This window comes from Protopterus annectens, chromosome 4.part0 (assembly GCF_019279795.1).
Source record: "Protopterus annectens isolate FY-2018-M chromosome 4.part0, PAN1.0, whole genome shotgun sequence".
Classification (NCBI taxonomy): Eukaryota; Metazoa; Chordata; order Ceratodontiformes; family Protopteridae; genus Protopterus; species Protopterus annectens.
In genome coordinates this window covers 1,558,306,677-1,558,378,765 of record NC_056733.1, presented here as the reverse complement: position 1 = coordinate 1,558,378,765, position 72,089 = coordinate 1,558,306,677, and positions in this window count along the sequence as shown.

The window sequence follows — 72,089 nt, the reverse complement described above, 5'->3', positions numbered from 1 at the left end:
TTAAGAACTGGTGCATGACTGTACAAATTCCTCTGCCTAACTGATTATTGTCCACTAAGGAATACACAGCACCACACAAAGTCAGTAAACCCAAACACATTATTATCAGCTTAATATAAGCTAGATATGATCAGTTTACAACTCTACATTTTCAGAGCTGTCAAAGTCGTATATATTAACAACATATTTAATGATTTCATGTAGTCAATGATTCAGACTGCTTTTCTTACAATGCAATTTAAGTAAATTTCTACATCTAGATTGCTCTTCTCTCTTCTCTTCTATTTTTTACGTTAAGAAGCAATGGCTTTTCCCACAAAACCTAGTTTCATGGCTTAACCACACCATGAAAAGCATCACCTTGTTGGAACTATTCAATTTGCTGACTACCAGTATGGGTCTATATTATAACGTTGAAGTCTAAAAACTTTGAATGTTATAATATCGAACCCAGTAGAGTGAACGCTTGAAATAGTGAAGCTGTAGAACACTGAATACTTTCCGTAGAAAAGTATTCAGTGGACCATTTCTGCAGCTTCGCTATTTCTTCAACTGTGGAGCGAAGGTTATGGAACGGTTTAAGGTAAGTGTGCGAATGAAGGTGAGTGTGCGATTGGGTATGGGTTAGGTGAGTTAGGGTTAGGGCACAGGTCAGGTAAATGTGCGATTGTGTGGATGTGAGGGTTAGGGTGGGGTAGGTGAGTTAGGTTTAGGGAGCAGGTAAGGTGAGTGTGCGATAGTTAGGGACCTTAGGGTTAGGGTTGGGTTAAGGTAAGTGGATAGCTAGCTGTGTATGTCTAGTTTAGTGTAGGGTTTTGTGAAGTATATGTGTGTGGATTATTTATTTTGGTGTGTTTGAGTTGTGTGTATGTTTGTCGGAACAGCAAATTTTTTCCCTAGGAAAAAATTCACTATTCTGACTGTTCGGTTTACTGGTGTTTTGATTGAATGGGTTCGATATTATAACATTCAAAGTTTTTAGACTTCGATGTTATAATATGGACCCCTACCAGTACACCTAAGGCTTTGCCAGCTGTAAAGCCGACACAGCCAGAGTTAATCTGGGAGTGATGTAGCTTGCCCCCTCTTTCTCATTGTTGACAACTAACCCTAGGGAAAAATCTTTGCACATGATCTTACTTTTCTACTCCAGTTGTTTTTTTTTTTTTTTTTTTTTTTTTTACCAAGAGCAAAGACATATTCAATGAGCAAATCATCATGTAGGCCAAAGCATGCTCCCCTTTTCATAAGGCCATAATTTTCAGCATATTATCCTTGTAAATGTTTCTGGAGGAAAGACAGAGAAACCCAGTCCTAATTCTGGCCATTGCCACAAGAGGCCAAACCAAAAATATGCAGGGAAGACAAAGTGCACAAACCAAACCAATGTAATGTTAAGTCCAAAAAATATGCTTTTTTGAGAGTAGAAGAGGATAGGGCTGTTTACTTAATGAGTTCAGAGGAAAACAAGGCTTGACTGCTTTGATCCCTGGATTATTTTATCCAGCCAATGAGCCAGGCTCCCTCCTGGTGTTGACTGACATTTTTCCCTATCCTTCACATGCATGCTGTCCTTAAAGGACTTGCTTGTCATTCACCTAGGAGAGACTTGAGTCCAGGTCAGTATAGTTTGGTCTCAAACTTCCTTTTCATCTGTCATCCCATACCACATATATATCAGTACTACAACTGTCTTAGACCATTACTTTAACTGCCAGCTTAATATAACTCAGAAAGATAGCTTCTACTTGGCATTTTCAGTTTTACAAAACCATGCATGCAACATAATTTCATTAACATCATAAGAGTAATCATTCAGTGTTCATTTATTAAGCTTCCAGACCATGTTACTCTCCTCTACCATCAAGATGTAAAGAATCATACATTGGTTTCACCCCAAAACTGTGAACTCTTATGTAAGTGATGCATATAAAAAGGACATAGCATCACCTACTGATATATCAGATTATTTCATACTATGTACATGGAGATGGCAGTACATCCGCGGTGGTGCAGCGGTAGTGTTGTTGCCTCACAGCAAGAGGTTCTCCCATTCGATTCTCGGTTGGAGTGTGGGGAGTGCCTTCTGTGTGGAGTCTGCATGTCCTCCCTGCGGTTGGGTGGGCATTCGAAAGACATGCGTAAATGGGCATGCCTTTGTTGAAGGTTGAACATCGAGCTGGCACCTTGGCATTCGTGAAAATCTACTGTCGATCATTACTGGACCAGAGTTCCGCTGTGGCGACCCCTAACCGGGAAAAGCCGAAAGACAAACAACATGGAGATGGCAGTATAGGCAGGGAAATGGGTATATACATTTGGAGGAGGGTTGGATAATGTTTAAAGTCTTTACCTCACAGATATAAAGTAAAGAGTTTGATTCTGACCACTGGTTATTGGCTTGGCTTATAATATTCTGTAGACTATTAGCATAGTATTTACCTATGAATGTAGCTTTTTTTTTTACATGCGTTCATTCTCTCAAAGTTAGAAACTCTAGTCATGCTCTGCAACCAGCATACCTCAGTCCAATTAGAACAAAATGCCACATGATTATTAAATACACCACTTCCATGGGGGGGTAGGGGGCTTGCCTGCTTCATTCCTTAGATTATATTATTACAGCTAGTAATCCCACCCTTTCTTACCCTGTCGACCTCCCTCCAGGACTTGACTGAAATGTCTGTCATTTTTCACTAATAGAATGGCACCAAAGGGATATGTATGTCATTCAGTTGGGGTAACTGGAGGTCAGAAAATCCAGTTTGCAGCCAAAACCCCTTTATTAATCTGCAGAGAATGTTATATTATGTTAAACAAGCAGAGTACAAAATATATTGCATATAGATTCCAAAAAGACACTGGAAGCAGAATATATGTAAAAAAATACAGGTTTATTCAGCAGTGCACAAACTAAAATGCTCTTCCACTTGGATTTGCAATTTTAAAAGAAAACAAAGATTACCTCAGTCACTTCTCATAACAGTGTTTAGTCCACACAATCCCTCCAGGATACAGGTTCTCTTGTAACACAAGGAAAGTCTAAGGCTGCTGGTATTTCACAGGCCTTACTTTCAGTTGTAAAACAAGTACTTCTACAGGGTATACTTCAGAAGATAGACCTGACTGAACTTCTCCACTCAACCCTTCCAGGTCTTCCTTTAGATTGTCACCCATGTGAGGAGCTAATTTAAAAAAATGCAGCCTTTAGGACTGATCTGTTTTACGCCACAGTAATTAGCAATTATGGTCATGTGATCTAACTAATTTTTGTGCAAATATTTACACATGCATTCAGTGTATATCTTTAAAGGTGCCTTTCTATAACCAAAACATTATTGTTTCTCTCTGCCTCTTTCTCTCCAGTCTTGTTTTATATGATAGAATAACAGTGTTTCTCTACTTAAAAGAAAAAAAAAAGAAAAGAAAGGGAAGAGAATAGAATACGCTAAAAATTTTAATAAAATTATTGTCTACTTGACCTAGATCCATGTCTAATATATTACTATATCTACAAATATATTTTGAAACTGTTATAGTCAAAAATAACTTTTTGCAACACAGTCCTGCAGAGTAGCATGCATTTCCTTATTAGGCACAAATTCTGATCTTTCACGTTGACACTATTCATGTCGGCACTACTCACTTTGGCACTACTCGTGTTGGCATTATTCACAATGACAATAAGAATTAGACAGATTTCATCACAGGCCTAAGCTGACAGGATACACTTAAAACACTTTGGATTTCAAATCTAAAGATAGAATGTTGTGTAAAATATTAAACATTTTCCCTTCTTACACTTTTCCCTTCTCAGTCCCATATTTGATGATGTGAAGCATCACTAGAGTCAGCTATTTCTTAATGACTGGACAATAACAGCAAGTTTTAAATGGGAAGACATTTTTCAAGTATAATCAGAGATTCATACATGCAGTTTTCTTTTAACTTTGACATACACAATGCTTAAACAGACCCTTAGCATTCATGGTTTTATGAGCAAAGAACACATGTTTATGCTTGGATGTAATAAAAAGACAGTTCAAATATTTTTCAATTTTAAATTCTCTCCTAAAAAGTTATCATATATCTGTAACTTCCTAATTATCCTCCATTTCAACACGATTTTCTTTAATTGTGGTCAGTGGCACATTTTAATTTCTATTTTTAATATGCACAATTTGTAATTTAATACTTTTTCAAGATTCAAGAAGCTTCATGACCAACATTTTCACATAAATACAATAATATTTAATAGTATAACAACAATGGCAATAAGCATAAAGAACTAAAAAAAAAAATCCCCCCCAAACAGATAAAAGGTTTGTCTACCATGCCCATTGGGAGCTGTCAGCTTCTGTAGCATGAGGTAACTCTGACACATTTTGTATATTTTCTAAGTGATTATGGATGGCATTTAATTTGTTTTGCATCCTTTATGAGCTCTGCCTCATTGGCATTGGCAGACCACAGTTGCAGAAGGACAGATGTAAGTTCTTCCAAATCGGCTGCACTGGAGGTCTGTTTTGATCTAAGCACTGTGAAGAATATGTCTTCATCTGTACAAATATTGGATGAATGCAGTCTTATGGAGAAAGGTTCATTTGGAATATCTAAGAAAACTACATCTGGGATGTAGAATACAAAACATCAGAATTTACATAACAGATCTCTTCCTAAAATATTCAAAGGGGCAAAATTTCATACCAAAAATGCTGCTCTTTTAATGGACCTATTTGAATTTGGACAGATCTTGTCTTTGGATAATGCAAATGAATCCCAGAGACCCCCATACCCCAAAAAGATTTTGTGGAGAGTGTGAGGCTTTTTCACATTTGATGAAGATATCATAGATTGTGTGTGTCTATAAGAAAAATATGAGTATAATTGCATTGGCCTTTTTGTCATGTTGGTGGTTGCCATGTGGTAGTCCAAGTGAGAGGCTGTCTCTTTACTTGCTGTGGGGCTTGGACATTGGACTGAGTGGTAGGCTGAAAAGACAAATTTGTTGATTGAAGAAAGGACAGACATTATGCCAATTTGTACTCTTAACACAATTAAAACAAGGGCTAACACATGACCCCATGCTGCTGGGTCTATGGTAAAGTGAGGAGAGGTCAACCATTTGCTGGTACTGTGCTTGGGCTTATTGTGGAAGGAATCTAAATCTATCTGTACCTCTCTGATTTGTGCTCCCCAGCACCTACCCAATAAATCAGCATTGAATTGCTGAAGTTGAACATCCACTATTCTTGTTTGCTTTTGTAGTTGTTCTTTTTCCTCTATAACTATGTTGCGTGCTATGTACTGCACTTGATTAACAAGTTCACAAATACCTAAACTGGGTCAATTTACGCAAACCTTTTTTATCCGTTCTTGGATAGGTGGTAGTAAACCTTTTAAAAATGCTGCTCATAGCCACTGGCTGCCAACCCTTCAGTAGGTTTTAGATGTCCTGAGAAACATTCAAACGCATCAATCATGAGCTGTAAGTACACATCAATGGATTCATTTTTCTTCTGTATAAAAACTTTAATTTGTGCCTAATCTAGTTAGATGTTAGAAGGCTTGCTATAGTTATTGCCTTTAGTAAATTATCTCATGCAGTTAGAAATCCCTTGTCTGTATGCCTTGGAATATTGTCACCTATTGCTGATTTTTTTCCATACTTTTCTAAAAGTATCTGGAGGATAGGAAACTTTTAAAATTGCCCACGTCTTCAAATGTAGGGTTTTTTTAAATGTACATGTCCTTCCAAAATTTTAACAGATTTAGTTGAATGTGTTTTAATGGAAGGGAGAGAAGTGAATATAGTCTAAAAATCTACTGCAGTCCATGGGCAGACTACCCTTATCACTATCCGATGCTGGTGTGAGGTTAGGTACATACCTCAAAGTGTGAATCTGAGTATTAGATGTGGTGATGGGAGTATTATTATCGTAGTATGAATAAGAAGTTGTTGCATCCTTTCAGTCTTGTTTGGGAGGTGGTTTCCACCTGTAATCTTCTCCATCAATAATTACTGGAAATTGTGTAATTAACTTTTATTTTTTTAAAATAGTTACATTGTTAGAGGTCACATTTTATTACCAAATGATTTTACCTTGTCTGTATGTTTTGTCTCAGAAATGTGTTTGTGGTTTGGGTAGAACTTATTACTTTTGCTTGCTATTCTCATTAACATTTGATCTGAATTTGAAACTGTGTTGCTGTTGCTGTTGCCAGAACCTAGTGTTCTAAGCAGAACCTTTAGGATGGATTGAACTACTTGATATTACTTGGGATGTACAAAAACAGTAGAAAGACTCCCTTTCAATTGTTTTAATGCTAATCCCTGTCTCAGAGAGGGAGGGCTATCTGCTTCATAAGAAGCAGAATGCCCATAACAGGGAGGGGGAGGCTGAAGGAATGAGGAGGTCAGTCATCATCTGAAGAATCAGATTATCTTTAATTTCTCTAATTGTTTTAAAGGGTAAAGTCCGCCGGTGCTATGCAAATTATCTCCTGTACATTTCTGTAACATATTAACCTAGTGTTATAAGCAGAACCTTTAGGATGGGTTGAACTACTAGACATTACTTGGGATGTACAAAAACACATTGCCAAAGTGGTTAGAAAATCTTTCTGTGTGGCCCACCTAATCACAAAATGGTTTGCATCCAGATCAAAAGAGGTCATTGTGCCCTTCTACTCATCACTCATCAGACCCATCATAGAGTACAGTGCCCCATTTGGGATGTACCTTACAAGACACCTGCAACAGCTGGAAAGACCGCAGAAGTACCTCACCAAGAGGATCACTCCCTCAAACAGATGCCCTATGCAGCTTGACTGAAGAAACTCTAGCTGTACTCGGTTGCATACCGCCTACTCAGAGGTGATCTCTGCCTGACAGACAAGGCCATGTCCAACCCATAATTGATGGACATGCTCCACCTAAAGAAAACCTTATCCCCTCGAGCCACATGTGCTAGGGATCTAAACCTCACTGCAACAATAGATAGGATATGCTGTAAAAATAGATTCCTGTCCCAGAGACTTTCCATGCTTTGGAAGAAGATTCCAATCTACATTAGACAGAGCACCTCGCTAACACTCTTCAAGAGAAACCTTGACGAGTGGATGGGAAACAGAAAGTTTACCCCGGGGATCACTTCAGTGGCTCTGCTGGACAGAGGCACAGGAAACTAATCTAAGGGAGTGGCGAAAGCCAACACGTTCTGGCTAGGCTTATAAATGCCTTTGGGCAGATAGCCTAGTACCTACCTATGAACCTATGAACCTATGAACTGTTCCCTTTGAGTCCTGCAGCTGTGATTTTAATCTAAAATAATTATATTTTAAACTTCTAACTACAAATGGTTTCCTTATTTTTTGATTTTTCTTGTTGGTCATTAAAAACTGACTAACAAGTTATGGACTTTGTTTCATTTTCTATTTGAGACTTTTTCTAAGATTTTTAAAAATAGCATTTCCAAACATTCTTCCCTCAGGAAACTTAAGTGCACTATATACATATATATATATATATATATATATATATATATATATATATATATATATATATATATATATATATAGATAGATAGATAGATATATTTTTTGTGAACTCAGACCACTTCATAAAGTAATTATAGCTGTCATATTTATATTTATTAAGCATATGTCTAGCTGGAGTTCCAAACTCCAGCTCTATTAATACCCCAGCATTCACAGTCATTGTAATCTCAGTGCAATGTAAATATTACTCAAATATGTTAAAACCCACTCTCATACATACATATAATAGAATCCGCTCTCATACATATGTAAATATTGAAACCCACTCTCATACAAATATGAGGTAAAACCCACTCTCATAAAAGTCTGTAGTGCAGCCCACTTTCATACAAAAGCATAATATATAATCTGCTCTCATACAGGTATACAATGTAGCCCATTCTGTACAATGTGTAATGCAGCCTGCTCTTACAAGAGGACCTGTTGAAACTAGACAAATAAAGCTGTGAGCTGTCATAACAGAAATGCAACTTCCAGAAAACCTGCCAAATATGATTTTTGCTGCAGCAACTCACAGATGGCTCAAAATCCGACACACAGCACCAAAGTGTTAAGGCAAAAAATAACTTTACGTAACACAGTTCAGGAGAGTAGGATAATCTTCCTTATTGTGAAAAAAAAAAAAAACATTTACATGAAATACTAAGCCATCAAGATCTTGCCTCCTCAAACAAGACAACTGTAATCATTTTTACATTGTAAAAATTTCCAAGCAAACATTTTCTTATCTATCAGACTGTAGCTACTAACCAATTAAAGCAAAACATCTCTACGCTGTTTTATGAACTAAATACATTGAGACCTTTGTCTGCGCATTTCTTTATTTGGCACAAGTTCTGATCTCCCACATTGGCACTATTCATGTTGGTACTAACCATGCTGACACTAGGAAGTGTAAGCACAGGCCTAATCTGTCAGGATCTATCTTGAGACAATATTGATTCTACTTCTGAAGACAGAATATTGTATAAAACACTAAACAGTTTCCCCTTTTACACTTCTCTCTTCTCAAAATACTCAGCTGTATAGCTTTAAACTTGTCAAAAAATAAAGCTGCTATTTATGGCCTGAATATTAAAAGATATATGTTTAGGTACACGCTTTTTAATGAATATAAATGAACATTTAGATTATTACATCATCATTATGTTCACAGACCCTTTATTTAACCTTGAGTGCAGATATTTTTACCCCTGTCTTAACAAGGACTTTATTCTGTGACATCATGTCTTATATCTGTGTGACTAAAACATTGTTCAGGCCTCTCTCAGCAACACAATCACATTTTCCACTTATCCCATGCCTCATGATTTGTTTTAATGATGCCATTTATGTATAGTTCTTTATCTATCTATATGAGGTTCATTATCTATTTCTATATCTATATCTATATCAATATCTATAAATATATATATCCAACACCATAATATGACAATTATTACCATACTGCTTTCTCCTGTTTCATATATAACTTTAATTTTCTGTTACATAGCACTGTTCAAGTGAAATAAAACAGTAAAATGTACAGGATATATTATTGCACATAACATTAATATAAATGAAGGGAAAATAATGTAAAACATGTAGCATCTAATGAAATATGAAAAGAAAATAGTAACACTGGACAAACTAGAAGTAGTAACGATTACAGGACACTGTTAAAATTAATAATGAAGCTACCCAATGTGCAAGATGGAGCTATATAAACATATGATTAGGTCAGCTATATGCTAAGTCATACAAATAGGGCCTTCATTTCCTGCTTAAACCAGTAAGAGTTATTGAATAGTTCAGCCAGACACATAGCAGATTCCACAAAAAGGGGAATTGATAACTACATGTTTAAATCCCTGAGGGTTCCCATCAATGTGATGTAACTACTCTCAGCATCTGAGAGGCAGAATGAAGGAATGAGGCCATCCTGCACTGCAACAACAGCTACAGTAGATAGTGGGATCCAAATCATGAAATGCTAGGTAGATTAAGAAAAGAGCCTTACAAACTACCTGCTATTTAATGGGCAATCAATGTAGATTCTGCAGGATTTGTGTAATATGTTGACACTTAAAGACTCCAGTAAGTAACTGAGCAGCTGAGTTCTGCCCCAACTGTATGCAACCATGTTCTGCATCTGGGAGCCCTAGGGAATGGGGATTGCGGTAGCCAAGACAGGAAGAGGCAAGTATATGCACTACAGTATGAAGGTTGTAAGATGGAATGAGATGATTAATCAGGAAGGTGTTCTGAAAATAGAAGCAAAAAGAGTAGACAGCCAAATTCCAAAGACAATCTATCATTAGTAATCCTTCCAAGATCAATGGACCTTTGACACAAATGTCAGCATGTCACCATGGTAAGTGATACTGGGTGACCAGGTGAGCACATAGTAACATATAACAGTTACATAAACAACCACTTACAGCATCTTGGACAAATAAAGGTTGAGGGTACAGATGGGTGTCATCAACATAACAATGATAGTGCAGATATCTAAAATGAATAAGGCATCCTGGTAGTATATGATATACAGTAAAAGAGGGGAAATAAGAATGGAGTCCTACAGTACCCACAATCTAGGAGATGGAACGCGGAAGAAGTAATCCTAGATAACACCCTCTGAGCATGTATAGAGAGATAAGAAGTAGGTCAGCCAAGAATCACTCAATGCGGGTAGGTCAGCAGTGAAGACAGTCAAACATCGCTGAATTCCCAAAGATACATCTTCACACTACAAGTTGAATAGTAGATGAGGAGGGACACAGAGGTTGCTCTTATTCCCAACCCATACTCAAAAGAATTGGAAAAAAAACAGCCTTGGTCTGCTTAAGCACAGCAATCAACTAAAGAATAATAACATCCCCACCATTTATCTCTTTAAGCGTGGGTACTGAATAATCCAGGGAAAGTAGAGCAACCAGAATGAAGTCAAAGCTTACATTCAACAAGATCTTGGTGCTAAAGGCAATATCACTATCATGCACCAGTGCAGACAAAATGCCTTATTGCAGACATTTGCATGTGGCAGCTAAGACAGCCATATGAATCTTCTAGAGTAGTTGTTCCTACTTATCTTCCCTGATGGAAATAAGGACAAATGAGTACCATCTGCAATGCAGATAGCCTATGACCATCTGTGGGTGATGGGACATCCAAATCCTGCCAGGAAAGTAACCTGCTCTATCATTCTAGGCAATGCCCAATCTCCAGCATGATCTCCTAACAGTCAAACTTGTCTTAGAAGGAAAAAAGGATACAGTGCCAATAGTTCATGCCTACATGGTATAATCCTCATCATGAGAAAGAAAAACATAAAATCAAGGACAGGCAGAAAAGGAAAATGGGAATAAAAATGGTCAATACAATTTAAACAAATGAAAGCCGCAGTGGTGCAGCGGTAGCATTGTTGCCTCACAGCAAGAGGTTCTCCCATTCAATTCTCGGCACCTTCTGTGTGGAGTCTGCATGTCCTCCCTGCGGTTGAGTGGTGTTTGAAAGACATATATAGAATGGGCGTGCCTTCGCTGAAGGTTGGGCGTCGATCTGGCACCTCCACACCCATAAAAAAATTGACTGCCAATCATTAGCAGACCGGAGTTCCGCTGTGCCGACCCCTAACTAGGAAAAGCCAAAAGAAGAACAACAACTTACAAGTAAAATGTAAGTCATAGAACTGGGATGTACGAATCCAAGGTGTTACACAAGATTAAAACTGCACAAACATCAATAAAGCAAAAACAGATTGAAGAGGTCTGTAGATAAAAAAAAGTAAAAACGGGTTTAAAACATGAACGCCAGAGCAGAAAGAAGTATTACTACTATATTCATGTTTGAAATGATTATTATTGAAAATTTGCCAAGGGATGCATAGATGCAGTGTCATTATAAGCAAGAAAAGATTTTAAAACCATAGTTGATAAAATATAGCAAATATCTTAGTAATTACCAAGCCAGAATTAAATCATTATTTATTGCCAGTCTCTAGTCATTAAGGATTCTTAAATTAATTTCCAAGAAAAACAACTATGCATTCCTTAAAAAGCCATGTTCAACTTCATGTCTGTCAACAGGAGTGCAGTTTCAACAAAGGTCCAATCATCTGATGTAATGAATCCAAAGAAACATGCAATGATCACTTGTTAAGTTATATATCTGGGGGTGGCACTAGGTGGCAATCTGTGTCATAGTGCAATCCTTCAAGTATTAAATAGTCTTTTAAAAAAAGATCTTTAAATTGTACAAAAAAATCTATAGGATGTCATTCCTCATGTAAGAATGAATGAAGATAAATTTGGTTGATGTTAAAAATTAATTCACTCCAATGAAGCATCCAGAACTATTTGATAAAAATCAAGCTATTTCTTCCCAGTTTAGATTCTAGCCTTTAAACTGAATTGTATAGATAACATTAAACACAGTAAATTTAAATTCTTCAATGTTTTGTAAAGAGCTTATAATATCTCAGTAATACTCACGCTACCATATATGCTGGCAGCAACATTTTGTTAATCCAGCTGCAAGCTTTCATATTAGGTTAAACAATTCTGCTCGTGTCACTTCTTTCTGAGATAGTGAACTATCATAATTATAATAATATACATAATATATAAAATATCTTTTTAGTTGCACTAGGCAGAGGCTAAGTATCAGTGCAGTTTTGTTGCCCATCACATAAGCTTTAAGATGAAATCTTTCAATAGCTTGTATGTGGTATATCTCTGGGATTATTAATCTAAACATATACAAGGCAATATTAGATACCTAGACATATCATTATAATATAAAAGAAAAAAACCTGGAGGCATCAATATGGGTTAAAATGTTTCAGGAGCAATGAACATCTTGACGCCGTATGAAAGCTCAAAATTATTATTTGGTTTTAGTACAACTCAACCTGATTGATTGGAATGGAACCCATCCCAGCCTTAAACAACAACCTGTTCATCCTTTTCTGGTGTTCCACCATTGCAGAATGTTATTTCACAAATTTGCCTCAAAGGGTCCAAAGCTTGACTCATCCTTTCTGAGCAAGTAATCACATCAAACAACTTCCTGCATAGCTTCTGTATGATATAGATGGATGAAACTCATTCCAGAGTGAGATTTAAAAATGTCTTGCCTGTTATAGATAACAAAACTCTTTTAGATAGTATGTTTATTTCTTCCCATAGAAGGAATACAATTCTGCAAAATCTTTCAACAAATAAATTACAAAAGCAATCTATCCATTCATTGTGTTCTGCTTATACAGCAAAGCTACCATGCTTTCAATTGAATGTGCTCAAAGAAAATTATGAAAATAATTTCTTCTTGCAGGAATGTCATACTCTGACCTTTTAAAATACACCAGCCAGTAGTCAACATTTTGAAATGAAGACTGCTTAGCTTTTAAAGCTTTACCTAATAATTGCTTAAACTCATTACTGGAACATTATGTACAAGGACAGAATACTTCATAACATGAACCATAGTAAGACCCTGTTGTCACTTTAAAAAGAACAAGATTTATGAGTAAGACATTATGTCTTTTATAACAGTATGGCAGAGTTTGCATTTTAGTGTGGCCTTTTGGCACAAGCACTTTTCCAACAGACATGCCTTTACATGTGTGTGTGTGTGTGTGTGTGTGTGTGTGTGTGTGTGTGTGTGTGTGTGTGTGTGTGTGTGTGTGTGTGTGTGTGTGTGTGTGTGTCTGTTTGGTAGAAGCACTGAAAGCAATCCGGTTGTTTCTTGCACAGGCTGGCAAGACTTTTGAAAATCTCGCCAAGACTTTTCCTCAACCGCCATTCTTTTCTATAGCTGGAAGACAACTGGCCATTATTACTGTCTTAAGTGCTGCAATACTCATGATATGAGGATGCTCTTACATCCATTGCACATGTTTTTGATAAGCTCTGACTTTTTTATTGTTTGAGTTACAGGCAGTCTCAATGTGAGAGTGCATTTACTGAGATGATTCATTTCACAGGGGCAACTGAAATATGATGCATGCTTTCAACAATCACACTTGCATCTCACAATTTCCACAAGGGAGAAAATCCTCTCTCCGTGACCTTATGTAGCATCACAGTCTGTTCCTGAATGTCTGTCAGTGAAATATATTTGCTATAAAGGTGGGTATTATGTCCACCACATTTACCACAATAGTACCTTCTGAAAAAAGATAAATGCTCTTAATTAGAACCCATACATTAAAAATACAGGCACAGGATTGCCTAAACAGCAGTTATTCACTCACCTAGTAAAGTTGAAGGTATTACTACTAAATTACAACTTCACATCCTTCCAGAAATTTGAGATCCATATTTTGTGAAAAAAATACATGCTATACAGAAGCCAAAGTAAAGTTACCAGAAGTTTTTTATTACCAAATATATCAGCACTGCTTGTTCTCTGTGAATTATATAATGATTCATTTTTCAAAGTGAAAAACACTGCTACTTATTTGTATGTTATACTGCATGCTAAGCTACATTCTGTTAAAAAGTTAGAAGCACTATGAAAAAATGCAGTCAGTATAAAATTGTACTGCTCTTCTGTGTCTTTTTCATACCAAATACCTAGACCATCATCAACAACTGTATGACTGCTAGGAAGACTTCAGTGGAGATGTGTACAAGAAAAATGTAAGGCTTCGTTGACAAAGACTTGACAAAATGCAGGGGTGACACAGTGGTGCAGAGGTTAAGCTTGTTTCCTTACAGATTATGGTTGCATGGTATATTTCCTGGCAAGTGTACATTTTATGTTAAGTCAGCATGTCTTCCCTGGGATTACTTGGGTTTTAGTGTTTCAGTTTCCATCCACATCCTACAGGCATGTTGTATGGTGAAAAGGCAATTCCCTGAACTGCCAGTATGTGTGGGTGTGTTAATAGAGTGAGTCTGCATGCAAGTTTGTGTCTGTGTGTGTGTGTGTGTGTGTGTGTGTGTGTGTGTGTGTGTGTGTGTGTGTGTGTGTGTGTGTGTGTGTGTGTGTGTGTGTGTAGCGTCCCACTAGTATTCCATGCAGGACTGGCTATTGTATTCACACACACTGCCTGATAGGATATGCTGCATCTCCCCTATGTTGTAGAATAAGGTAATGCAGGTATCAGAGAATGAATTAATTTACAGCAAACGTGTGGTACAAATTTGTCCAATTTACAAATAAGTAAGCAGCTAAAGAGATCTCTGTGCTGTTACTGTTTTATCTTGATGTCTATAGACAATAAGACAGAACATGTAAGAATTCAAATGATATACCATTGCAACATAAAAGTAAATGTATAAAGGAATCTCTCTAACTTTGCAGTTTTTCTTAGACACAACAGTCACTTGACCTTGTTAAGCATTCCTTTTACAAAATGGTGTCAGATATGAAAAACTTGCCATGCTCTAAGAAATGTAATTTAGTGTCTGTCTAGTGGAGATTTTGCACAACAGATATATTGCATAAATGTATATGGATTTGGAGATTTTTTAAAGTAGTTATAATCAGCAGAGATTGATATATATGAAAAAGCTTTTCTGATCAATATACTTTGTGTGTTTCATTATCTGTTAACACAGTAAATGAGATCAATGGAAAAAAAATAAAGCACCAGCTCTGACCTGGGCAAAATTGAAGAAAATGTAATGTTTAAGCTACTTATAGATGGACAAAGTTTACCAAACTTCCAAGGTAAATTATTTAAAATATAGAATATCCTGATATGTGATAAGCGATATTAAATAAATCATTAATTTGGGTGTCACTAAAGTCGAACAAAATGAGAACTTTGACAGGAAATTAGATACATGGTACTAAGTTAATAGATAATTATGTACTGCATTGAAAAATAGCAACTTGATATCTGAGATTCATGCTTTCTATAGCAGATAAGTAATTTTGCAACATGAATTACTTTGGGGAAATGTCCACAATTTAAGTACACAAGGAACAATCCGAAATAAAACAAAACAATAATGTACAGACCATAACATTTTAATGATATACAAGAGCAGGAGGTCAATGCCATAAACAAGTACTATTGAACAGAATCAGTACTAACACAGTTTAATAGTTGAAACCACAGTCCGAGATAAGCTGAATGTTTGTCTTGAGGGTACAAAAAATATTTTTTTGGAATATCCTAGACCTCCTTGTGCTATAAGACGGATCAACTTATCCCACTTGACTCTTGCCGTATTCCTCTCTGAGATTAAATCCTTCACATTTTTATTAATTACCATGCATAACTTCTTCTCTGATTGATAAAAATATGCATGACCAGTGTATAAAACTAAAGGGACTAAAAACATTTGTAGTTATTGCATCTTGCTATCCATCTCCATAGTCAAGAGCTTCCATTTTTTCAGTGTTTGTATTATATTTTGTTTTCACTCTTCCCACATATCCTTAGCTGCCATAACAGCATTCTTTTTAACTCATACTCCCAAATACGTCATCTTATTGTGTCCACATAAATATGGTTATTGCTGAACTAGCTCATGTGTGGGTATATAGTTTATAGCTATAGCCTTTGTTTTATCTTCATTAATGTCATATCTGCAAAAAACCTAGAACTGTCTCAGAATGTTCCACAGCACCGAGATATCCTTTTCTTGTTCTGTTAGGTACAAAATAGCCTTCTGCAAAGATTCCAGTTATATCCCTGAATTTCTGAGTCTCTTATTTTCTATACCAATGGTTCTAAATTTAATGCAAATAAAGGGGAAGGAGGACACCCCTGCTTTGTTCCTCTGCTCAGACACAACTGATCAGAGTGAAACTCTCCTACTTTGATTTTTGTCTCTGATCCCAAATATATCCCCCTAATTAACATTATTATTATTATTATATCATGAAATGCTCACTCTGTCAGATGCTTTGTCTACATCAAGACCGACTAACAACAGTAATATTTACTTACATTCTGTTTCCTTCTGGATCATCACTGTTTTATTAATGCTTTCCAATTTTTGCTTCCCTTCCACAAAACCACATTGATTCATACATATATCAGTTCTGGCAACACCTTTGTCATTTGTAGCTATTTAAAATAGGCCTATATGAAAGTAGATCTGATGGGTCATTTTTGTCTTTAGGTATTACAGCCACCACAGCTTTTTTCCAGGATGTTTATGATTCCCCTCCTTTTAAAATGCTGTTTAACAAAACCTTCCAGATTGTTATCACTTTCTTCCATCCTAACTTCCAAGCTTCTACTGGAATACCATCCAGTCCTAAAAATGTTCTTGTAGATTGGTTATACATCACCTTTTTTATCTATTCTCTTCCTATCTTAAATGATAATTGTTGAGCCTCATCTATCCCTAACCTTAACTTATGGAAGACTCCCACAGATATTTCCATTTGTGCTTTTTATTTATCCACTTCTTTGTTTTATACAAGTTTATATAAAATTTCTGAAATACTTATAATACCTCTACAGTATCTCTTGTTATTTTTCTTGTTATAGCCTGCCTTAATTTAGAAACAACCCTTCCTGATTGCTGTTGCCTAATGTCCATTGAAGGCTAATGGTTGAGGTACCAGTGTGCTGAAGTAAAGGAAAATTAAACAGTTCTGCTGTGTTTCTGCTTTTTTTGTTTTTCTTAGTATACGGTTTGTTGAAGTGGTGGATTTGTGGAATATATTTTTCATAATGCATTCTGAATTATATCTGGGTCTTTAACAGTTTCCAAGAGAAAGGTGTTGTCTATATGACATAAGCTATTATGGCTTCTTCTTCATACAGATGGAAAATCATATGGATTATGGTGAAGTCCATGGCCTGCATCTGCCGTCCTCTCAACAGTGATACTAAAATTGCCCCCTTTTCCCATTTTTCTACATGGGGTCAGGGTATCGTGTTAACTGTCGCCAACTCTCTCGATTCAGTGCTGCACTCCTGCCTTCTTCAGCACTCATGCTGGACTTTTGCAGATCTTCTTTCACAGAATCAATCCACCTCTTTGCTGGATGTCCTCACTTCCTCTTACCTTCTTCCTGTCTGTTCCAAATCTTCTTCACCAGATTGTCTTCTGCTTTTCTGCATGTGACCAAACCACCGTAATCTGTTCTCTTTGATCTTTTCTGCAATTGGAGCTACTTTGACTTCTGCTCTTATGTCCTCAGTTCATCATCTGTCCCACAGTGTGCATTCTACCACCCTTCTCAGGTACTTCATTTCCATCACCTCTAGCTTATTCAGCTGTTCTGCCTTTACTGCCCAGGTTTCTGTACCATACAGTAGTACTAGTTATACCACTGTCTCATACATCTTACTTTTCAGGTTCTTTCCTGGATCCCCTTCTGTAGCTTAGACTACACCTGACACTCTATGCCAGTTGACTGCAACCCCTCTGATTCTAGCTTTGAAATCTTCATTCAGACTTCCTTTGACCTCAGCCACCCTCCCATTTACATGAAGCTGTTTATCTGTTCCACTATTGTCCCTTCTGTCTCTATTCTCTGCTTCTTCTGATTTCCCCCAGTTTGCCACCATTCCCCCTGTCTTATATTTGCTTAGTTTCAGTTTCCTCCTATGTGCCTTCAGTTTTGCATTCTATTCTCCTATCCTTTGCTGAAGTTCTAGCTCAGAGTCTGCCTGTAATGTCACATCGTCTGCATACAGCATCTTTGTTGATCTTTCCCCTCCAGCCAATTTGATAATATAGTCCATCACCAGTATGAACAGCAGTGGGCTCAGAGTTGAATCCTGTTGTACACCCACTCCCACTGGGAACCCCTCTGTGAGGCTGATCACTGTTCATACCTGAGTCATTGGGTCCTTGTACATAGCCTGCACTAATTCTACCATGGTTTCTGGGACTTCAAACCAATGCAATACTGCCCAGATCAGCTTTCTTGTGACATTGGCATATATATATTGGTTTACTATCAAAATTTTGACAGACAAAACAAAAAACGTTCATTGCATCAAACCACAACACAGAACATGGAACACTGACTAGGTCAGTATGTCAAACATCATGCTGATCATTCGAATTTGGCATTATTCGACATATTGTTTCCCCTACACCTTTCAAAGCAGTAACATAAGTTCTAGTTGTCAGCAGTACGACTGTACTGCAGAACACTGAACTACACATTTTTGCAGGGGGGTCAAGCCCCCCTGCACCCCTCCACACCCCCTGCAAATTATATTTTCAAATTCTGAGATCACACTACAGTGTGGAAAAGTTTAAATTTCCTGCATCCCCTTCTGAAGCTTAAACTCCCATATAATCGAAACTCATTTTTGCAAGAAGAAAATCCTGAAACCTTGACTTGAATTCTCGAGTGATGAATTTTTCTTAGGGTAAGAAAACAGTTGCCCAACATGCCATTTTCTCTACTGCACTGTGATCCTGGAGCTTGTATATATATTTAGGGGTGTGTGAGGGGCATAGCCACCCACCTAGGTGAGTTTTATTTACTATGGTGTGTGTTTTAAGTCTGGACAAGTGTTTACTTACCTTGGGAAAAATCTACTGTTCAGGTATCCAGGGTTTCTCAATTTTCATTTCATGAAAATTAGTTTTGCTTGTATGGGGTTTTGAGGTTTAGAAGTGGATCCATGCATACATGTTATATATATATATATATATATATATATATATATATATATATATATATATATATATATAAATAAAGAATTACCATAAAGTTGTGCTGCAAAATGATGAAAGTTTATATTTGCAAACATCTGGATCAAAGTTTATATTTGCAAACATCTGGATCATTGTAAATTTTCCTCTGGTAAGCAAACAATCAACCAACAAAACATTAAAAAACAACCTGAAGTGAATAGAACCCACCCATGTGGGTGGCTGCATCCCCACACCCCCCAACTAAATATACCAGATCACACTACAGTGAAGAAAAGGGCAAAGTTCATCATGTTGGCCAATGCAGTCCTTTTGAAATGAAAACTTACAACGATCTGGACATTTGTGAATGTAAACGTTCGTTATTTCCATTTCAATGTTTTGCAGCTCAATGTTATTATATATATATATAGCTACACTTCAGAATCCTGTAATATCATAATCCTGAATTTCATAAAACTTCATAATCTGGAAGCTCAAAATCCTGAAAATTAAAAATCCTGTAAACTCAAATTCCTGAATCCCAAAAGACTGAAAACATGCAGGATACATATACTGACTATAGAGAACACACACCAGATTACATTCCACCAACTATAAGTAGGCGGGCAAGGCCCCCTGCACTCCCCAGCTACTTAAATATATGAACTCCATGACTTTGCTTCACTACACTATCATGAGTTATGTTGTACTATAGCAAGTTAAAAGGGAATGTAACTAAGGTTACAACAGGCAGTCATGAACACATGTGATGGTATGTTTGCCATTTTTTCTGTGGAGTGCAATCTTGGAGTTTATATATTTAATTAGCAGGGGGTTTGGGGGGTGCAGCTCTCCACATGGGGAGGTCGGGGGGCTTCTCCCCATGCCCATACTTGGTGAAAAGTGCTATCCTTTGTCTTGTATGTGTTCCTCTGTATCCTTGTACTGGAATATTGTCATTCTTTGTGTCCTGTATATTCTCAGGATTTTGAGTTTTCAGGATTTTGGGTTCCGGATTATGAAGTTCAGGATTGTGATATTTCAGGATTCTGAAGTGAAACTATATATATATATATATATATATATATATATATATACACACACACACACACACACACACACACACACACACACACACACACACACACACACACACACACACACACACACACACACACACACACACACACACACACATAGATATATAGATATAGATATATCAAGTTAATGACTGCCAGCACCTCAGACAACTCCCTTCACTCAAAGGTACAACAGTGTCTCAAGTAGGGATGAATGAGACCTGCCCCTCACCAAAATGCTGTTTTGGGGTCCTATACTGCTTTTTAGTACATGTGATAATTCATAAGAGAGACTTACATTATGAATCTCTACAAGTGATGGCTGAGTTTATCTGCCCATTATTTAGAATTTTTTTAAGGAAGAATTCAAAATGCATGCAAAATTGGATTTATTGCAATTACCACTAAGATGATGTGAATGCTTATTCGCACCAGTCAAGACTTTCTTGTCTTCATTTTAACCATTATTTATGGGGTAGAGAACATAAAGTTTGTTGAAAAGTTTGAACCAAAGGAAGAAATGAGGTTTGGAACAGACCATTTTGTCCAGGGACAACTTCAAGGTGGGGGGGTTAGAGTAGTAGGATTTGGGAGGATAGGGGGATGATAGGGTTAAATAGGAATGGATGAGGTTTGGGAGGAAGTGAGGTAGGGGTAGGGAGGGGCTTAAAGGATGTTAGGCATGTGTAACTTAAATAAGAGTCACATTTTGGCGTGAACTTGCTAAGGGCAAGTGACGTCCGAGACGACTTGTTGGTATTCTTGGGGAACAGGTAGGCCTTTGGTTACAGGTTAGTGTCTGGTGAGGAAGCTGGTAATGTATACAGGTAACTAAACATTTTCCTCTTGGCTTTAGTTAGTCAGGCCTTGAATTAGACAGAGAAGTCAAGTTTGAGTTACAGGATGTTTTTTTTTTTTTTTGATGGTGTTTTCTTTGCAAGGTTGTTCTCCTTAGGCTACATGCTTTTGACATTTATCAGGGTGCTAATAGCTTTATCATTGGTAGGTAGCATGTATTTTCCCCTGACCCCTATATTGTACATGTCTGTGCATTTTCTAGGTTTGTAGGGTTTGGTAATCTAATAGCTTTGGTAGGAGCTGCAATCGTGCGTGATACAGTTACTCTGTTAGTATTTCAGCATGGGGGAAGGTTTGAGTACTTTGGCAGTGGACGGTGTAAGTTGGTTTCATTACTCAGGGAAGGAGCTCTGCTTATATAAAAAATAAATAAATAAATTACAATGTCATAAAAAAAAAAAAAAAAACCCGCACTGAAGAGGCTCGTCAGCTACCAGGAGGTTAGGATAACAGTAGCTTTCTATTCCATTGGTACTGAGGGCGATCTTTCTGCTATAGCTTTATTTGGTTAGTTGTCATTTGTGGTGGTAGAATCCATGGCATTTCCATTGCTTAGGTAAGCCACAAGTAGATTTTGCGGGCGTTGAGTTTTCTTGTTCACAGGGGCACCTGGAGCATGCGTAGTATGACAGTGGGAGATGCCCAGCGGTTGTGTCAAACATGTTGTGAGGGTTGCATGTCTTGGATCTGAGCTATACCTCTCAACTGTATAGATTTTAGCAGAATTTCCAGATTTTGCCTCATATTTTGGTACATGTTCATAAAAGTATGGTTTTCTGGCAAATTAATTGTAAATCATTAAAGATTTAGGTTAGAAAATAATGAACAATACTTGGTTTAAGATTTCATACCATTCAGAAAATTCATGCTAATGCAATAACTATTATTCAGTCAACCTCATGGGGATTGCTGTCTTTGGCAGCCCACTGTTAGGGTCGGAAGTATGTTCTTGGAGCTGGTGCATAAGGAATGCTGGCAGATAACAGGTAATGCCTTGCTGGCAGATCACAGGTAATGGGTGGATGTTTGGGGTCACTAAATAATGGTAGACCATTGGATGGGGAGCTGAGATTTTATTTCCACTTTCGCAGTGTCACTGTTCCTTCGGTGTGTGAGAAAGGAGAGTTAGGTTTGTGGAACATACATGGATATACTTGCTTAGAGGTATGTTGTGTTTATGGAGAGTTTGCAGGTGTATTTGCAGAGGCTGTCATTTTTGTCTAGGTCTGCCAGTTTGTGTATCACATGTTGTAATATGCAAGCATGAGGGAATTGTTTTGAGAGTAGACCATTATGGAGCTCAAGGATGTTTTGGGCAGTATAATTGGCGGAGTTGTACAATTATACTTTTGTGTAGCTTGGGGTCAATGGAGGGTAGAATAGACCAGGTTTTCGATGTTGCTGTAGGTGCCTGGGGAAGATGATGAATGGGTGCTTATGGGCTAGTAAAAATGCAAGCTACAGAAGTTTCAAGGTGCTGATATGACTATCTGGGTTTGCGTTGACAGTAAGTCACAGTTTTCTGTCATGTTGGCAGGCTTACACATAAGGACTGGTGGGTGAGGGAGGGGGTTGGCGTGCTTTTTTCTTCTAATGAACACACTCCGTTTTATGACCACACTCTTTAACGAAGGGGGTTGGGGAGGTGGCCTCTCGTAATCACAATTTAATTGGTGCAATCATGGTGGAGGTGTCACTGCTTTGCAGTTTGCTCTCTGGTTGTTGTTGGTATTTTTGGTGATCCTTGCTAAAATTTGCAGTGTTTGTGGATTACTGGGATAATCTGTTTGGACATCATTGGGTGGTGGTGCAGTGGTGTTTCAGAAGTTTTGCTCATACCTCTCAGTTGTACAGATTTTCACAGAATGGCCACATTTTGCCCCATATGTTGGTCCATTTCTCATAGAAGGGTGTTTTTTTGGCAAATCTTTGACAAGTATTGAGAGTTGAAGTCAGAGTATAATGATAGACATTTGAGTTTCAGACTTCATACCCTCAGAAAATTCATGCTAAAAAAACTGTTCCCCTTTTAGGTGGCACCACTGTCATGTACCCTCCTCGAGATAAATTAGTATTTACTGCTTTGTGTTTATGATTTGTATTCTACTGGTTTGCTGAGTACTATAGCAGGTTATATTATGCAGTTGGTTAATGCAGTGTTATAAGTAATGTATGTCACCCTTTTTGTATAATCAGTTGGTTTCCATGTTCTTTCTGAAGTTTTACATGGGGAAGTCTGCATCAATGAATACTTTGCTCCAGCTGGGTCAACAGTAAAGCACTAGCATATCACATTATAACAAATCCAGATGAGGGACAGTTTGTTCAAGAGGGGGGTTGTGGGATTCCTCATAATATAGAGCTTTTGAGTATTCTGTGTGGCTACTCCTACATATAGGATTATGCAGTTAAATCTCTGTGTCTTGTATGCTCTACATACATTGCTGCTTGAATCTATTCTCTTTATCATGCAGTTTTTTTATCTTCATAAAGATCTTGTCACTGCATTGGTTACAGGCTTGGAGCTGTTGACTACTGTGATTGGCAGCTGAGAGCAGGAGACTTGAGTCATGGACTGTTCCCTTGTGCTAGAATTTACTTTTGTATGGATAGCGGAATGATCAGTGAGCCGTGACAGCACAGCGTGAGTAGATTTTAAGACAGCCATGGTGATGTCAATCGGGGGACCATAATTGGCAGGATGGTACTTAAAATGACATCTTGTAGGGTGATACACAATTGAGATGTTATTGGATAACTCTTTCAGTTGCTAAAGGGGATAAGGGAGGGTTTCATATAAACTTATTTGTTGTGGTGTTTTTCTTTTTTTCATAAAGAAAAGTGGTTTGGCAAAACACGGAGAGTTCCTGAGGAAGGTAGTCACTAATGACATACAATTGAGTTTTCGTACTGTAAATCCTTCATATAGGTATATTGCCACAAAATTCATTGTTAAGAATGATAGCAATATTTAATCTGTGCCCCTGTTTCTTATAGTTTTGTACTAAACTTTTGATTTCTTTTGCAGATGGGGCATGCGGAGAAGGACAGCAACGAAGTGGGTTTGAAAGGTGTTGGTGACTATTGCAGTTGATATCCTGGTCACTAGAGTGGTGTACAAAGAGGTCTGAGTGGGGAAGTGCAAACTGAGCAATAGTCTCTAAAAAAAAAAAAAAAAAAGAAGAAGAAAAATTTAACAGGAAACTAAACCCAAGTTTCTGCTTTGGGGTCTTGGAATGCTGTGGCTGTAATTTGCAATAGGTGGGTATAAGGTGGAGCCTTCTTGTTCCTATTAGAGGGTTTAATGTTGTCCTTTTCTTTGTAGATGATGGTGTGCCGAGTTCCATTGATGAGATACAATGAATTCACAGATGATCATGTTTTGGTGTCGATGAAGCGGTGGGGTCATTGGGTGGGTAATCAAAAATGGATAGGTGTAAAGGCAAGCACAGTGATCCAGAAGAAGAAGAAACTCATGATTGTCCAGGATGATGAAGCACAACCAACCTTTTGTTTACTCTAGAATAAGTATTAATGTTTTATGACCATTTGGTTTGTGATGCAGGATAAGGTACAATCCATGGTAGAATTAAGAGTTCTATTATTTAAGCATCATGGGATATCATGGCATAGCCAAACAAAAGCTTATTGTACTAGTTTCTTTGTGATTTTATAAGTTTCTATGTGCTTATTTCAAGTGCAATAAACTGTGGCTTTTATCTTTGCCTGTCCAGATCCTTTCTTTGGTTCATTGGGTTTGTGGCGCTCTTATTGTCTTGGTGGTTTGGTTTTTCGAGCAACATGGAACCAGCTGAGGCGGAGACTAACGCGACCTAGGAAAATACACTTGGGAATTTATCTTTACTGATTCAGCGTTTAACAGACAGACTTGATCATTTGGAACAATGGACATTGTCGCAGTGTTCTTCAAATTCCCTTCATTCCATTCCTTTTATTGACATCCATGGGCTTAACACTAATAGCCAAGCAAATACTGTTTCTTCTTCTGCTGCTCTAGAGGAAATGGCTAATGGTGATGTGTGAACTGTGGGCTGACTAGAACACTACCTGAGCCTGTTCCATCTTAGAGTAGAGGACCTCTTTCTACATGGCTAAAAAATGATGGGTGTTTTGAACAGATTATAAATGACAGGCCAAGTATGTCAAAAACGTTTCAGGATAAATTATCTGACCTGGACTATGTTCTCATTAAAATCAAAAGGTTATGGATGGATAATAACCTATTTTGCAGAATGTTTAAGGAAGAAACTGGTTTCGAAAGGGTTGCGTGTTTGGCGCTACCCTACCAGTCTTGTAGCTAATTCTGCATTACATTCAGATTTATTGAAATTGTTTGACAAGTTTGGGGTTGAGTACATGACATTAGTCATCAATGACAATAACAAAATCATTGATAATTTATCTAAAAAAGCTGAGTTGGACAATATAGTAAAAAATGATCCTGTCTTTATCAACAATGATTTTGATTATGAGAGAATTTTTAGATCCATTGATGAAAAAATAAAACTGATAAAAGATAGGAAATTAAAAAAAATTGTAAGGGATGAAAATGCTTATGCCACTGGTTCTGCTTATCCCCTACCCCCAAATTCACAACAATGGGGTTCTAAACTACCTAATGCTAAGCTGGGGAAAGATAATGGCTTTACAGCTGACAACAGTTTAGATGACATTGAAATTGAGGACGGACATTTTTTAGAAGCAAGTGCGTTCCCACCCCTCAAACGGTCAGAGAGGTTACAACAGCGACAACATCAATGTGCGTATCCCAACCAAATGAATGGTTGGGAAATGAGGGTCCAACAACACACGAGAGGCACTTATCTGAACAACAGGGGACCATGGAGTGGTCGCAAATAGAAGTCATTATGACTTCACCAAACCACAAGGTCTTAACAAATATATCAAAAGACTTTAGGGTTTATAATTTTTCTCGTTTTGAGTTTGATGAATCGATTTGCGATTTACTGTCTAGAGGTTTAACTTTCATAGCTAATCTAGGCATGAATTTGGTTGATTCTACTATTGACTTAAAGCTGTTTTTACAAAAACTGAATTTAGGCCTGCTATTTCAATCAAATGAACCAAACATTAACCCCTTTTATGTTTCTAGTACTTACAACCCTCCACTACATCCAGCATTAAATATGTTTGAAAGAACTTGTGAGCTAGACCTTCATGCTCTTGCAACTTCGCAGAATAATAAAAAGTATAATTTGAGTAGGTCTGAAAATAATTTACATATGCTAATGGATGCCACGAGTATTAGACTTATCAAACCGGATAAAGGTGGGGGTATGACAATTTTCGATACCACTGATTACATTCTTAAAATGGAAGAGATTTTAAATAGCAATACTTATACAGGAAGTTCTGTCAACAAAATGAATGGAGCCTATAGACGTATTAGAGGCATTTTACATAATTTATTCATCGAAGGTGACATCAACATCGATGAATTCAACTTCATGTCAGTATCTAACCCTAGGACACCAGCTTTGTTCGATGTCCCAAAAATTCATAAGGACATGTTTAGACCACCTATGAGGCCAATATCACCAACCCAATAGCAACATTTCTGGACAACAAATTGAAGGTATTCTTACAGGGTGAAAGGCATTTATGTAAAGACTCTTGGGATTTTTTTATCCAGAATGGACAAGGCCAATTTTGGGGAACATTGCACGTTCATTACTATTGATGTAAAAGACTTGTACTCTGTAATACCACATGAATTGGGTAGTGAATGGATAAATTTATATTTACATAAAAAAAGGACTCTCACAAAATAGTATTAATTTGTATGAACAACTTGTTGATGTCGTCCTGAAAAATAACTTTATATTATTTAATGATAAATTGTATTTACAAAAAGAGGGTGTGGCTATGGTGTCTCCTTGCGGGGGCCTCTTTGCCAATATAGTGATGTGTGTCTGGGAAGATGGGTTCATATTTGAATCTCCTTTTTTCCAGTGGTGTAATGTTTACTTACATTTTTTGGATGATATTTTTGTTTTGTGGTGTGGAGAACAGGATAAAGTTGATGAATTTTTAAAATACATTAATGAGACAACCTCTTTTTTAAAATTTACAGCTGCAAAAAATATCAGCAAACTATCCTGTTTGGATGTTCTTTTGAAAAAGGATTCAGATAGTCACAAATATTTATCTGAAATTTTCCGTAAGAAAACTTACAGTAATAATTTTTTACATTTTGACAGCAATCATCCATACACCCAAAAGAGAGCCGTTTTGAAGGGACAATTTGTGAGAGCAGCAAGAATGGTCAGCAGGTGGGATGATTTTGTCTTAGAATGTAAATTACTGAAGAAAATGTTAACCCATAGAGGTTATCCTATTAGGATGATAGAAGACATAATGAATGAAGTAATGTCCAAGAGAGAAAGCGGGCATTTCGTACCTTTACTAAGTAGGACACAAACTAATTTAATCGATTTTTCAATTGACAATACTAATTTATTATATAAAGACAAAGACAACAGTTCATATAATGAAATATGCAATACCTCAAGTGATTTTAGTAGGAATGTATTAAATATTTCTTGTTCATTTTGTGTGATATAGTGCTCCATCATCACTTGTGGTTTTCTTTTTATTTGAATTCTAACAATTGTACAACTAATAGCAATATAAATAATTATAATAATAGTCAAAATTGTGCATGTAGTTTCATCACCACGTTTAGTACAGACAGTTATACTATTAAAAATATTCTCTTTAAAAATTGGAGCTTATTAAATAGTGATCCTTCTTTGCATAATAAATTAGATTTTTTTCCATCTATAGTTTATAAGAAAGGATTTAATTTAAAGAACTGTTTTGAAACTACAAGAAATACTGGTTGTGGCAACATGTACAAGTGTGGTAGATGTAAATACTGTAGGTATGTATTAGAAACTAGTTTTGTTTCTATTAACGGTCATAGCATCAAAATTTTGGGGAAGTTAAACTGCAATACTGAAAAAATAGTTTATTGTACAATATGTTCATCGTGCTCAAATTTTTACATTGGGAAAATGGAACATAAGTTAAAAGACTGAATGGGTGAACATATTCAAGCTATTCATGACAAAACCGAAACAAATGCCTTAGCCAAACATGTAAATACATATCCTTCACATTCATTCAAATTTGTTATTTTGGATACCTTAAAAACAAATAAGAGGGGGGGAGCTTGGCAAGCCTTTTTAGAAAAAATTAGATGGCAAATTCAGCTTAATGCACATTCTTGGTCAGGATTGAATGGGGGTCTTCCTGTTCGAAGCGTCCTATGATTAAAGACCCTTGAAAGATAGTAAGATTAATTATTGTCATTTTCAATACACAACAGTTTTTCAACTTAATATAATACATAATTATATTAGAGAGGGGTGTATATTGATACACTATATACATTATACTACTTGTGATTTTTTAATTATGATTAGTATTTAAATTCAGAAGAATATATTGTTATATATAGTAGTTATATTACAGTTTTTTATTTGTTTTAAATAGACTTATGTATGTCTTATTATTTATTTTAATTATGCATTAATTGAAATTTACTTATTTGTTAATTGTATATGGGAGGGGAATTGACTAATGAAAAAGCACTATGGGCCATCTTGGATTGTATTTAAATAACAGGAAATGACTGTATTTTTGTCAGAGGAAGTTTGGCATAGCCAAACGAAAGCACTTATCTTACTAATTTCTTTGTGATTTTATATGTTTCTATGTGCTTATTTCAAGTGCAATAAATTGTGACTTTTATCTTTGTCTGTCCGGATCATTTCTTTGGTTCATCATGGGATGCAGTGGTGCAGCGGTTTGTGTCATTTCACAGCTAAAAGTTCTCCAGTTCAATTCTCAGCCAGGGTCCAGTTGTGTGGGCTTTGTGTGCCCTCCTTGCATTTATGTGGGTTTTGTCGGGTACTCCTACGTTTTCCTTCCATGCTGCTAAGTTGCTAGTTACTTCATATTGGATATATTTCTATGGGAAGACATAAAGATCACATACATTAGATGGTCGTCATAGTGAGACTGGTTTTGCTGCATGTTTAAATTTGGATGCATGTTTAAATGGACATCCTGATCACTTGAGTGGGTACATTGAGGTCACATATGGAGTGCTGATTGAGGAACAGTCAATGCTGTGATGGAAATGGACTTGAAAGGTAATGTTTTTGTTTTGTGGATGTTTTGAGTGCTGGAGAGGCGATAGGGTAGTAGGTAATTTTATTCAATGGTCATTAAGGCACATTACAGTTGGGACAGTGGTGATTTCTTGCAGATATAGGACATGTATATTTTGGCTAGTTTGAGTGAATTACTTTGGTAGGGTTAATAGTTGGTGTAGTTTATCAATTTGTTTGCTTGTGGCTTAATTTTTTTGATAAATCCTTGTGGCAGATGGATAGGGTAGGTTATAGGGATTTGTATTTTGATTATATGTTTATAGGTGTGGAGTTTGGGGGTGTATTTGTGGCATTTGTTATGGCTGTGGTTAGTCATTACAGAAAGGTGAGGGTCAGCAAGGGCGAGGATGGTTGGAGGGATGACAGGAAGGAATGTGATCTATGATAGGGCTGCTGTTATGGTTAGTTGGCGATTGCCCTTGTCAGGTTTTAGGGGGCATTGGGTTAACTTCAGGGAGGGATTAAGGGTCTACTTTCAGTCGTTTGGCCTGTTCATCACTTTGGCTATGTATGTGATTAGGTTTATAAGCTTTAGGGTTGAGTCAGTGGCTTGTGCGAAGGAGGATGATTGAGGGGACATGGAGTATTTATTTTACTTTTGGTGTTTGTGTTAGCTGGTGTAGGAGGTTCATTGGGCTTGTTGGGGGATTATGGTTTGTTTCCAGTTGCCAAAATGGAATTTACATGGCTGATGGTGGTTAGGGCTGCTAAAAAGGCCATGATAGTTGTTTAATCATTTCATGTTATAAAGGCTAGTTGGTTTAATGTCTGGACTGATATTGCAGCTGCGTTAAAGAGATCTCATTGGTATGATGGTATGCAGTTGGGTTTAATAACGAAACAGTATGGCTTGTTTTGTTGAGTTGCTGGCATGCTATGATGACTGAGCTGTTTTATTGCTTGTAAGAGATAGTGAGATGGCAGGATTGCTAGACAACAGGTGTTAATGATACTATTTTGGTTGGTAGTGATGGGGGAGTTATTAGAATTGTTATTGCTCTGGCATTAAGAAGAGCTCATTTGGTTACTACTGGATTGGGTGGCAAATGGGGTTGCAATGTTTCATGATGGCATGTAGTTGATTCTGTGTGTTTTTTATAATGCCCTTAAAGTCATTGCGGAGCTGCCATTGTTCATGAAGTGAGGATTACTTAGCTCATCTGCACTGCAATGCCAGGTTATCTTAGCATAGGTGAAGGGTCAGTGTTTTGTTTTCAGTTGTTTCAGTAACTGTTTATTTTATGTGATAGGGTTTTAGGTGTTAACTCTACCTACCTTGGCTAGTGGGGATGGGGTACAACGAATGATGTCTGGCCAGATGCCTTAATGGTTTTTAGTTTGTTGGAAGTGTGCTGCAGAGAGGGGGAACAGCCTAGTCAGGCTGGTGGGCGGAGAAGAGGGGCAGGCTTGCCCTCTCCTGTTCCCCCTCTGGTGCTGGATGGTCAATTAAATAAGTTTTAAAAGAAAAGTGAGCGGTTATACTGTTTGAGTACATAAGTAAGCAGAGGAAGCTGCTTATTTTGTTGATGATAAATTGCAGTAAATGGTAATGAAAGTGAGTAGTGACGCTGTTTGATAAGTATATAAGCAAGCGGGTGAAGCTGCTAATTGGATTGATGGTATAATGCAATAAATGGTAATGAAAGTGAGCGGGTATGCTGCTTCATAAGTAAGTGAGCAGAGGTATGGATGCTGCTTACTGATCAGGATGAGCAAGTTTACGCAGTCCTGTTCTAAGATAATTATACATGGATGTTATTTTACCTGTAATGTGTTTCTTGAAGGGGACCTGGACAAATGAGGTTTGGAACAGACCATTTTGTCCAGGGACATCTTCAAGGTGGGGGGTTAGTTAGAGTAGTAGGATTTGAGAGGATAGGGGGAGAATAGGGTTAAATAGGAATGGATGAGGTTTGGGAGGAAGTGAGGTAGGGGAAGAGAGGGGCTTAAAGGATGTTAGGCAAGTGTAACTGGAATAGGAGTCACATTTTGGTGTGAACTTGCTACCCACCCTCCCGCCCCCTTTTATTAGTGGGGATATGGTTATGTTTAGTTTGGACAGGGCGGAGAAGGGGGCAGGCATGCCCTCTTCTGTTCCCCCTCTGGTGCTGGATGGTCAATTCAATAAGTTTGAAAAGGAAAGTGAGCGGTTACTCTGCTTGAGTACATACGTAAGCAGAGGAAGCTGCTTATTTGGTTGATGGTATATAGCAATAAATGGTATTGAAAGTGAGCGGGTACCCTGCTTGATAAGTACCAATAAATGGTAATGGAAGTGCCCGGGTACGCTCCTTCATAAGTAAGTGAGTGGAGGTATGGACAACGCTTACTGATCAGGATGAGCAGGTTTAAGCAGTCCTGTTCTAAGATAATGTTACATGGATGTTATTTCACCTGTATCATGTTTGGTTGAAATGAATGAATATAGATTAACATTTATGTTTATGGAAATTTAATAAAGGTCATCAAATGTCATTCAGTTTAATGTGTATCTTGAAGGGGACCAGGACAAATAACAATACAGCTCGGGTACTAGAAGTAAACAGTAGCTAATAACAGCAACAACAAGCAAAACTTGTCAAAGAATAAGTTTAATACCAAAGGTAGGTTAAAAAAATTGACAGTTTAGCACTTTTATTTATTTATTTTATTTTATTTTACATTTGTTGACCGGGCTAGTCCAGCTGGATACATATCCATTTTCAGCAGAAGCCCAGGGAGAAAAGCTCCACGAGAGTACAAAACAATATTTGTTTTTAATAAAACAAAACTATAAAACAAAACTATAAAATAAATTCAAGGTTAACAAAATGGAAGTAGTATATACAATTAAGCTATTTTATGCAAAAAAGAACATATTGAAGTAAACAGTTGGGTAAAATAAGTAAGATGTACAATACAGGAACACACTTGAAGAGGTGAGTCAACATGAGATATTAGTGTGACAAAGAGACATAATAAGATATAAAAGAGAGTACAAATTAGTTGAAGGAGAAGTTATGAATCTGGATTCCAGTAAGCAGGTAGATTATGCAGACATTGAGATATGGAAATTTAGTGAGAAGACAAGAGAGGTTAGACTGGGTTAAGACAGGTGCATAGCCAATGTCTTTTAAGGTAGGATTTAAGCCTGATTTTAAATTGTGAGAGTGATGGTAGTGAGGTTAGGTCACTTGGAAGAGAGTTCCAGGATTTACCCATGGTGTTAGAGAATAGGCACAGCAAATGTAAAATAAATAAAATAAAATAAATTAATTACCATAAATAAACTTTGTACATCACAGGTAACCAAAAGGAATTCCTCTTTTGATGGTATTCCCTTCAATTTATCCAGAAGGTCCCATGAGTCTCTTATAATGTGTGGGAAGGAAACAGGCAAGTTTTTCAAATTTTGGTCTATAAACTTGGCCAGAGGCTCTGTGACTGATCCAGTAGCAGTTACAATTGGATGTAAGGGGGGAGTCAGATAGATTGGAGTGGATTTTGGGAATATCAAATATCTTTGGAATAATAGGAAAATACACTCTAAGGAAGTTGAATAAGCCTTGTGGAATTTTATCGAATAACAACAACTCATCCAGTGACACTTTAATGACCCTGTAGGCTGCATTTATTTTAGTTGCGGAAACGGCACTATATACACAATCATCATGCAGAAGATGTAGCATACATCCAGAGTAGCCGGCACTGTCCATAATAACCATGCCCCCACCTTTTTCTGTTTTCAATCATCTAATATTGCAATTCTGAGTAAATTGTTGGAGAAGCTGTTTTTCTTTAACTGAAAGGTTAAAAATGTGTTTGTATTGTTTTGCAACAGTGTGTGTATATTTCATTTTCACATTGCTTCTCAAAAACATTGATAACTGGGTGTAAATGAGGATTTGCTGTACTTTTCCTCTTAAACTTGTCAGGTGTGTTACAACTTACTTTTTCCCCAAACAGTACTTGAAAATTAACTACTATCTCTTCAGGTACTGTAAATATTACTTCTTTTTCTTAGATATGACATTTATAATTTTACTGACTTGGTGATAGGTCCTGAGCATGATAGTTTGTTTTTGAAGGGGTTTAACTTCATCCCCTCCACTAGGGCCAGGGTGGATGACACTCTCTTTGACTTAAAATTGTTCATCAGAAAGCTTAATCATATCTATCAACATGTTTACACTATTCAATGGAAGGACCGTAAAAGTGCACTGGTCAGGCATTCCATTGTTTGTGACAAATTCACCAAGTTTACATTTCTAGTTCTTGACAGAACTAGAAGAGCCAGCAGAATATGATTTTGTGTTGCAGCATACATTTTTTTTGTTTATCTATTTTTGTCTAGTTTGCATGTGTTTTGGTTCAGGTTTTAAAAAAATTGACTTTAAGTGTTATTACTTTATTTTTTTCTGTTTCACACTGATTTCAGCTACAACAAGTTGTGATTGGTTTACATGGGAGGTGTGTCTTCTGCACTTAAATTGTAAAATTGCTTCCACAAGCAGTCCATTCATACTTCTGATGATGTCTTAGTGTTACAGATGAAAGCGCTAAACTGTGGATTTTTTTAACATACCTTTGATATTAAACATATTCTTCAACAAATTTTGAGTTCTGTGGCTGATTTGCTGGTTGTTTTGCTGTTGTTGAAAAGTTTGTAGTGAAGTTCATATATTGTGGTGTTCTTTTTGACAATAGACTGATATTTGGAGATCAGGGGTCTTCTGTTATTTGAACACTGTGTTATAATTTGTGGAACGCTTCGAATTTCAAGCAATTACACTTTTACCAAGACTTCAAAACAGTGGTTCATTGGCTTATTTTTGTCTAGACTACTGCAAATCCATTTTTTTTTAGTCTTCCAGACATATAACTATATTGCTTGAAGGTAATGCAGAATTCCACCATCTTTTTTGGACATCGTGTATCAACAATAGTCAGGAAATGCTTTTGCTCACCCCAATTAATAATTAAAGGATTGTCATCCAGGTCAGAAGTAGTAACGTTCCTCTATACTTTGCACTGATTAGACCAATTATAATGCATCCAATCAAACACATCAATCTGCTAGAGAGATGGCAGATGTTCTAAACTAAAAAACATCACTGGACTAAAGCTTTTCAGCTACTAACACATGCTTGAAGTTATCTCCCTGTCCTCTATCTCTCTCTCTCTCTTTCTCTTTTATAGACTCCTGTGCTGGGGTTTATAGATAACATTCTATGCTGGTAAGGACACAAATTTCTGTGTTCTCCTAAATCATCACAAAGCATATCGTTCTTTTATTGCTCAAATTAAAGACTGGAATCTTGAAAAGAAATACATAAGATACACTGGAGGGAGATATTTCTTACACATTTCTTCTCCCATCTCTGAAATAATCTACAGTTAAATATAGAAGAGAATGTTACCCTTGTTCCTTTTATGCAGACATTGATGACTGGATGAAGCCTCATAAATTCGTCATGGGCCTTAATGACTTTGCATTATGTTGCCCTTATGAAGGCAGGAGATGTCCTATTAAGGTAGATATTGTAGATATTGGCAGATATGGACTGACAAGATGTTGTAAACTCTATGAATCTGTTAAAAAAATGGGTACCTTCTCCCACACCCTGCACACGTCCATATATTGTCCTTTTCTGAAACTTTCTGTCTGCTCTTCTACTTCTTCTTACTTTACTTCCATTTTATGCATCTGACAAGAGTCCAAATATGTGGACATCATATCACTGCAGTACTATATAGATGCCATCATGCCTATGGGCATGCCAAAACATGCAGCCTCAGTCTGCCAGTTCACATTTGTTGTTCTGCTGAGATCACAGAATATAGCACGCATCCACTCAAAGTTAGTGTACTATGTTTCTATGTATGGCTTCATTGCATGCATGTGCTACTTGGATAGTTTTACTGCTGGATGTGTTGACTTGCATAGTTGCAGTGTTGTTTATTTACCTCACAGTGATTCACGGTTAGTGACTCACAGGTGCTGCATATCCTTATTTAGATATGTAATGTCTCCCTGTGTTGCTAACTTGCAAAGTTTGCACAAAAGGGCAACATTTCTAAGAATACCAGCCTTAATATTGATTAGCTTTTTCAATGTTGAATCTGTTACTGCTTTGGAGCATCTTTCTTCATATTATTTTTTTTACAGTAAATAAGTATGTTTATGTTTTTTTGAACAGTACTTTTGTTTTACTAATGTCTGTGTACATTTATATTATGTCTAGCTTAGTAACATGACAACTTTCTTCTTCAGCTGGTAACACTTCTTAAGAAAAGCTGGAAATAAAGATATCTTCTCACCTCAGACACATACTGTGGAGAAAATATCATTGAATCATCATTCTCATCTCTAATAGCAGCCAGCCATAACGGCTGCTTCAACAGAGATAAACAGAGATGGGAGGTGATGGAGAAAGAGCAGCATTTGGAACTAATGGCTATTGTGTAGCAAATTGCTTTGTAATGTTAGTTTGTCACAAATGTGGTTATGACAGTGTGAATAGGGTCAAGAATCACTTTTTAACTTAAATGCAAATAAGATTTGTACAGATATGGTTATTCATGGCTTCTTATGCTGGAATATATTATTTATTTGTCAGACATGGCTGATTTCTGTCTGTATGCCCAAATGACCTTACAGTGTAAGTGGTGTTTAATATTTAGATGGGTCAATATCTGTACATCTATACTCACAACAGGCATTGTAAGAAGCTACTGAGTGCCTGGAAAAGCATCTCTCAACATGTAAACACTTTCAATTACCTAAATGAAGGGTGAAATTTATGAAAGACATGAATCTAATCCTTTAGTTTAGAGAATCAAAAATCAGAGTGTATACATGTTTATAAAATATTGTGGAAACAGCTATTTGTATAAATAAATATTAACACTTAAATCCTAAATATGCTATGATGGTATGTGCTAAGAATTTTAAAATTAAATAAAGTCCCAGAGAGCTGATAAACTCACCAGGTTTATTTTGCATTTGCTGGAAAAATCCTAAACATGACAAGCCAGATGTTATTGTCTTGACATAATTCTTCTTTGTTGAAAAGGTATGAGACAGAGCCATCTGAAGCTTATCTGCTACTTCACAAACCACCCTAGTTTGGCTAGGACATAAGTAGTAGAAAATGGACAAAGGGACAAGGAAATGAATATATTTACAGAACATAGCTGTCTGAAAGAACAGGAATGCTGCAGAATACTGTTACTATTGACCTGAAGTGAAGATCAGGTCAAGCAACTTGAACTGTCTTTTGCAGATATGAAGACACTTGTGTCACTTTATATCATAAATAAAAGAATGTGATATGTCTAAAACAGGAAACATTGCTGGGAGAAATCTGGATTCTCGCTAACCATTAATCTGTATTGGTCTGCTACATATGATAATATGCTGATTTATCAAAATGCATAAGCATCAAAACACACATGATTTTATGATGGCATTTTGAAACTCATAATAATAAAAAAATGCCTCCCCACAAAAAAAAAAATAAATAAAAAAATAAAAAATAAAAAAGAAAATAGTTTGCTTCTGTGATCTGTTCAACAAAACCTAACAGGATATTCACATATAATTTGTCTGAAGAGTGGTATTGGTAATTGTAAGAGACATGGTTAGGGGCAGGGGGTAGTGGCATAAGCCTGATGAGGAGCAGGGTTAGAATTAGCATACATTGGTGAGGCTATATGGGGGATGAGTCTAATTATTGCTAATACTTACTCTGTCCCTAATCCTAGTCCTCTACCTCACATTAGAATAACCCTTTCTATAACACAACCACTGCAGAAAAGTCCCTGGCACATACCCATTTAGCAACACACACGCACAGCATTAAATTTGACCCTGTCTCCTTTACATAGCTCTCACTACATCCCTAACGTGAAACACTCCCACTTCCAATGCCAAAACATTTAGTATATCTGAAAGTTTTGTCATTAGCATCCTACAACACACTTACCTTCCCCAAATGCATTTGATAGTTCTTTTGATATCAAATTTCAAAGTCATCTACTCTGCTAACAAACTGCTCATTTGGCAGGATGAATGGCACTCACATCAGTATGTGTTGAAGTATCAGAATGCACTAGGATCAACACTCAGGTGACTGATGCTAATATTTCAAAAATGTCAATATCAAAAAACTCAGGACATGAAACCAACCAATCACAAAATGAAATCAGTTTCTTTACATGGTCAGTTAACCAAAAGCCAGCCATTAACTTCAGACACAGTTTGGATGAATAGTGTTAGTGTTTCCAAACGGTTTATGCCAAGATAAAATGCAGGATTGGAGTTAGGGGCAGGGATAGGAAATGGGTTTAGATTAGAACACATAAGTAAGGTCGAGGAAGAGGACAACCCCCCACACTACCTTATTAATGTGTGCTAACCCCTACCCAATTCTAAGCCCAACTCAATATCTAACCTCAGCAAATACCCTTTTTATAACACTACCCTTATACTAGATACTCAGATACACATCACATACAGCAGTAGGCATACAGATAGCACTAAATTAACCCCCTTCCCTACACTTCTCAACTGTACAGATTTTCTTAGAATGTTCAGACTTTTGCCTGATACTTTTAGTCTGTTCCTCATAAAATTTGTAATTTTCTGGCAAATGACTGGGATGATTTGAGGACTGAGGTCACGAAATAATGACATATATTTATGTTTCAGACTTCATACCCTTCAGAAAAATATATGGTAAGACAAATCCTGTTATTCTAGCAACTTTCTAAGTTTCTAAGAGCAATACTTAAAATCTGTCCCATATTTTGGCCTTTGTCCCCCCATTCTGTCGGGCTTTTTCCAGATTTTTTGTGCTAACATTTATTTATTTTATTTATTTATTTTACATTTGTTGACCGGGCTAGTCTAGCTGGATATATTTCCATTTTCAGTAGAGGCCCGGGGAGAAAAGCTCCACATAATAACATACAAAAAAATACAAAATACAGAAAAATGCAAATAGAAAATACAACAAGACCTACAAATAAAAATTATAATAAACTGTAAGGATATCGTAGAAGCAAAAGCAGAAATGTTTATAAAAGTACCTAAGTAAAATTAAAATAATTTTAGGTAACAAAAATTCCTGGATGTAAGATTAGATAGTAGCATATAGAAGAAGGAGACAAAAACTGAGGTAAGAGACTTCGATGTTAGTAAAGACAGTAGTAATAAGTAATATAGGAGTAAGAGAGCATCAAGAATATAAGAGAGAAGAAAAGAAAGGCAGTTAAGAGAGGAAAGGGTACAAAGAAAAGAAAGTAAAGACTAAATGATGTTAAGCAAGAATGTTAGGGTAAAAGAGTTAGAGTAGGTGCAATGCTGGCTAAAATAAGAGATTACAAGATAGTAGAAGAGGGAAAGACAAGATCCTGGGAGAAGATTAGTCAGGTTCAGTACATGAACAGAGCCAATGACTTTGGAAGTAATTTTTGATTTCTTGTTTGAAAAGAGGTGAAGATGTGATTAGGGTTATTTCACTAGGTAGCAGATTCCAGCTCCTTCCTACTGTGTTAGAGAAAAGAGAATCACCAGCTGAGTTGTTTGACTTAGTTATACTGGTCAAGAGTTTCTTAGAAGACCGAAGGGAAGTAAGATTATTATAGGGGATTAACAGATTTGAGAGTATAGGGGTGTTATTAGGCTGGTACAGTATTTTATGGGCAATGAAAAGTTGGGGGGCTAGCAGAAGGTTTTGGAATTCCAGCCAACCTAGTTGTTTTAGGTTCACACAGTGGTGGGTTCTGAAGGGGTTGCTAGTGGCAAACCTGGCAATGTTATTATAGGATGTTGCCAGTTTGCTAAGGTTGGCTTTCTTAAGGTTAGTGAAAATAGGTGAAGCATATAAAAGTGTGGAAATAAGGTGAGAGTGGGCAATCTTAGCTCTAGTAGAGTCAGTTAGGAAGGGTTTAATTCTGTATAAGGATCCTATTTTTCTGTTCACTGTTTTAATAGTGTTGTTAATGTGTTGGTCAAAAGAGAGGTTATTGTCAATGGTTATTCCTAACAGTTTTGTTGTAGATTCAGGTGATATGACAGTGGCATTATTTGAGCAGATGGTAAAGTGTAAGGGGGGGGAGTAGTAGGAGTAAAGAGGATAAGTTTAGTTTTTTTGGCGTTGAGAAGAAGATAACGTGAAGAAAACCATGTTTCTACTGTGTTGAAGATGTTTTGAGTCAGTGAAGAGAGTTCAGTAGGAGAAGATGCTGAGCAAATCAGGGTGGAGTCATCTGCATATTGTATGCAGGTAGCTTGAGGGATTGCTTGATGTAGATCATTAATGAATAGGGAAAAAAGAAGTGGACCAAGAATGGAGACTTGAGGGACACCAGTAGTTACAGGTAGTAGTGAAGAAATATGGTTTTCCCAAAGAACTGCTTGTTGTCTATTGCTAAGGTAAGATTTAAACCATTTTATAGCAAGGTTGTCTAGGGAAAGGGATGTAAGTATATTGACAAGTATGGAATGGTTGACCATATCAAATGCTTTAGAGAGATCAATAAAGAGAGCAGAAGATAGAAGGTTATTGTTCCGATTCCTATTGATGGTGTCAACAAAGGAAAGTAAAGCAGTGGTAGTACTGTGGTGGGGTCTAAAGCCATGTTGACAGTCTGCTATTATGTTTTGTGATGAGAGATACTGTAACAGTTGTTGGTGAATACATTTTTCCATAATTTTTGCTAATGGAGAAAGGAGAGCAATAGGTCTATAGTTGGAATAGTCGATTGAGTGTCCACCTTTGTGTAAAGGGATAATATGGGACACTTTCCAGATTTCTGGGATAGTTCCCTCTTGGATTGTCCTGTTTATGAGAATGGATATAAGGTATGCAATTACTTTTGCAGCCTTTTGGAGAAAGAGAGAGGGGAGTTTGTCAGCTGAGAGGGTACACGGCTTAAGTTTGCAGATAAGTCTGTAGATGAAAGAGGTAGAGATAGGATGAAGTTTAAAGTTAGGGGAAGAATCAGCTTGGTTAGATGGAGCAAAGGAGTAGTTGGTGTTCATTTGTCTGGCTAAGGATTGAATAGTGTCAATAAAGAAGGAGTTGAAAGCATTTGCTGTTAGGTGAGGGGTGTCAGGGTCTGCGTTAAGAGGAGTAGGAGTTTTGTTTGTTCCTGGGGACAGGAGTCTATTAATTGAGGACCAGAAGAGTTTGGGATTATTCTGATGCGTATGTTGAAGTCTGCAGTAGAAGTTTTTTTTGTCAGTAATTATTGCTTTTTTTGTCAAATTTCTAAGATGGCAGAAATGAAACAGGTCTGGGTTATTTTGATAGCATCTCCATTTTGCCCAGATGTTGTAACAGGTTGTGACATATGTCCCTAACCCTTACTCTAACCCTAACCTGCAGACAATTGTACCCATGGTCTCCTGTCCCCAATGTCAAATCCATGCTTAGTTTAGAAAAAATGCACTCAAGTTTCCTTCATTTATCATTTCCAGCACTCATTTTGATCAATTTCCCAAGCACTTCACTTTGCTAATGAATAGATTATTCCTCAGTGTGAAAAAAACTCATGGGAAAGCCATTGTATGAAATTAAGGATTACATCAGACGTATGGCTAGATCAGCTGACAGCGACAGTTATACCCAGAGGGGACCCTCCTTCTCTATGAGTGTATTATTTATTTATTTAATTAATTATTTGATTTGTTTATTGGGATAGAGCACTGATCCAGATGTAGTAGTGTGGCACTGTAGACATGACAGTACAGCAACATGAATACAAATACAATTAATGAAGAGGTCTATGGCATTGTAGAGAAGCTGTGACACCAAAGGGAAAAAAAAACTCTTTCTAAATTTCACTCTGTGACACCAGGGAAATACTGCCAGCCTAGCTATCTGGAATTTTATAAATAATTATATGTCACTTGAAAATATTAATATGATTTATACAGAAATGTGACACTGCCAGCCCAGCTATCTGGAATTTTGTAGATAGTCGTGTGTCGCTTATGAATATTAATATGATTCATATGCTTGTCTTACAAATTTAAGAGAACTATATGTTATGTGTATATTAAACTACTGCTGCAGAAGTGTGTGTTATATACTGAGCTTCAATAATGTAACCACAGTGTACCCTACTGGAAAAGAACAGAAATTTGTATAAACTATGTACTTGTGCAAATGCATGTCTTAATAGTAGAAGCTGGAACGTACAGAGTTAACTTGCAAAACTTAAAGAAAATAAGTTGGAATCTAAGTGTTTTTCAATTCTGTTATCTCTCAGTTTGAGCTCAGCACAGACACAATGTCTAGAGCTAGAGGTTTTCCTATTGTCATGAAACAGAAATAATTAACTTGGTTTCAAATGTAAAAGTGTTTTTATTGGTCTATGACTTCCTAGCAGGTGTACACTTTTGAGACATATGTATTTTTGACACAGAGGTGTTAATTTCTAAAAATCTGTTTAGCCTGAGAACTGAAGTCAGGTGACAAAGAGTGATGTCATCTTAGCTAACCCAGCAGTAATGTGATCTTAGTTTAAGAACTTTCTCAGAGAAAGACTGTGCACTTTGTGTTTTGTCTTGGACCTAGCAAGAACATCCACTCATCTGCATTTGCCTTGCTCTGTAAGTAAGTTATTTAGGGCATATTATCTTTTAGAGATAGATAGGAATATAGTAAAGATTAGTTTAGATGTTTTCTGTATTCATTTGAGACTGTCCTGCAATGTTGTTTTAAAATATTTCTTGTGATTCTGAACTCTGTAGTTACTGTGTTAAGTGTTGTCTTGTTCTATAATTTATTATTAAATATATTTACACCTATGTGGCTGATATTTCTGAGACATATTTAAACTCTTAGAGTACTTGTATGTGTATTTGGTGACACTGTACAGGCCACTTCTAAATAGCCTTGGTCTTGGTCCCACCTATCATTTGTATAATAGTAACATTACACAGAAGGATTAGTCACCTTTTGTAAGGGACTTTAAGTAGCTGATACATGGGGGAGAAGAGGGAGGAACCAGTCCCCAGACTGATTGTGATCTCTGTGTGCTCTTAAGGGAAATTGTACTCATCATCCTCCCATTGTGTATGTCCACTGGTGAGGATTGATGCTCCTTGATTACTGGGCCAGTGCAGGGGCATCACATATTAATTGTTTGGCAGTGGTGGGATAGCCACATCACATACTAATTTGTTGATAGTGGTGAGATAGCCACATCACATATTAATTGGCTTGTAGTGGTGTGGATATTGAATTCCTGTAGCCTGTGTAAAGTGATCACTGAAGGTGTTTGTACTCTCAAGCAGCCATGCAGTGAACATTCAGAGTTCATATCACAATTGTTTTATTTTTTGTTGTTAGCTTAGTCGGGGAGAGCAGGCAAGCATATCAGCAGAGGAGTATGGCAAGCTGAAAAGGAGCCAGTTGGCTGAGATATGCCAGGATAAAGGACTGGTGCATGCCATCCTGACTAAAGCAGACATGATTGCAGCTTTAGTCACATCTGCATCACAGAATAGCAACCAAGAGGACAATCAGACTGGCAGTGGAGATGTACAACTCTCAGAACATGGACAGCATGAAATTTCCACAGAAGACTTAAAAATCCATCTGGAGTTAAAGAGACTAGAGTTGGAGGGTGAGCATTGTGAAATAGAAGCAGCAGAGAGACTAAGACATCTGGAGACTGAGGAAAATGAGAAACCGTGACATTTGCAGGCTGAGGAGAATAAGAGGCAGGGACAACATGAAAAGGAGATGCTGACTCTTTTCCAGAGTCATGGAGGTAATGGGAAAGGGAGTAACTGAACCCCAGAAGCAACAAAGGTCAGTACATTTCTTCCACAATTTATAGAGGGGGATAATTTTGAAAGTTTCATTCATATGTTTGAGAGGGTATGTAAAAAGTATAATGCTGACCAAGGGCTCTGGGTACAGTTCCTGACCCCCTTACTCCACAGTAAAGCTGTAACTGAAATGTCTAAACTGTCTGATACTTATTGTTTAAATTATAATGTTGTAAAGAACTGTTTGCTAGAATATTTTATGTTAACACCTGAAGCTTATAGGAAAATGTTTCATGAGCATAGACACAAGGCAGATGAAAGTACGTGTGAATATGTTGCTGAACTAAGCACTCATTTTCATAGGTGGGTGAGTGGATGTCTAGTCACTACTTTTGAAGGGCTGGCAGACCTTTTGATAAGGGAACAAGCCCTTAGCACTTTGCCTGAGGACATGATAATCTGGTTAGCTGATAGACAATGCACTACTGCAAATGGGTTGGGGAAGAAGGGAGACTTATACCTAGCAAGCAGGGCATCACTGCACAAGAAAGGGACACTCACTGCTGTTCCTGAGTCTAAGGGAACCCATGTTGGGCAGCCCAGACTTCCCCAACAAAGTCCACCAGCAGCAGGAGAAGCCACTAGTCCAGGTACACGTCCAGGACCAAGGGTTAAATATTTTAAATGCAACCAGTGGGGCTATGTAGCATATAGATGTCCACAGAGGCAAGTTGGGAACAAAAGGTGGGAGTGCAAATAAGTGGGAATGACAAAATGCCAACAGTAGGTTGTCTGGAGACAACAAGGGTACCAAACCACCACCATGCAGATGTCCTGATAGGGAATGATTTTGATAATGCAGTAGCATGTGTGTATGCAGTTGCACACACTCAGGCCTGGAGACAAGCATGTGGGTCTGGTAGCCTGGGAGAGAACCAGACAGACCGCACACTTGCAACCAGGACTGGTGAGGTGGTTATTTCAGGGAGGGAGCTACCCAGTAACAGTGAGACTGAAGGTGAGCTACAGCTGCATGTGGGTACTGATGTTCCCTTGGACAGAGTGACTGCAAGGGTAGAGGTGAGTATTAGTACCCAGGCTGACAGTAAGGCACTGCTGTCAGAGGATACCAGACATTCTGTAAAAAGGGAGCTGTGAATGGTTAATAGAGAGAGAACTGAAACAGGCTCAGCTGTCAGACCCTACATTACTAGGCCTGAGGGAGGTAGCTAGTGAGGCACCTCATTCTCAAGGTAAGGGGGAATCTGTATACTGAAACAAAGGGTTACTGTATACAGAGTGGGCCTCCTGAGGGAGGACTAGAGAGTGAGAGAATACAGCAGTTGGTAGTGCCCAGAGCCTACCTTCTGGCACTTCTAGCCATAGCCCATGATATTCCCTTTGCAGGTCATATGGCCAGAAAACGTGCAAAGAGATGTATTATTCAGAACTTCTATTGGCCTTGAATTTACAGAGATGTAATAGGGCATTGCAGGACCTGTGAGCAGTGCCAAAAGGTAAGCAAGGCAGGAGACAAGGTGAAAGTTCCCTTGATGCCTTTGCCTGTGTTTGAGGAGCCATTTCAGAGGGTAGTTATGGATATTGTAGGGCCTCTGAGTACCCCAAGTTCTACAGGGAAAAAGTATATCCTAGTGGTAGTAAATTATGCTACCAGATACCCTGAGGTGGTGGCTCTGTCCTCCACTGAGGCAGAAAAGGTGACAAATGCTTTGTCAGAGATTTTCAGCAGGGTAGGTTTCCCAAATTAAATACTGAATGACAGAGGTGCCATTTTCATGTCAGACCTGCTGGCTTGTCTGTGGAAGTACTGTAGACTGAAGCACCTAAAGACCACCCCTACCATACCCAGATTAATGGTCTTGTTGAGAGGTTAAACTCTACACTCAAGACCATGTTATGAGCATTTGCAGACCAGTTTAAGACAGAGTGGGAGAAATATCTGCCCCATCTGTTGTTTGCTTACAGAGAGGTGCCCCAGGAATCCACAGGGTTTTCACCCTTTTAGTTGCTGTATGGGCATAGGGTAAGGGGACCACTATAATTGATTTGAAATGATTTGGATAGTGAGTGTGAATCTCACAAGGAGTCTGTTGTGGCATGTGTCCTAAACCTCAGGACAAGGTTCAGGGAACTCATGGGCTTGGCCCATGAGAACCTGGCAGAAGCCCAACAGCAGAAAAAGGTCTGGTATGATGGGAATGCTTGCGCTAGAGAGTATGCTCTAGGGCAGCTAGTAATGGTTCTTATTCCTGTCAGACACAACAAGCTACAGGCAGCTTGGGAGGGTCTCTACAAGGTGGTAAGGAAGGTCAGTGATGTTAACTACATGGTAGAAATCCTAGGCATAAGGCAGGGGTGCAAACTGTACCATGTTAACATGATGAAACCTTACCATGACAGAGAGATCCTTGTGCTAAGTATTTGCAGTACAAGGCAGCAGGAGTCTGAGGGGGATATATGGCTACAGGGAGCCCACAAGAAAAATCCCAAATTACTATGGTGGAGCCTAAGGTTGCAGGCATATGATATGACAGTGCAGCACTGCAGTGGGGTTAGCAGTTCCAATGTAGATAGGCTCACAAGGCAGAGAATGGGTTAAGGTATTCCCAGATAAGCTCAACCCTCTCAAGCAACATTTCTCAAGGGTCACTTGCAAAACTAGCTTGAGTTTTTGGGGGTTGCGGATGTGACACCAGGGAATACTGCAAGTCCAGCTAACTGGAATTTTGTAAATAATTATGTGTCACTTGAAAATATTAATATGACTTATAAAGAAATGTGACACTGCCAGCCCAGCTATCTGGAATTTTATGGATAATCATGTGTCATTTGTGAATATTAATATGACTCATATGCTTATCTTACAAATGTAAGAGAACTATATGTTATGTGTGCATTAAACTACTGCTGTAGAAGTGTGCGTTATGTACGGAGCTTCAAGAATGTAATCACAGTGTACCCTACTGGAAAAGAACAGAAATGTGTATAAACTATATACCTCTGCAAATGTATGTTTTAATAGTAGAAGCTGGAACATGCAGAGTTAACTTGCAAAATGTCAAGAAAAAAGTTGGAATCCAAGTGTTTAAAATTCTGTTATCTCTAAGTTTCAGCTTAGCACAGACACAATGCCTAGAGCTAGAGGTTTTCCTTTGTCATGAAACAGAAATAATTACTAGGTTTCTAATGTAAAAGTGTTTTATTGCTCTGTGACGTCCTAGCAGCTACACACTTCTGAGAGTTATGTATTTTTGACAGAGAGGTGTTAAATTCTACATGCCTGTTTAGCCTGGGAACTGAAGTCATGTGACAAAGAGTGATGTCATCTGAGCTATCCCAGCACAGAGAAAGACTGTGCACTTTGTGTTTTGTCTTGGACCTAGCAAGGACATCCACTCATCTGCATTTGCCTTGGTCTGTAAGTTATTTAGGGCATAGTATCTTTTAGAGATAAATAGGAATATAGTAAAGATTAGTTTAGATGTTTTCTGTATTCATTTGAGACTGTCCTGCAATGTTGTTTTAAAATATTTCCTGTGATTCTGAACTCTGTAATAATTTATTATTTAATATATTTAACCCTATCTTTGTGGCTGATATTTGTGAGACATATGTGAGCTCTTAGGGTACTTGCACATGCATTTGGTGGCACTGTACAGGCCACTCCTAAATAGCCTTGGTCTTGGTCACACTTACCATTTGGATAATAGTAACATTACACAGTAGGATTGGTCACCCTTTGTAAGGGCATTTTAGTAAGTGATAAGTAGGGGTTGGTGGCAGTGATAACTACCTTATAGTCTGGGCAGAAAGGGGCATAGCTTGTAAACCTGTGCCAGCCTTTCCCAGGTGTGTGTGTTTGTATATAAATCAAATCTCAAAGTATGTGTGTGTGCATGTGTGTGTGTGTGTGTGTGTGTGTGTGTGTGTGTGTGTGTGTGTGTGTGTGTGTGTGTGTGTGTGTGTGTGTGTGTGTGTGCATGTCAGCTACTTGGGCAGGGACACGAAGCACTGGTTGAGCAGACAGGGTGCTGGAGGTCTTAGCCTGACCCCTCAGCTGAGACCTTAGCCATATAGCTGTGCTAGGGGGAGCCTTATTGTGGATCTGGGAGAAACCAGCCCCCAGACTGACTTTGATCTCTGTGTGCTCTTAAGGGAAATTGTACTTTACTGTGTGTGTACACTTGTCATCATCCCATTGTGTATGTCCCTCACTGTTGCCAGTGATGAGGACTGAGACTTCTTGATTACTGGGCCAGTGCAGGGGCATCTCACACACACACACACACACACACACACACACACACACACACACACACACACACACACACACACACACACACACACACACACACATGCACACACGCACATGCACACACATGCACACACACACACACACACACACACACACACACACACACACACACACACACACACACACACACACACACTATAAATGAAACATTTTTATGCATTTAGGCAGCCATGATGACAAATGCCAATACTGTACATAAAGATCAGCACCTCTTCCACCATACTGATTTCACACCTAAAAAGCTAGAGTAGGGGGCTACATTTAAGTATTTAGATAGTGGCATATTTTTTCAGGCAGCTGTGTGTGACTGAGATTGGGCTAACTATGCATGCTGTGCAAAATAAAAATGCAGGAAAACAAGCACAAACTTCCCTGCTGTTTTTGTGACAGATAAAAAGATTGCTAATAACTATATGCATACAAGGACAAAGCCCAGATTTTTGAAACTCTACAGTAAAATCTGTAGGGTAGCCTCCACCCTGAAGTATAATCACCCACAGACTTCACAAGGACTTGTTTCCAGACAAAATACTGTTTAGTTATTTCCATTTGACAACTGTGTAGGTGATCTCATCCAAATGCCACTTTTCAAACACTGCCAGGGCTCATACAGCATTGCTTTTAAAAAGATTGCATACAATAATAGGCAACAGTGCATTAATTTCTAAAACATGCAAAATGTCAAAATTTTTACGATATCTGTATTACCAACAGGACAGAGCATATAAGAGTACAGACAACAAGCAGGAAGGCAGGTAAGGAAGAAACAGTCTCAAAGCATTCAGTGGCATCTTGCAGGACAGTTCACTAAAAACTAACAGAAAGCTAAACAAATTAAAGTGTCCTTATGGATTTTTGTGACCTTTTTACAGTCCTTTGATTAAAGTAAACAGAATTGCAAAGAACATAATTTTATAACTGCCAAGTTCTTGTACCCAACTATAATGCCAAAAGCAACATACTGGGTAATTAGCAGTTAGCTCTACACTTCAGTAGTGAGTGTGAAACATGCGATTATTAAACACTCTAACCCACACATTGATAACATTGTTAAATTGTGTTTAGAGACCCATTCACTATATACTTTTATCTAAGCTGGTCATTGAGTTATATATTTATACAACTGTTAGCACAGACTTGTTGCATTCTTCTTTGAACATGTCCTAAACATGTAGTCTTGTGAAAATAGAGATTAAATTGTAGTCGGCCTGCATGACAGTTAATATCATGGATTTCTAGAGATAGCAAAATAAGGGGTTCTGTTCATAGTCATGGCAGCAAAATGCTTATGACTCCATGAAAGTAAGGGTCTATATCACAATGTCAAATGATAAAAAAGAGTAAATGCTCTTTTATCGAACACTAAAAACCGAAATGTAGAGCACACAGAGCAGAGAGCAGTGACTTTAAAGTGGGGGGCTTTGCCACCCACACCCACACCAACTTAAGTATACTGACTCCGAGATTGCACCACAGTGGAGGAAATGGCAAAGTCCCAAAAATTGCCCAACAATTTTTTTCCTTGGGGGAAAAAAATCGATGTTCCATGTGTTCAGCATTCAGTGCTTTTGACTTTTAGCGTTCAATAAAAGATCATTCACTCTTTCTATCATTCGACTTTGTAATAAAGACCGGAAAGTAATGAGCAAGTGTTCATGAAAATCTGATAAAATGACTAAAAAATGACATGGAAGGAAATCGGATATATTGATTCCTCATTATAGGAGTGGCAGATAAAGCATACTGAGCTCTTTTCAGAGTAATGGAAAGAAATAGCACCTAAAACTATTTCATGTCCTTCATTAGTATGGCTTAAAGTACTCTTTTTCTTCTAGCATTAAAGTTTTTCATTTTAAAAGTCTGCAACTGTTGCTTTACATGGACTTAACCACTCCATTCTACAAACCATGTGGAAATATCAACCACATAATGTGTGCAGCAAATTCAAACTTTGCCAATTTTCTACTGCTCATCATTTCACATTCACAACAGTTTCTGAAGAGGTATGTAAAAGCAAGGGTGAAAGTAGTTGGAGTAAAAGGTGGCAGTCAGTTACTATGGAAACAAAATATGATGGAAACAGCCAAATGGTCAGCAAGAGATGATTTTACTGGAAGCGGAGGAAGGGAAACATGAAAATGGGTCAGATCAGGCAGAATGCCATAATGAGATGGTATTTAGGTGCACACAAGTTGCAAATAGCTAATGCCATGATTGTAAAGTAGGTATGACTGTGCATAGATGGACATGTCAAAGAGTAGGTATGACTGTGCATAGATGGACATGTCAAAGAGTAGGTATGACTGTGTATAGATGGACATGTCAAAGAGTAGGTATGACCGTGCATAGATGGACATGTCAAAGAGTAGGTATGACCATGCATAGATGGACATTGTCAAAGAGTAGGTATGACCATGCATAGATGGACATGTCAAAGAGTAGGTATGACCGTGCATGGATGGACATGTCAGAGAGTGAAGAAATACAGAAGAAACGCTAGAGCTACTGTATGAATAAGAGACTACATTAGAACAAGTTGCTCTGCAATGTGTTCAAATATTTAGCAGCAATACACTGAAACTCACAAGAAATAACTCTTTTCTTAGTGAGAAGTGTAATGCAGAAAGACTAAATTCCTGCATTCGAAAAAAAAAATCTCCAGGATGAAAAAATGAATACCAGCCCAATGTTTCATCAGGCTAGTTCAGCCCTGAATGCTAATTCAGTGGATGATAGCTGGAAACATAGATAAAAGAGTAGAGGTTATACCAGGTTATCTGATTCTACTTCTCTGGTTGTGTCACCAATGAGGTGGACAAAGAAAACCCTGTAGATTTACAGCATCTTAACTTCAGTAAGGTCTACAACTGTCTATACCGCATGGAAGACTGGTTGAAAATTTAAAGGGTATATGATGGAGCTAAACTTATGAAAGAGTTTGGAAACAGGGTGAATGAGCAAATGTGGAAGGTAATTGATTGCTACCAATAGAGAAAATAAATCTCAGAAGTAAAATACCAAATGGGTCAGTTTTGAGGTGAATCCTATTAGCATACATTTATAAGATAACCCACTGGGGTACAGGAAAAAGTTAGCTTCTATGCTAACAATATAGTAACTGATAACATAGTCTTTGAAGTGGGAAGGGGTCGATCTCTCAGTAGTGTAGGATAACACAAGGACTTGTAGTGGGAATGACTGGTAGGACCTGTAAATTAATGTAAAAACAACTAAGTTTATGCATTTCAGAAGGTGACTTTAACTGAGACAGATGATAACAAAACAATTTGGTGTTACAATAATCCATAAGCTACATTTTGACAAGAACTTCATTAAAGGGCATTGCCAAAGGCCAGTACTCTGCTGTGACCAATTTATGAGGCATGGATTCCAGAGGTACAGAAGTGACCCACTCACTACAAAGAGAACTACTTGGGCTACAAACAAAGCAGAATTAGCAATTCTGAAGCTCACACTACATTAAAAAAATTAGGTTGGTAGAAAATGAGTAGCAAGGGCTTGCCAATATCATGAAGCGAATGTACGAGGTGTATGATATGAGGAGATACTTAGAAATGTGACCATGTATACATTAGAAGAGAAAAGAGAACAAAGGAGATACTGTGCAATGTAGGAGAAAAGTGAGAAAGAAAGAGGTAAGAAAAACATGCAACATGAGATGGTAAAAAGTGACATAAGAAAGAGTGAGGAGGGAGTGAGGTCAGAGAGAATTTAAGAAACACTACCTCGAATGGGGAGGGGGGGTATAGGAATATAAATGCTATCAGAAGAAGTGGCAGAGCATAATTCCTAACTGATATTCTAGGCACCATGGATCAGAACAATAGGGTTGAGATATTGCTTCACTATGAGTGGCTAGTTGTATCACTCAGAGAGAGAGTTTTGATACAGCATGGCTCTACTTCCATAATCTTTATCATATAATCATATAAGTTCTTAACCAACATTATTTGAATACTCAAGTAACTCACCAATATACCTCAACAGAGGTAAAAGTCTGCCATTCCTCCCTTTTAGTTTAACAAATCTTCAGAATGATAAGCTCAGCACTCACAAACTTTACCTTTTATTTTATTTACTGTGAGGTGGTAACTTCAGATATCCCGTGAGTGACTGTGATGGTAAAAACATTCCCTTCTTGTGTGAATAAAGCATGAAATTTATTATAATGCATGTTCCACAGTGTAGCCAAATGTGTTGTGGGAGTGGGGTATTTTCGAAGGTAACCACTGTGAAGTCAGAGGTTTAGACACACTGTGATATACAAACTTGTAGAATGATTTCTCACTTCTGAAGCCAATGACTCAAAGCTATTGACTGGCATATTAAAATGTATAGCATTGTACAGCAGCATCCAAAATTAACCTTGCAAAAAACAACTATCAGCAGTCATTTAGACTTGTGCAGCAGTTTCCTGTCTGCAACGTTAAGTGTTTTGGGTGATGTTGGAGTACGTAGCATTATTCTGTTTGTTGTATCATTACTATTTGTCTGCTTAGCTTATAACACTCTTATGATTCATATCAACGATGGAAATGAAGTGTCTGACAGAAAAGAATCTACGATGCTTTTGCAAGTGTTCCAATGAATTTTGACTCCTATGATAGCTAAGATCCCCAACATCTGAGTAATTTCAAAAGTTGTAGTCAAACAGTGATATAAGTTTGGACATTGTTTTTGTGTATGTGCGAAAAAAGTCTGGGTTTCCTATGGATGTAGCTGTTGTCACAAAAATGCAGACAGAAATGTTGCTTTATTTGGCATGTCTACTTGTATAACAGTAAATGCACTTTCTGTGTCATCATGCTTCAGAAAGGTGAGACCACTAAAATTTAATTTGTAATGCAAAATGTCTGCATTTGCTGAACATAGTTTCCAATCAAAATGTCGCACCTGCTACTAAATAATATGGCACAGGTGAAACCAGCCTTGTTTAGCTTTCATTTGATATAACTTATGCTTTAAAGTATTCACTGTGACTTTCTCAAAATCATTTAAAACCTTTTGGCACATAATCGCACCTGGAGCTGATCACACTGTTCATGTACTCTGTACCAGAAACTGTTGTATGCAGTGCCACGTTTGGGGGACAGCACACCATATCCTACTAGTGGTACTCTACAGTCCTCACTCAAAGTGATAGTACTGCATATTGTGTGTATGTGCCCACATTGTTCTATTTGTATATGGAAGGTGCTATCATCTTCAATGTATAGGGATTTATGCAGTGAATGTAATTTATTGTCAGCTGTTGGCACTCATATCTGAGGCAATATACAATCGGCATTTCACCATGAATATACCTAATTGTATTGACAGCATGTAATCCCTTAACCTTGTGATATTTGTTTGGCAGCTGTGTGATAGCACCCACTAAGGTAAATTCTACATGTCTGTTATACTTGTTCAAACTTTGTTTGTGATAAATGCTGCCAATTTACTAATGCTACATTGGTTCATAGGTTCCTAGGCAATTAGTAGGCTAACGGTTTAAGGGCCCTTGCAAGTCTAGTCAATATAAACCAATTTTACTCAATATATGGCCCCTAGAGGCAAGAACATGGCTTGGATTTATGCCTGTACATAGATCATCGTACTGATTGCCCCTGTTCATAAGGGACATAGGTGCTACTCCAGGTGTGAATTTGCAATTTCCCATACAGTGATCCAAGTTGCTTTTGAAGAGGATCAGGGAAAGGTTCTGCTTAATGTGAATAGAACGTCTGTTCCAAAAAAGGGGCTATCTCAGAATCATTTATCTGTATCTCCAGTATGTTTTGTTTGAGTTGCTGACTAAGTTTAGAGCTATTGATCAGGTGGCCCTCTTGTTGTTTGACTTGCAGATTTGTAGCAGCTCCATGAGGGCTGGATTTATGAGTGCCTTGTAGGTGAGGCATAGGTCACCCCTTAATAGATGGTAGGAGACAGAGTAAAGAGATAGGGATTTTAGTCTATCCACGTAGTCCACGTTGTTTACACTCTGAATTGTCTTTGTGAGAAACCTCTGAGGTCACTGCAGCTGCTGTAAGTGCCTAGTCAAGTACATGCTAAATGGTGCATGGTACTTGATTATTGGTCTAATGAGGACTGAGTACAGTAGGAGTATAATTTCCTTGGATCTGGGTGCCATGCTTTTACTTGTAAGTTGTAAAGTACAAAATCCAGGAGCTGGAAAATGAGGAAAACCACTGCAGCATAGAAAAATATTCCAACTTTTAATAAAAACAGTTTAGCACTTTCGTCAGAATATAACCAAGACTTCTTCAGAACCTGAATACAACAAACAGTTTCCATTTAAATATCCCTCCAAAAGCACATCACATGATCCTAACAACCAAGAAACTTCTATAAAAAATTCCTTAACCCATAAATACACAAAAAATTAAAATAACAAATAATGGCAAATCAAAAAATAAAAAAACGTTTTTTAAATCACAAGTACTAAAAATAATAGGTGTCACACAACATAGGAGTGAAGTTTTAAAACACACATTGTGGTCAAGTTGTCATTCAGATCAAAATAAGTACAAGGATTAAGCCTGATCTGCCATCTGATTTCTTTTAATTCAATTAAATCATTCCACGGACCACCCCTCACATCCTTAATGACCATATCCAGAACCATGAAACCAAAAATGTGGTTAGGGCAGTTTGAGACATGCTTTGCTAAATCTTTATTCATATTTGATTTTTTGATATCAAGCATATGCTCATAAATTCTTTCTTTGAATTTTCTTCAGGTTTTGCCCACATAGAAACTCTCACAGTGCAAACACTGGGCCAGATAAATAATACCAACAGAGTTGCAGTTACAAAAAAACTTGGTTCTAACAATCACACCGCTCACATTTACCTCATTTTGCACCGTAATGCATTTACACTGGGTGCAGGTACCACATCTAAAGGTACCATTTTTTCTAGAAGAAAAACCCCTCTTACCACAATTGCCAATCTGTTTAAGTGACCTACCTTTTCTATAAACCAATTTAGGTGCATTACCAAGGATTTCAACAAACCCCTCAAGACTAGAGAAAATGTTCCAATGTTTTCCAAAATGAGAATAATCTGAAAATGATCCACTGTGTAGATGGTAATAAAAGAAAGGGGAACGTTTTGATGGTTCACCCTTCTGTTCTCCCTAAACACCAACCTGTCATCATTGATGTTAAGTAATGGGTTATAAAAGCCATTCGACCTTTTTTGGTTGATATCTGCAAATATATTATGTACTAAAGTTGTGGGGAGGGGTAACCATGGGACACAAACATATCCACCAGGAATATGACCTCAGGTTGAAATGTATCATCTTTTGTAACCATTCTGGCAAGGTGCACAAATTGTCCCTTGACAACCCCCCCTTTTTTGATGTGTAGGATGACAACTATCAAAATGCTAAAGACTATTGGAGTAGGTAGATTTTCAATAGATGCTACTAATCAATCTCTTGTTGGTGATGTCTTTAAAGATATGCACATCCAAATAGGCAATGCCAGAATAACTACATTTTGAAGTAAACCTAAGAAAAGGTGTAGTTTGACTTATATATTTAATAAATAAATTGAATTCTTCTGCTGACTTGTTCCACACAATAAATACATCATCCAAAAAATGAGTATAAAACTCCCAGGGAGGTGGGTTAAAGTGGTCAAAGACAAATTTCTTCTCCCGCTGTAACATAATTATGTTGGCAAAGATGGGGGCACATGCTACCCTCATCACTACGCCCTTCTTCTGTCGAAAGTAATGGCCCCCTATAAATATAAAACAAAAAGGTGTTAACCTCATTGTTGGATAAAGTAGTCGACTCCACAAGGAATTTAAGGAACCAGCTCAGGCCAACATCATGTGGTATCACACTGAATAAATTAACCACATCCACCATACAAAATATAAAATAAAATCATCTCTAAATCTCACTTTACTGAGTTTCCCAAGAAAATCCCAGGAGTCTCGACAAATGTGGACATAATTATCCAACATATTTTTTAATTTCAAATCAATAAATTTTGCACAAGGGTGTGTTTTGGAACTAGGTGCATTTACAATTAGTCTCATTGGCAGGTCCCTAATATCTTTGTGAATATTGGGTTGTCAAAAATAGAGGGTGTCCTACTTGTAAGTTGTGCCACATAAAAAGATTTCCTCATCACTGTGGAAAAACAGTGGTCAAAGTTTAGGCTAACTATCTGTGTGCATAGATCTCTCAACTCTGAGTCTACTCTAAGGTGTGTGCTATTGATGTTGTAATTTGTAGGGGTACTTGACTTCCCAAAGGGTATGATAATGCATTTTTTCACAATTAATTTTAGGCCATGGTTTGGACACTATCATTTGTCTGATCTAGACCCTCGTGAAGGATATCTGCATCATTGGGGGATTCAATGACTGCCCCCAGTTTGCAGTGGTCAGCAAACGTTGTCATCCAGAGGCCTGCCACATTATACATATGCATTAGGTGAAACTTTATTGGGGTCATGATGGTGTGATTGATTTCTCCTTAATATTTTGTCATTTAGATGGAACTGTCACACACTTACCTCTACATTTACCCTTGTGGAAAGTCAATACCTATTTTTATGTGATTGCATTTCTAACTAATACATGTAGCCATCCATGTAGAGTACATGCTTACCCTTTTACTATGGTACTGCAGTGTAAACAGTGTCAATAATTCTCAGGGTGGTTGTAGCTGTACAGTCCTGACTTAAACTTTCCACGTCACATCTTCATTGGAAATTGTTGACAGTTCTTCATGAAATCTGTGTATTATCATTTAGCTATTGCTTACATGCAGCAGTGCCACTATTATGGAATATATTTATTGGTTGCAAAGTATTGTGGGTACACAGGAAATAAGGTAGACTTGTGGGAGTGTGCAGGCAACTAAAATGTGCTTGTATTTACCAGGTGGGGAGAGATGACATTACATATCTGTATGCTGTGTAACACTGTACAAGGTAACACAATATACTATGTCTAGTACAGATTCTATTGATAATGCACTGACTGTGTGTGTTATCGGTATGGACATGAGCATATGCATGCTCCCACATAGCATGGAATGCATGTAAAGCTCCACCAATACATGAATAGTCTTGAAATGCAATGCAAGCAAAGTGTGTGCAAACCTATATGACACACATTGTCCATGTGCAATGTATTGTATTTATTTTATAATCTTGAATGTTTTATTCATTATTTTGACATGAGGAATCTCAAAACAGCTGTGAATGCCAGAAGATTATATGGATGCTCTGTGTATCAACATTGTTTTCAACATTATTTATCCACCATTTCCAGTGGGTCTGGACCGCTTTTTTTTTTTTTTTGAGTTCCTGGTTTTTGCAGTCTTCTGCAAAGTTTGTGTTATTGTTTTCAACAATGCTACAGGCACTCAGCTATTAACTACAAAGAATTACAACATTCAGGATTTATGACATAGAGGTTTCAGTAGTAAACCTACTAATTTTAATGTTTATTACATCAGTCATCACATTAACCAGAAATTGGCTGCATTTCATTTCAAATTACTTGTACAAAATTATTTTCATTCCTTCGTGTGGAGAACTTTACTTCAGTACCATGGAAACAGAAACCCTGGGATTCAGCAAGCAGCCATGCAGGAATAAGTTATTCCTGCATGGCAGGGACTGCTCGTGCACAGCACGGCAGCGCACCTTGCATATTCATAAAGGTGCACTGCTTGCACTCTTAAACTAACACTGAGCCATGTACGAGTGCAGGGGTTGTGTCTGAGAGCAGAGCTCTCACAATACACACATCCCTACACTCCAGAATTGCCTTTCGGCAATTAGAATGAGCGAGAACTATACAAATTTGTTCAGAATGTCCAGATAATTGGCTCATATTTTCTGCCTATTACTCCGTCCCTCCTGCTAAATTAGTGGGATGATCTCAGAATTTTAGGCAGAAAATAATGACATTAATCTGATTTTCAGACCTCAAAAGCTTCAAAAAATGTATATGAAAACAAACTTGCCACTCTAGCAACTCATCAAATGTTTCAGAGAGCAATATTCAAAATATGTCCCATTTCTACTCCTGTGCTGTTCAGCTATGACCAGAGTGTGTACATTAATAGATTGAGAGGTATGTGCATAATATTAACTCAGAATCTGGTAATATGTGTGGAAACATTCAAGTAGTGTTAACAAACATTCCCTCCACAGGTCTGTCAGATAAGAAAACTGTGCCTGCCAATAAAAATTGAAATCCTGGACAGGTAGTGTTTAGTCTGGTATTGTATGGCATTTATAGTGTTGCATTCTCTGAATAGTAATGTTGTATTAACCACTGTTACCCACACTGTGCAAAATAATATAAATGTCTAGGAATGTCTGTATAAGACTGTTGTAATGACAAGGTCAGATTGTACAACCACAAGAGATGTAGACAGAAAACACTGAAGAGATAGACAGCAATATCCAAATATTATATTGTACTGGGACTTAAATTGTTGTATTTTTAGCAGACACAGCCATGGTTTGAATCCTGGGAGTGGTAGTAAGCTGTATGCATAATCATATCTCTCAGCTGTGCACATCCTTTCAAAATGTCCAGATGGCTCATAATTTCTGCCTGTTCCCCTGCCCCCATGACAAATCAGTGGAATGATCTCAAATTTTTAATCAGCAGATAATGACATACATTTGATTTTCAGACCTCAAAACCTTCAGAAAATGTATATGAAAACAAATTGTGTCACTCTATCAGCCCTTCAAGTTTATGAGAGCAATATTCAAAATATGTCCCATTTCCACTCCCATGTTGTCAAGCGTTGACCAGAGTGTGTGCAATAAGAGATTGAGAGGTATGTGCATAATATTAACTCGGGATCTGGGAATATGTGTAGAAACAGTCAGGTAGTGTTAACAAACATTCCCTCCACAGGTAAAACAGGTAAGAGATGTAGAATTTAGCTATAGGACAGCTGAAGTATACACTTGTTTACAAACATACCACTGGCCATACCAAGGCCATTGGTTAGTGTAATAATACCTGTACCTTACTGAGTAGAGCAATTAGCATTAACGTTGTGAGAACTACAGGGATATATAAGTTGTTAATTAACAACCCCCCCCCCACCATATCTGCAACAATAATATAAATACACAAATCAAAGGGTATGTTTACTCCAAACCTACTGTTGGACCATATGTCTTATTGTTTAATAAATATTGAAATGTGTTTCTATTAATGTTCCATGTTGAAATACTATCATTGGTGGCCTGTTGCTATCAACCCACATATGTTTTAAAACTGCAACACCATAGCACGTTTTGGAAGGCCAGTCTCAGTGGACCCACCTCTCCCAATTCATCTGGCTGTAGCACCGAGCTCCAGCACATCTGGGACCCACCCCAGGACCCAGCATCTGCTGGTCCTGCACCATCTTTGGGTGGAACCAAATCAGGGAATGGGGCTCACCCCCACCTGGGAGCAGGAGCGGACAGAAAACTATCACCCATGATCAGGTCCAGGGCTTGGTGTGTAGCGAGCTCCACAGGACATTTGGAGATCTGCTACACCAGCTTGAGGGCCATGTGGTGCATTTAGAGGGTCAGCCTGCCCCTCCAACCCAGCCGCCAGCAGAGCCATCTTCGGGGTTGTGAAGGTGCAGTGGTGACTGCCCATGGGTGGGGACCTCAGTCCCACTGTTTCCATTTGGGGGCTCATGGGCTTCCGACTTCCAAACACCCCTCCCCGTCCAAGGTGTTTACCCCCCACATGAGTCATATACCACCCCTGCATGCTGTCTTGTCTGTCTTGTCTGTCTTCCTACCCAACCTATCTCCCCAAATAAACCTACTATCCTACTCCAACATCCCACTCTCACCTTAAAAATAAAAGAGCAATCTGTTCCCCAAAAAAAATCTCACCCCATACATAGCTGTCCTTTTCACACACATGTCCACTGGACACATGTAATCTGGTCTAATTGGCTTCACAACATATTATTGTTGTCCTCACCACTCTCTCAGGGGATTGAGTTTCCAAATCTACCTCCAAATTCACTTTATATGCACAGCTGTTGCTGTAGAAGAAATGGACAGCAATGGACCTTCTCTACACCCGTCCTGCACATCTCTAGCTACTTTTCCTGTTGACTTTCCCTCTACATGCCCCCTTTTTCACCACTTTCCTGTCACACCTTTTTCTTTTCTTTTAAAGAAATTAATGCAGGGTTAAGTGGGAGTAAGCACTTTTAAGCAGCAGTAAGCGGGTTTAAGCCTGTTTGTGCAGCAGTAAGCAATGTCTACACAGAATAAGCAATTTGTCAGCTAACTGGCTGTAAGCATATTTAACCGGAAGTTAGCATTGCTTACCACCATGCAAACCCACACAGACCTGCATACAACTGCTTAAAAGTCCCTTAACCACTCTGTATCAAACAGCCCTTGTTCTTCCCAGCAACAAAATAATCAGCCCTTGCAAGTCTCGAACACAGGACCCTCCACACCATAGCCATAGTGATTTACTACTACATCATTTGAGCTGTACTTAAAAGTAATTTTTGTCAAGCATATTATGCAGCACAGTCATTCAACAGTAGGGAAAATGTATTTATATATGCAGATGTATGTATGTATATATATTTATATATATGTATATATATATATATATATATATATATATATATATATATATATATATATATATATATACACACATCTAGATATATACAGACATATATATGTATATATGTAGACAGACATATATATATATATATATATATATATATATATATATATATATATATAGAGAGAGAGAGATAGATAGCAAAACATGGGGTTGAAAGGGCCCAAGTTAGGGATCTTTTGTAATTATTGTCATTTCTACTTCCTCCACAGCTGAACAGATATGTCTTGCTACACAATAACCAGCACTTGCAAGACTTGAACTCAGGACCCAGCACAAAACACCCACAACAAGTTAAGAGTAAGCCATCTCAGCTGTAGGATGTCACGTTATCTGTAACATATCATGCGGAACAGTCAGTCTATCATAGGGAATATACAATGTGGAAGCACTAACATTCCAATGATACATAGACACAAACATATATATATATATATATATATACATATCTATATATATATATATATATATATATATATATATATATATATATATATATATATATATATATATATATATATATATATATATATATATATATATATATATATATATATATATATATATATATATATATATATATATATATATATATATATATATATATATATATATATATATATATATATATATATATATATATATATATATATATATATATATATATGTATATATATATATATATATATATATATATATATATATATATATATATATATATATATATATATACATATATATACATATATACATATAAAGATATTAGTACTTATCAATATGTATAAGAAAAGTATATATAGAGGGTGCACAACATACCAAACAGCCATTATTCCTACATTTTCCACCTTTTAAAATGGCCAGTGTTGGATTCATTCCTACAAATGAGAATTATTGCATGAAACATATACCCACACACAATGCAAAGGGCATGACACCACATACAAGTTTGTATACACAGAAATGTTCATTTGTGTACTATTTAATTGTTTATGCCATTTCTTATAGCAGTTAGGTGTTTGAAATACATAATAACTGATTAATGCAACTCTCAAACAAAACATTTGATACAATAATGTGAAAAACATAACATACTTTGCTGTCCAGGCTAAGGCCTTCAAGTAGTACAACAGTAAAAAAAAAACACTTGCCTTCAAGATAAGAACCAATCAACACTTAATTAGAGATATAGTTCAACAGCCTCCAATTGCACTATGTTCTCAACACCCAAGGGGAAAAGTGTTAGTTGTCACAATGTAAATGTATCTGTTACATAACAATGCTTAACTTAAAACATCAATATCACACTGACAAACAGAACTGTGTGAAAAACAATAAGCTGTAGCCCACCTCTGTTCCCATGGTGAAATGTATGAAATTGTACAGCCATATACCTCAATGTTTCTTATCACAGATATCCCTCACATGTTGTAACAGCCTAGGTTAAAAGTATTTAATACCCCTCCCCCATAAAATGTCTTACAAGGGCATATACCAGTGTTTTCCATACACTGACCTCCAGACTGTACAAGGTCACACACATTTTGTCCAGCTGTTGCCCTCATATATATTGACCCTACCCCACAGTTTGTTTGGGAGTCCACAACATCACTGGAATGATAGCAGGAATACCAGCACTAAATAATGATGGCCATTACTAACAAACTCTTACTGCATGACATCTGGACAAAGCCTAGTATATATGTGGAGGACAGAGACTGGAACACAGGGTCATATTTGCAATATTGCTGTTATACACTTTGAAAGTTGCTGGTTGCAACATACCCTTACTCAGTAATATGAAGTCAGAAACACAAATGTATGTCGTCATGTACCAATAGCAATCAACTGAGATAATGCCATTGATATGTCAGACACAAGACCTGTGTGGTGAACAGACAAAATACAACAGCCAATCCTCTGGCCATCATGTGGAAAGGCCCACAGTTCAGAGCTATGCAGACAGAATGCATTCCATGAAAAACTAGCATGTTCACACAAACCCTGTAAAACCAGCAGTATTCAATGCATATAACAACAATACTCACACTGTCCATAGGTCTGGAACCTTATACAAACATGTATTTGGCCTGTATCCGCAAGTCCTGTTGTAAGAGCTATTGTTATCTTCTGTCTGTAACACTGCTGCCCACATACAGGAAAGATGTCTTCCATACAGGAAAGTTAAAGGGACAACACCCACATGATATAGTCATTTATAGTAGTGGGTTGCTATGACATTGGCAATTGGAAGTACTACACAGCTGGCTGCATGCAATTAGCAAGTGGGGAACACCAATTAGTGTAGAGGCCATCACCTGATCATAAGCATCATCTACAAAAGCCATGCTGCAACCTATTCAAACCAGCTCAATCCCTTTAGTGGAGAGAGAGAGAGACAGAGAGAGAGAAAGAAAAAACAAACAAACAAAAAATAGCAAAAAAAAGAAATAATAGCAAAAAACAAGAATAATACTAAAAAGAAAAATGCAAACAAAGGAGACATCCTGAAGTGCAACACAGAAAACAGCATACTAATAAAACAGGTATGTGAAACATGTCAGCATTTAATTGAATGTAGTACTTGGACTGTAATAATGGAACAGATTATTTTGAAAGCTTGATATGTGCCATCGAGACTTTCTGTAATGATGTCCTGCTGAAAAACTGCTATGGACATAGCATCTGGCCCTGTGGGCAGTGGGCCATACCTGTCGACTGTGTGGATCTGCACAGAATGACGAGATGTAAACCATTAAAGTGCTTGTTCTGTTCCTCCAAGCATGTATATTAGTCTGGCAAAAAGCTGAAGGTGGAAGTAATGAAGTCATGATAGACACATGAGTTTCAGACCCCTCCACCTTCAGAACAGTTATGCTAATGTGAAATGTATCATGCACAAACTCCATATGTTTGTAATAGTCCTATCTACCGATCTGTCCCTATATATCCCTGCCTAATTTTAGTCTGTGCCCACATGTGATGCTCTGTGTTGTAGCAAGGCAGAACAGTGCAGCAGTTGAGGAAGGAGGTTCAGAGTGTGTGCCTGTTCTCTGAAGGCACTTCATATATATATATATATATATATATATATATATATATATATATATATATATAGATATATAGATATATATATATATATATTTATAGAGAGAGAGATACATATATATATATATATATATATATATATATATATATATATATATATATATATATATATATATATATATATATATATATATATGTACACAAATGTATGTGTACATATATACCAACACACACACACACACACACACACACACACACACACACACACACACACACACACATATATATATATATATATATATATATATATATATATATATATATGTGTATATATATATATATATATATATATATATATATATATATATATATATATATATATATATATATATATATATATATATATATACACATACATACACATACACATACACACACACACACACACACACACACACACACACACACACACACACACATACACACACACACACACACATTTTTCCTACTGTTAAATGACTGTGCTGCATGATATATTTGAGAACACATCACACAAATCTGCAGCTCAAATAGCTTACTGGTAAATTGATGTGGCTATGGTGTGCAGGGCCCTGGGTTACACACCTGCAAGGGCTGATAATGTATTTGCTGGCCAGAACAAGGGCTATTAGATACAGAGTGATTAAGGCACCTGTAAGCATTATAAGTGGATGCAAAATGGACAGTCATGTATGGTGTGACATTTGTGTTGGTAACAGATTGGCCTTGTTGTGTTAAGGTGAGAGTGGGATGATAGGGAAGGATATTAGGTATATATGGGGAGGTAGGTTGATTTGGAAGACAGACATGACAGACAATACAGCATACAGGGGCAGTATATGGCACATATGGTGGGTAAACACCTTGGACAGGGAGGGGTGTTTGGAAATTGGAAACCCATGACGCCCCAAATGGAAATAGTGGGACTGAGGTCCACACCCATGGGCAATCACCACTGCACCTTCTTGGCCCTGAAGGTGGCTGTGCTGGGAGCTGTGCAGAAGTGGCAGGCTAAACCTCTACATGTGTCAGAAGGGCCACAAGGTGGTGTAGCAGATCACCCAATTCTCTGCAGAGCTCCCTATGCATCAGACCCTAGACCTGACTTCAGGTTACAGGATGATATCTGTGCATGCTCTCAGGTGGGGGGACAGTCCACACCCCCTGAGGTGGTTCCACCTGAAGGTAGTGCAGGACCAGCAGATGATGAGGTCCCAGGTTGGGTCCCAGACATGCTGTGGCATGGTGCCATGGCCAGATGATGTGGGAGAAGTGATTCTGCTGGGAACAACCTTCACAAACGTGCTATTGTGTTGCCATTTTAGAACATATGTAGGTAGTAATAGTCAACATAATCCAGGATTAGTTATAACAACATGCATACATATTCCCACTAACCCAAAACACCAGATTTGAAACAGTTGTATAGCAAACAGAACACATGCATATATGGAACTACAGTGGCCATTACAATGGCATGCAGGTTACATTGTTAGCAACAGGCCACTAATGATAGTGTTTCAAGATGGAACATGAATAGCAACACATTTCAGTATTTGTTGCACAATAGGATATATGTCCTAACAGAAGGTTTGGTGTAAACATACCCACTGATGTGTGTGTTCAGATTAGTTATGCAAATATGGTGGGGGGAGAGATATCAATTAACAACTATGATATCCTTGCAGTATGATGTCCTCAAACCTCATACTGCAAGGATATCATAGTTGTTAATTGACATCTCTCTCACTCAAACGCCATATCTGCATAATTAATCTGAACACACACATCAATGGGTATGTGTGTGTTCAGATTATTTGTGCAAATATGGTGGGGGGAGAGAGATGTGTATGTTCAGATTAGTTATGCAGATATGGTGGGGGGAGAGAGAGATGTCAATTAACAACAATGATATCCTTGAAGTATGAGGTCCTAAGACCATTTTACCTATTTATGTCTTGTAGGTATCATGTCAAGAGAGCTACTGCCGGCATTCACCCCACAAGAGAACAACATTCTTATCAACTTCCTGGAACCCTCTTTGGCCGTACAGCCCATGATCTGCAGGAGAGGACTGTCCTGTTGAATGAGCTCATCCACAAGGTTATGAGCAGGTGCGACATTGTTGCACTGACCTAATTCACCACATCCATCAGTGTGCTGCTGCAGTTAGGAGGGACCAGCTTCACATGTGGAAGAGCTTCTTGCCAGCCTTGGGGCACCCACCAGCAAAGTCAAGAACCAGAAGATAGCATTGTGGAGTTGGGTGCTACACACACAATGGATGAGGAGCATGCAGGTAAGGTCTGAGGGCACATTAGTAGACCACTGTTGCTTATCCATATTCATCTGTAAAGTATCTTCATGTATATGTCAGATAACATAGTCAGTCGCTGCACTGTAGTAATGTAGTAATGAACAGATGTGCATAATCTGTAGTATTGTGGGTTTGTACTGTTGATGTTCTGAAATGCTGATCCCACCCTGTACAAATGCCACAGGTGTGGCTACTGACATCACAGCTCTCACACAACTATGTAGGTCCCTCTGGTATACCTCTGGGGCAGCAGCCTGAAGCTGATGAGTATGGACGTGTTTTGTTCAGATTTGCCAATACACCGGCCATGTTATGGCCATTTGCCATGCACACATTTAACACACCTACCTATAATGCATGCATTACATGTTCACTTATTGTTGCTGTTAACTGCACTGCATCACAGTGGTGACCATGGTGGCATATCTGAAGGGTATGCAAGAGTCCTGCAGTATAACTAACAACCTGTCAGTGCAAGATGTGTGGACAGCGATGGACATAATGGTGGGACACATTGACTACAGTAGGGACATGTCTGAAACATTACCCTTATACAGTGGCTACAACAGTGAGTGTATATACCAGTATTACAATGACAACTGTTACAGATCTCCACAATGGCATATCACAATACCACATTCCACAACTTCTACAACCTGTAATGTGATCCTAACATGAGCAATGAATGTGTAAGATGGAATCCTATGTTAGGACAACAAATATGGGGAATACATAACTTAACAAACAATGGAAGCATATGTGTGCCCACATTCCAAATGACATATTGAGGAAGCAGCTTTTGAGGTACTCCAGCATTCACTTGTGTTGAGTATGCGCCTTCCATCAAGTACAGGGTCTATGTAAGTGTAGCCAACAAGGTTCCTTAGCTTATGCCACCCAATAAAGTTATTTTCCTGTGCCACTGTCGAGCAGAGACACAGAAGTGATCCCTGGGGTGTATTTCCTATTTCCCATCCACTGATCATGATGTTTCTTGAAGAGTGCGAATGAAGAACTTTGCTTGACAAAGATAGATAGCCTGTTCCAGAGTGTAGGAAGTCTCTGGGACAAGAATCTATCCCTCCAGCATGTCCTGTTTATTGTGGTGACAAGGTTTAGGTCCCTAGAGCATGTAGCTTGGAGAGATTGGAATTTCTTTAGGTGTAGCATGACCAACAGCTCTGGGTTTGACATAGCTTTATATGTTAGGCAGAGATCACCTCGGAGTAGGCAATATGCTACGGAATAAAGCTGGAGTTTTTTTTGACGGTCAGTGTAGGGCATTTGTTTGAGACCAGTAATCCTCTTTGTGAGGTACTACTGTGGCCTTTCCAGCTGCTGCAGATGGCTTGTGAGGTACATTCCAAAAGGGGCATTGTACTCTATAATGGGTCTAATGAGAGTCAAGTAGAGGGGAACAATGACCTCTTTTTTCCTGGATGATAACCCTTTTATGATGAGGTGTGTCATGTAGAAGGACTTCCAGACTACTGTGGTGATGTGACTATCAAAGGAGAGACTACCATCCACCTGGGTCCCAAGGTCTCTTATCACACATTCGGTGTTAAGTAGATTGCTGCCTATGTGGTAGTTCATGGGTACAGAGTTTTTACCAAAGGGGATGACACTGCACTTTTTGGCATTGAGCTTGAGGCCATGGCTCTGACACCAGGCATCTGTCTCAGCGAGGCCCTTCTGTAGGATGTCCACATCATTTGGGGACTTGACTATGGCTCCTAGTTTGCAGTCATCTGTGAACTTCATTAGCCAAAGGCCTTCTGTGTTAGCCTGTACTTCAGAGATGTAGATACCAAACAGGAGAGGCCCCAGGACTGAACCCTGTGGTACTCCAATTGTCACTGGTATGAGGTCAGATTTGGAGTCTGCAACTTTTACAGTGTGGGTTCTGTCAGTGAGCCAGTTGGCAACCCATCTTGTGACATAGAGATTTATACCAAGTTTAGTGAGTTTAGCTATAATTCCAGAATGGGGGAAGGTGCTGAAAGCCTTGATGAGATCAAGATAGGCTGTATGAACCACTTTACCCTCATCTACGGCTTTGGTGACTGCCTCAAAGAAGTCAATCAGGTTCAGGATGCATTATCTGCCTTTCACAAACCTGAAATGGGTGGGATCCAGAGTTTGGAGGTTACCAATGTTTTTGTTTTAGAGTTCCATGATGACACGTTCCATGGCCTTGCAGACCAGTCTAGTCAGGCTAATAGGTCGATAGTTCCCGGAATCAGTGGTGGCTTCCCGTTTGTGGAGTTGGATAACTGTTGCTGTGTGCCATTCAGTGGCCACAAGGCCTGATGTGAGGTTATTATTGAACATGCTGCTTAAGTGGGAAGCCGTTCATTCTGAACTTCATGTAAAATGCAGCCTGGGATGTCATCTGGACCCATGGATGCTGTGTTTTTGGCTTTAGAGAGTGCAGCTTTTACCTGCATAGCTGCGATTACAGAGACTCTGCATTTTTCCTTTATAGATATGGGCCCTTTAGGGGATGAGTGGGTAAAGTTAGCACTGAACCTATCTGCCAAGATGTTGGCAATATCAGTTGGTTCTGTCATTTTCGTGCCATTGTGCTGTAACTCAGAACAGATCTGGGTGTTGCCATCGAGATTCTTGACATAGCTATAGAATGCTTTGTGGTTGTCCTTAGAATTAGTGGTGATTTTGTTTTTGTAGCTAGCTTTGGAGGATCTTATAAGGGATCTCAGCTTCTTACTGAGGCTGACCAGGGAGCTAATCCACTCATGGGATTTTACACTCTTTTGCAACATTTTCTTCCTTCTGTTGTACAGTTTGTTTATGGCAGGGGACCACCAGATTGGCTTCCTTTTTTTGGAGGATAGCGTCTTGGTTCTGTTTGGGATAGCATGATCCATGCACTTGTGTAAGTCCTTACAGAGTGCATTTGTGTAGGATTCAGCAGTTGTAACTGTATTGTCCATCTGCATGGGAGTCATGAAGTTCACCACTTCTGTCTTAAGAAGCATGAAGTTGGCTTTGGAGAAATGTTTTACCGTGGTTTCCTTAATGGGGGTGGGGGTGGGATGTGGATATCAAGGGTGGTTAGCTTATGGTCGGATTGGACCAACAAGGAGTTGACATCAGGTGTGGAACACCAGTCACTCATGTTGGCAATGACTAGGTCTAGGATATTGTTACCCCTGGTGGGGGTGTGGATAAGTTGATCCAGGGCATTGGAGTTTATGAATTCCAGAAAGTGTTGAGCTAAGGAGTTGGTACACGAGTAGTTTTCCCAGTTAATGGTTGGGTAGTTGAAGTCTCCCATTATTAGGGTGTTTGGTTGAACCCTAATATTTTCCAGTACATCAAGAAAAGGGGAGTGGGAATCCTGAGGCATGGTGGGGGAACTGTATCAAGCTGCAATTTGGATTGCAGTTTTGCCCAGAGTTAGTTGTACTTGGATAACCTTGAATGCATTATGCTGAGCAACGAGCCTGGAGGTGTGGATATCCTTAATGAATGTGTACACACCTCCGCCTTTGGTGTTTCAGTCCAGGTTACATGGCTGAAAAGTGTGGTATGATTTATAGCCTGGTAGTGCAGGGGTGCTCTCTGGAACCTTGAACCAGGTTTCAGTCACTGCACAGATATCAATGTTCTCCATTTTAAGGAGTGCCTCGAGTGAGTGCATTTTGAGATTTAGACATCTAACAGTGAGTAGCATTACCCTCAGTTTTTGTTTGCCTGTTCCTGTTACAGTGGTGAATTTGCCATTTGAACCTTGCCTAAAATAGGCACTATAAGGGCGGCAAGAGCCTTAGCCAGTATCCGGAATCCTAGGGGGTGACAGGTGCAGGCCATCTCTGGCAAAGCATCATAGATTAGATTGGTACTAGGCTAACTGCCCTCATGGACCATTTTGAGCCTAGCCAGTTACCCGCTATGATAATCAAACCCTGCACCTTCTGCTGCTAAGGTAAACATCTTAACCATTACGCCACCCTCCCACCTGGATAAAAAATGCCTCTGCCATTTCGGCTCATTACAATACAGAACCACCAATCTTTTCTCATCCCTTATTAAAACAGTACCTCAGAGGAGCCAAAAATGTAAGGTCTCCAAGGAGATCACCAATGCCTGCATGGGACCTCAACTATGTCTTGGAAAAACTCACCCTGCCTCCTTTTGAGCCAGCTGCTACTGCTGATATAAAGTTTTTATCTTGGAAAACAGCTCTGCTCCTAGCAATAACTTCTGCAAGATGAGTTTCAGAGCTACATCATTTTTATCCAGACAGGGTCTCCCTGAGGACAAACCCAACATTTATGCCTAAAGTGGTGTCCAGTGTGGATCTTAACCAAACCATTCATCTGCCAACTTTTTATCCAAATCCACAGAACAAGGGGGAAATAATTCTGCATTCTTTGGACGTACACAGACAGCTTAGATTCTACTTGGACAGAACCAAAGTTTTCAGAAAGACAGAGCAATTACTAGTGGCATATGCTGCAGGATCACAAGGAAAGGCTGTATCAAAGCAGACTATTTCAAAGTGGATAGGCCACTGCATTTGTTTCTGCTACTTATACCATGGCAAGCCAGTGCCTAAGGGCATTAGGCCACATTCCACCAGAGCTGCAGCCACTTCAGCAGCTTTTCTCAGGGGAGTACCAACTAAAGATATTTTAGAGGTAGCCACTTGGAGTTCAGTGCACACCTTTACAAAGCACTATCATCTGCCACTCTACTCTAAATCCAGAGCAGGCTTTGCCACTGCATTTCTGCAGGGTCTCATAGCCGCTCCTAATGCGGTTTAGCTCTAGCCTCCCAACCATAGCTTTGGGAATCTACCCAAATGTAATGACTGCAACAGTGAAACACGAAGAACATAGTACATCATCTGTCAACCATGTCATCCCAAGCAGACAGATACTGGATCCCCTTAGAATGACACCAGAAGCTTAGCCAATTGTTGAAGTCAATCATTTTGTCCTTGTACTGCAGTATCATCCAGGGCTCAGTACAGGTAGCATATGCATAACATCAAGTCTCCCGAAGACATGTGTTGCAATGTGTAATGGTGTACCGAGGCCAAGACTGAAACCTACAGACAGTATTAATAAAGATACATGTGCTGCACAAGCAACACCTCACTCTACCTCAGGCCCACCATCCCCATCTGTACCTTGCTGGTGCCAGTGTGTACCTGTAGGTTTGCTGTTTATTAGTAGGAACTAGGCTGGTAGACATGGTGTTATGAATATGGGACACTGCAAAATGTGTGGCCCACAGTTGTCAAGCATATGCAAAAAGACTGAGGATGGGGAGGGGTTTCATCCTGAAACACAACAGTGAACTGAAACATACACCCAACGCTCACTAAGAATGGCTGTATCTGAACACAGTCAAGGTCATGCATTGTGCAAGACATAACCCTGACTCCACAGCAATAGTGAAGGCACTGTGTGACCTCCAAGGGCTGTGCACATGAGCTGACCTTGCAATCTGGTAGAATTGGGGGACATTTGTAGGGCGAAGTGACCAAATAATGGTAAATAAAGATGGGCCATGCTAGTATACACCTTCCAGTAATAGTGACTGCTGTAGTTCACTTAACAGGTGGTGCAACAAACTATCATATTAAGGGTGTGCACACTTATGCAACCCACATATTGTATGCATCACAATCAATATCTGCACAGCTAAAACATTTGTTTGATACTTCATTTGTCACATATCAGGTGTGTGTAATGTTAACATATGCAGCATTTTGGCCCCATGGCATATCAGGGAAGAGGGTGGCATGTCAATAAGGATGTGTACACTCCTCATAGCCACAGCAAGCTTTAGAGGTTGTCAGTATAATTGGAGTTTATTGCTCATACATGCACTGCTAATGATGAGATCTGCAAATCGGACATCAGGCATTCACTATTGACATCAGTCCTCATATCAACCCAGTTATGTGTCAGACAAACACATAGGGGCTATGAGCAACAGAGCAAACACAACTTCCTCACATATACACATTCAGCAATGGTGTGTACACTTGTGAGGTATGGTGCACAGTACATGGCAGGGTGCTGAACAGGTGCACAGCAATACTCTGTACATGGGTGCAGTGTGTTCCACAGGAAGGGGCATCACCTACTAACACAACTCATACATCACAGAGATGTATAATGTTGGTAACAGGGATTGAGTATAGCTGCAGTGCATGGTTTTGAGTGCCATATGTCATGCATGTTGACAGTTGGGTAAATAGAGGTCTGTATAATATCTTTGTGTGCCACCTCACCTGTACATGTGTGTGTGTGTGTGTGTGTGTGTGTGTGTGTGTGTGTGTGTGTGTGTGTGTGTGTGTGTGTGTGTGTGTGTGTGTGTGTGTGTGTGTGTGTGTGTGTGTGTGTGTGTGTGTGTGTGTGTGTAGGTAAGTAATGACATACAGGTCTTAAAGTATGTTTTCTGTTTTCCCCTCACAGGTGGTGAGATGGGCCAGGGTCCCTCCTGTAGGCAAACTGATGTTAGTGCCCATACAGACACTGACAATGATGATAGGTATGGTGAGGAACAGGCGGGGTTGTTAGGGGCTGAAGCTGTACCATCAGTTGACATCCCATTGTTATCCACCCCATCCCTGCACACAGTCT